This window comes from Dendrobium catenatum, unplaced genomic scaffold (assembly GCF_001605985.2).
Source record: "Dendrobium catenatum unplaced genomic scaffold, ASM160598v2 fragScaff_scaffold_133, whole genome shotgun sequence".
NCBI classification, from domain to species: domain Eukaryota; kingdom Viridiplantae; phylum Streptophyta; class Magnoliopsida; order Asparagales; family Orchidaceae; genus Dendrobium; species Dendrobium catenatum.
The window spans coordinates 10,921,036-10,993,124 of NW_021318595.1; the positions used below are offsets into that span (position 1 = coordinate 10,921,036).

Here is a 72,089-nt window from a genome sequence, read left to right on the forward strand (position 1 = left end):
ACAATTGATGTCTATTGTAGTCGATATATCAATTATGCAAGTTGGCAAAGCAATTTGAGATATTAGTTTCAAATATTTCATTTTCTCATATGATAAATCTTCTATACTTACGAAACCTAAATTGTGTGATTATTTCAATGAATTTTTTTATAAAAACTGGATGAAAACTAGAACTCTACTGTTCTATCTCTAAATCATTATCAGTAATATTTAAACCATTTGAATTAACTCTCTTTAAAGAGATTAATTTTCCATATGGAATATAGGCACATTATATTAGTTTTTTATCATATCAGCTAAATGTTATAAATCATATTAGCATATATTTTAGGACACATACTCACATAAACAAAGACTCCGTGCGTCCTTCGGCCTCCCCTACTCGCATAAATGAAGTATCCTGAAGCCTCACATGCTCGCGTAAACAACGAAGATGCAAAACCCTCACTATTGCTCGTGGAAATGAAGACAAAACTCGCCTACGCTCGGAAATGAAGCCCTCGCTTGCAGACTTCAAACATGAAAGAATATGAGATAAAACCTATCGCGCGGTCTGGCTAATTAAAAAACTTATTTTTTATTCAATGTTATTAAAAAAACGGACATGTGGGTCCATTTAAATTTTAATATTATTTTAATCAGACACGCTTCAGCCGTGTCGAACACGTCTTAGTTGTGTCGGGCACGCGTCCGTGTCTGACATGTGTCCAATACTACATACCTTCATGAATAGGAGTGTCGATGCATCATAGCCTGCCAAAGAGTTTGATGGACTATGGGAAAGGTTCGTTAGACTAGCATTTTTTTAATAATTTTTTTCTTCTTTTTCAAGTAGAAATCTTTACAGTTAAATTGTATACATAATTCTAATCAGCTTAATCTATGAGACTGGCCTCAAACAACGGTTGCTGCAATATACTGCAAGTGTTGTTTTGTTTACCGAAAAATGAGCAAATCATTGATTAAAACAAATGTTGTTTAAAATAAATGTTGAATAAACATGAATATTTTCATAAGAAAGTTTATTAAAATAAATGTTTGTTGAGATGCACACAAAAAATATGCACACACAAAATAACATAATTTTGTAGTTCCTCAACTTTTAATATAGGCATATGCTAGTCTAGTTTAATGCAAAATTAAAACAATATTGTTCATTTGAAATGATAATATAAAAATCCTCAAATTTTAAAATTTTACACAATCCAAGAACATGAAATTCAATTATAATTAAGTTTCATACCATAAAAATCAAAACTAGTATACAACAAGTTCATAAAGGATGTAGATTGACACACAAATCAATCACTGGATGTTTAGATGAAAAAATAGGATGGATGCATTAAAATAAGGAGCCAAAAGTAATTGCACTAGATAATCTTATGAGAGCTAAATCGAAATAACTTGTGGTAGTAAACTAAACTCAGTGAGATAATTTAAACATTAGAGAGCCCGACTTGCTATCTTATATTAATATTTTTCTAAGAAATATGAATATATTCTATAAGTTATCTAATCACACTGGGTAACATATAAAAAATAAATTGATCCAAAATAGGAGCATGTACAATACATATGAGACTTGAATATAAATTAATGGAGAAAAAACATAAAAATAAATTAAAAATATGTAGAATTATAATTAACAAAAAATTAATCCATTAAACTAAGGAAACTTAATTGGAAATTGAACAAAGGATGCTCTTACAAGTAAGTCTAAGCATATTCTTGAAGCAATTTAAAAATCTTTTCAAAAAATTAAATCCCTTATCCATTCCATTAAACAAGACAATGATTAATTCTTTCTCGGTAAACAAAAGAGCGCTTGCAGCATATCACAATAACTACTATTTGAGGTCAGTCTCATAGATTAAGCTGAACAATATAACTGTAAAGATTTCTACTTGAAAAAAGAAAAGAAGAAAAAACTTACTAAAAAAAAAAACCAGTTTGTCCAGCAAACTTTTCCCAAGATCCATCCAACTATTTGGCAGGTAAAAGCCACTCACTAAGAATGCAAAGCATGTCCTCACCACTTGAATCCTCTCCTGGGCCCTCTTCACTAAGCTGCAAAGTGCATACAATTTAAATAAAATCCAGATGCATAGTAAATGAAGTATACTAATCAAATATAGACAAATTTGACCCGACAACATTCATAAAAACTATCCCGTGCAGAGAGGCCAAGTTGCAAATTTTCGGATCTCACACATAATTAAAAATTTTGCATTAGAAAACAATGACCCAAAGTTATCCTGCATCAACTATGCCCTTATGTGCCCAACATCATAATCCCATAAGTTAATAATAAAAAAATACAAAAAATAAAAAATAATAATAAAAAAAGAAACAGAAAACAATCACAAATGCCCCATAATTTAATGAAAGCAAAACAAAACTAATTTTATTATTTGTTTACCTATTGCATATTTTCTATTACTAACCCATGTCATGTTCACGGCCCCTGTTTTGTAGGCCGAAATGTGGGTGCCCATCATGATCTTTATTATTTCTAATCAATTGTCAATTTAAGTTGCAATAATCTGCTTCACTTTTTAGAAAATACTATTACTGCTAGATCAGCACTAGGAAAAAAAGTGATAAACTATACTATTTCAATCAAGGAAATTGCCTGGCTTATTATTTTATTTAATTTAAACTTGAAAAACTTTGTTAATCTTAAAAAACACCGTATCACCTGGCTGGAATTTGGCATCGAGCTAAGTGAAGTAAGTCACTGATTCTTCTTCTTTTCTTCTTCTCAATCCTTTGGGTTGTATTGGGGTTAGATGTGTAGAGATGTGAAAATTTTCTCACCAATCCAGATTGCAAAATCAAAACCTACCTTAGATTTCTTTCATGTGATTTTCATGCATTTCTAAAAGCTCTACCAAGCATCCAAATGCATGTTACCTACCACAAACAAATACAAGTTGGCCACCACCACCTACAAGCATTACATAAAAAGATGACAAAGTAGCATTGAGGGGATCATTCATTCTTTTCCTTCATTTAGCCAATTGTATGGTGACCAAGCCGATGGAGTGATCGGGTATTGATAGTTATATATTGGCTTCGGGTATCGATAGTTATATATTGGCCAGTTTCAAATAGATGGATTTCTTGATTGGGTTGTTGAAAACAAGCACTGAAAGGTTTGAGGTGACATTTGAAAGCCATGGACCTCTAAACAAAGTAAATTGGTGGCTACCACAAGATCTGGTGTCTGACAAGGTGGTCCAACATAGTGAACAACATATTTTTTTCTGTCTTCGATGAGCATAGTGATGCGGACATCCGACGGTGGACGTTACTCAATGAAAGAGACGAAGATCAACGGTCGAGATCACTCCTTTTTTATCTTAGTTTATTAATTGTATTTTGATTTAATTTTGTATTTCTCATTTTTACCCTTATTTAAGAGTCTTATCTTATATAAGCCCAAGGGGCAAAGTTGTCTTTTAATTTTTTTTGTTTTGAGGCTTATATATAGAGGCACTTGCTCTTGTATTAGAATGATGGATTATTAATAAAATTTTCTTTGCACTTGTGTTCTTTGGAGAGAACTTGGGTGAGATTCCTATGGGAGGGAATCGGATTTTCCACCAACCGCAGGATGGGTCCGGCTCGTGGCTTGAAGTCTCTTGGAGAAGGGCAACGTATTACCCGTCAGCTGCAGGATGTGTCCAGGCTCATGGTTATATCTTTCTTTCCCTAAATCCTTTTCTCCTCCTCCCTTGACCGCCGACCAAAATCCCCCACTTGCCACCGGCCGATTCTTCCACAAACCCCTCCAAATCCACAAGCCTCCTCCAATTTATCCATATCAACCGCCGGCCATAAACCATTCCACACTACCTCCTAGTCGGCCACCCCATCTCCTCCCATCCTCCTAGCCGCCGACCACCCCCATCCCTTCTTTCCTCTTAATAATGATTTCAATCATCATTAATACCTACCAAAATTAGCCTACTTAATTTGGGGTAAGAATTAAATATATTTAAAATTCAAATTTAAATTTCAAATACTTTCCTGAAATTAACTAAGCTAAATTAGAAAAGTTCCTAAATTTAAGTCTAATTTGATTTTAAATTAGATTTGATTTAATTACCCTTTTCCTAATTTAGAATCATGACTTAGGAAGTTTTAAATTCCCTCCCAATTCCCCTCTCCCCATTAATTACACTCATTATATCCTTCCTTAGCCGTCGACCTCCCTTTCACTTCTCATTAGATCCCAAATTAAATCCCCATTAGTTATTTTCTTATTTAGCCTCTTGTTATTTGGAAAGAATTTGAATTCAAATTCAAATTAATTTGAATTCCAAAAGCTTTTTAATTAAATCAACTCTCATTAAGGAAACCCCTCAAATCTCTCAAATCTGAAATTAATTTCAGATTTAATTACCCTATCACATTTAATGCTATGGTCCACATACATTGTATGTGGACATTTCTCCTTCCTCCCCATATGGCTGGCCGCATCTCTCCCTTATTTTAATTATTTTCTTCCTTATTAAGAAATCCAATTAGGGAAATAATTAATCACCTATTTATCCTTCCCTCCATCTTATTTGAATTTCAAATTCAAATCCCTTAATTAAGAAAAATATGAAATTGAATTTCATATATTTAATTTTTTTATTACCCCGCCCCCTCCCCCCTCGTTCTATATCACATAGCCAATGGAGGAATCATATGCACGTTTGGAGATGGAATAAGAAAAAGAGGGGAAGAATACAAGTGAGATAAAAGTAAGAAAATTATGTCATAGAGCAAATATTTTTATCACTTGTTTGTCTTCCGACTAGTAGATATTTCTCTCTGTGCGGATGTGAATGTAAGCAGATCTCATTGAACAAAGTAGACTCTCTTTTGTTCCTTTCCTAGTGTTCTCTTGCAAATCATTTTTCAAGTTCTTATACTTGTCATTGCTCTCAGGCATATGCTTTTACCCAATAAGATGATCATAGACAGCCCTAGCAAGCTATTTATTAAAAAATGAATATAAGCAAGCACTAAATGATTTCTTCATACTTCTACCCCAATAGAAGATATAGGTGGCATCATAATACATCTCAAAGAATGAAATTCATACAAGGAGGAGATCTAATGAGGAAATCATAATGTAAGATCCACCTAGTATGTTCACTAAAAAGACTATATGGCTCTATGACAAAGGCTGAGGGAAAATCAAGATGCCTACATGAAATCAGCAATAGAACCTTTACTTTCTACTTCATCTAGTTGCTGATGAAGAAAGCAGCCTAAGTTTGTAGGATGGGGGATTTAAAATAAATAAAAAAATTTAAAAAAACAACATAAGTAAAACAACCAACCTTGATAGGTGAATAATAATTAGAGAGTAAAAACCTAAATAAAATTTAGCAAAATTTCAAATCCAAAATATTCCAATTCAGATTAGTCTCCCAGGTCATTTGGCATCCGAAACTTAGATAGTTTAGCTACTCATTCAGATCATCTATGCCATCCGCATAAAATCAACTATAGCTTTTACTTCAAAACACAACGTAATGTTGTCTAGAATCATTTTCAAGGGCAACAACCAGCCCTAACTTTCATAAATGTAAAGAAGCCACCGAACCACCTCGTTTCTTCACCATCTAATTACATCAGTTCCCTTAAATAAATATTAGTGGCGAAGGAAAAGAGCAAATTTCAGCTCAACACAGAACACCATTAGAAATCACAGTTAAAATAATCTGCAAATAAGGAAATCAAAAAGAACAAAACACTCAAAACAGTCAACACGAAAGTTTTTAAAATAGAAAAAGAGGAATAAGAAAAAAAAATGACCTAATTCGTCACCTTACAAGATTAGGAATCAGCAAGTTCTTTCTTATTTATGGTTAATGAATTAAAACAAAACACCAAATAATCTTAAACCGATAACCAACTATAGTGAAAAAAAAAACTTGGTTGTTAGTAACTTAATAGCCGCGGATCGAAATCAAAAAGTTCGGACTTCATTTTTCAGAAATCAAAACAAACTACTTTGTAGAACAAACGAATGAGAGGAAAGGAGCACCTGAAGAGCATGGAGTTGAGAAAATCTCAGCTTTCTATGCAGATTAAACTGGAGAGAGAGAGGGTGAGAGGATGAAGATGTAAGATAAAGGAATGAATGGGTGGTGCTATGTACAAATAGTGGGTTCCCAAATAGTGACAACTTAATCTCTGTATATTAAAAAAAATATTTTTTTATCATTTTCCTTTTTCTGTATTTCTTTCTGCCCGAGCTTATTTTACATAATCTACATCTCTCACTATTTGTACATAGCACCACCCCTTCATTCATTTATCTTTCATCTTCATCCTCTCTCTCAAGTCTCATCTCTCTCTCCAGTTTAATCTGCATAGAAAGCTGAGATCTTCTCAACTCCATGCTCTTCAGGTGCTCTTTTTCTCTCAGTCGTTTGTTCTACAAAATAGTTTGTTTTGATTTCTGAATATATATATATATAAAAGATTTTCTTCAAAATCTTCCTCTAAATTATCTCTCTATAGTTAAATTATTTTCTTTCCCTATCAATAAAGGGCTAAAAATTTTTATTTAAGGCTTATATATATAATGGACTTTTGAGTAAATTAAAAATAAATTTATACACACATTACATATAAAAAACTTTGAATTCATAATTTTTTAATTGATAACTAAAGCTTTCAACCAACATATCAAAATGAGCTATATAACATATATATAGCATTTGCTTTGATCATGGCGGGCCAATATTTTTTGAGGAAATTTACATGCATGCCACTTTATTTCATGCTATTTACATATCTAATATTTAAAACATTAATATTACATGTCTATCACCCATATACAACTTTAATATCAAATATATTACTCCTATAATTCATTTCTACCATTCAGACCATCATATAAACTTTACTATTTCATTCAATGCATCCAAAATTAATATCAAATATACCACTCCTATAATTCATTTCTATCATTCACATAATCCTATAAACTTTAACATTTCATTTCATGCACCAAAATTTGTTCTATAAGTGATAGGCATATAATATTAATATTTTGGGTGCTATATATGTAAATAACTGAAATAAAATGGTATGTGATACGTCATCAAAAAATTATCTTGATCGGACACAAATCTCGATGCAAAATCAAGTAGGAAACTTCCAAACTTTAAATTGGGACCATCTAAACTCTGATTTCAGCAAACTTATAGTTGAACTGAGCGTCTCGAGAATACGAACCCAACGACTCCAAATTCGACTCAATCCGAGCCCAAATGAGTCCAAATTAATGCCCTGAAGCGCGGTTAGAAGCTTCGTACCACATTTTGAGTTACCAAACGGTTTCTAAACATTAAAAGCTTATAGTCAAATCGAGCGGCTCAGCGAGACAAATCCAACGAGCCCAAGATTGCCGAATTCCAAAATCATTAAGACCTCTAAATGTCTGACGAACGTTATACAATCATGGGATTCAATATCGGCCGTCCATCCAACCACTCCACAATTATCCTTGATCTCTCACCTATTTACGGGTCATGCCACTCTAGAAATCTATAAATAGACCCTTCATTTCTCTTGAGAGGGGCTCCAAGAAAGAAGAGAAGAGAAGGAAGAAGAGAAAGAATAGAAGGAAGGAGCTCCTCCTCGATCACCGCCGGAGTTTCGCCGGACCACCGTCGGAGCTTCGCAGGACCACCACCTGAAGGCCCTCACCTTCGTCGGACCACCACCTGAGGCCCTCACCTTCGCCGGACCACCACCTGACGTCGTTGCTCCGCCGGACCACCACTTGAAGCCCTCACCTTCGCCGGACCACCGCCTGACGTCGTTACTCCGCCGGACCACCACTTAAGGCCCTCACCTCCGCCGGACCACCTCCTGATATCATTGCTCAGCCAGACCACCACGTGAGGCCCTCACCTCCGCCTAACCACCACTTGAAGCCCTCACCTCCACCGGACCACCTCCTCACGCCGTTGCTCCGTCTGACCACCACTTGAGGCCCTCACCTCCATCGAACCACAACTTGAGGCCCTCACCTCAACCGGACCACCGCCTGACGTCGTTGCTCCGCCGGACGACCACTTGAGGCCCTCATCTCCGCGGGACCACCGCCTGACGCCGTTGCTCCACCGGACCACCACTTGAGGCCCTCACCTCCGCCGGACCACCTCTTTACGTCGTTGCTCCGTCGGACCACCACGTGAGGCTCTCACATCTGCCGAACCACCACTTGAGGCCCTCACCTCCGTCGGACCACTGCCTGACGTCGTTGCTCTGCCGGACCACCACTTGAGGCCCTCACCTCCGCCAAACCACCGCTTGACGTCGTTGCTCCGCCGGACCACCACTGGAGGCTCTCACCTCCGTCGGACCACCACCTAAGACTCGGACTTCCACCGAACCGCCACTTGAGGCCCTGTGCTCCACTAGGACAGCACCTGAGGCCCGGACTTGTGCTGGGCCACCACCTGATGTCCAGAGTTCTACCAGAATACCGCCATACTACAACGGTCTTTCAAACCCTGGTTTACTGCCAACTAAGATATTTCGAACCCTTGTCTTTTGACGACTACGGTCCTTCCGACCTGCATCACCTATTATGGTCCTTCCGACCTCTATCACAAGACAACGATCTTTTTGACATTCATCCTATCGACTATGGTCATGCCGACCAAACAAACATGTCTACATTGTAACTCCCGCCATGTAATGTGCTCTATATGATGTATCATTAAGCCAAGGCCTTCTCCCAAGGAAGGGCCTCATTTGTAATCGATTACAAATACTAGTAGATTCATTCAAACTAGGTCAGGCCACGTGATTTTTTCCCCTTTTCTGTCTCTTATGAACGCTACACCCTCTCTCTTATCTGCTTGCGTGTTGGCTCTTCGTATAATGCTAAGACACTAAACTTTATATTTCTCTACCGCCGCGAATACTCTAGGACGCAACAACAACATAACTCTAAATTAAGAGTTACTACAAAATTATCTAAGTGTTAATATTCAAAATGAAAACTTTATTCATAATGAATTTCAAAATCTCTAAATTTTATTTTAAATAGAGCAGAATATACATATAACTAATATTATATTATCTTTTTGAAAGCTTTATTGATTATTTTTATTACAATTTTCTTTCATTAGAATAATCTGAGCCAAATTTTCTCGTAAAAATGATTTGTTATTTTAAAAAAAAAAGGCAAAATGAGGCCCCAAATGTCAATTAAAAATGATTTGTTATTTTTACCTGCTTTCACCATTTGATCGGTTGGTTGATAGCTTTCAATGTCAATTAATAAATGTTATAAATTTATGTTAATTGGTCTAAATTTATACTATTATAATTGTATGTATGTACACAACTCTCCTTGGCCTATTGGTTGAGAGCTTAGGCTTCCAACTAAGAGGTCCAAGGTTCGAGTCTTTGTGTATGCGTTGTGTGTGTGAGTTTGCCTTAAATGGCCTAAATGTCCAAAAAAAAATAATAATAATAATTGTATGTATGTAAATCTCTCTATTTTTTAATTGGTCAAGCTGAAGAGCTGGTAAGCAAAGAGGCGAAATTGGGCAAACTTGTGAAATATAAGAGACGGAAACAGCGAACGAATTAAAGGTGAAATATAATAGGTGAAAACGGTGAACGAAACATTAATCGGCGAACGAAGCATTAAATATAAACGTGTATTATTATAGACGGGTATTAATATTAATTGTGTTAATATAATTATAATAATTAAAAATTAAAGGTAAGGGTTGAAATTTGATTTTAATAATTAAAATTAATAAAAAAAGGATGGACATAATTTATTTGGAAGAAAACTTAAGATTCTTTTATAATAGTAGTATAAATTTAGATCGATTAACATAAATGTATAACATCTATTAATTGACATTGAAAGCTATCAAACAACCGATCAAATGGCGAAAGCAGGCACGCGCATCGGCGCTATATGACACGTTCCCAGCACTCATTGGTTTTCTGTCCTCTTTGGTGTCGCGTGTGCAGTGTGCGGCGTCGAACCGATGAGGCTTATTTGGAAGCCAAATGACAAAAACAGCCTTGAAAGTACTATCAGCCGTTTTTCCCACCATCCTCATTATTTAACGGAGGGTGACTCATTTTGCTTTTTTTGTTTTTTTATATATAATTTAAAAAAATAACAAATCATCTTTTGTTTTTAAGGGAAATTTTGGCTCAAATTATTCTAATGAAAGAAAATAATTAATAAAGCTTTCAAAAAGATAAAATAATATTAGTTGTATGTATATTATACTCTTTTTAAATAAAATTTAGAGATTTTGAAATTCATTATGAATACAGTTTTAATTTTTAATAGTAACACTTAGATAATTTTGTAATAGCTCTTAATTTAGAGTTATGTTGTAAGCAAAACTTTTTTATCTTAAAAATATATTCAAATGTTACTTAATTTCTTTATTTTATCTTTTAATCATTATATTCCTCTAATTTTGAATCATATTTTACCTGTATTTTTTACAATTATTTTGCAATCAAAGCAAATAAACTTTATCTAAGAAATATTAATAGATTTTCAAGTTGTTTAATAGTACTTGTTATTTGTTTGTCTCATATTTATTTAAATTAGTTGCAAATATAAGCCAAAATAAACATATATTAAAAATTAAGATTGAAGATTTTGTTAAAGTTAAATATTATCATATCTACATTATTGATCGATCAAAAGAAAATTCATATTATCAAACGCGAATCTAGATATAATAATTGAATAAAAATATTCTCAAACTTAAAGTCAACACTATACAAACTCTAATTTTAACAAACTTTATAATCAAACTAAATATTGCACCCACCGAGGCTTAGGATGGTTGGTGGACGAGCACGGTTGGGAACCCTCATCCCGGATTCGAATCCTCTCTACTACGGCCTCGCCTCTTCAATGGGACAAAAAAAAATGTGGGCCCGATGCCGGTGAGTGGTCTCACTAAGTTCAGTCAAGAAATTAATTATGCCGCCAAGCGCTCTCAAGAAAAAGAGATTTAAACATGGCAGAACCCAAGAAAAAGTCATATACTTTCTGCATTGCATGATAAATAGGAATTATATACAAAGATTCCATATTCCAATGGTTTTTTTTTTTTTTTTTTTCCATATTCCAATGGTTAATTACAAGGACAACATTCTACTTTCTTGTGAAACTAAGAAGTCTAATATATAATAATATGTATCACTTCCAACGTTTAGCATTCTTCAATCCTTTTGATTTTGACTTGGATTGCTGAAAAGCAATCATCTTCTGTTTCTTTCTCACTTCCTTCTCCTCCTGCTCACCAAAACAAAAAAGACATAAATAAAGCTATAGCTCTGCCTGCCCAAAACATTTTATTAAAAAAGTTTGGATCTTGAGGTAGCAATGAATAGTCACCTTTGACATCTTAGATTTGGCTTTAACCTTGGGAGCTTTCGCATCAAGCTCCGCTTCACGTTCTACTTCTCTTTCCCTGGCCTCCAGATTCTTTTCCAAATAGTACTGTGATATAACAATCGATACCATGTGAGCAACTACAGCAAAAGATAACTAAATTTAAATAGAATATACGGATAAGCTCAAGCTCATTTGAGGTTGCTTACATTGTAATCACCAGCATAGTCTTGCAGAGTGTTATTCTTCACTTCCACTACTCTGTTGACTATTTGCCTTATGAAATAACGGTCATGAGAAACTGTGATAACAGTGCCCTGATATTCTGATATGGCCTCCTGTTAAAAATAAAAAAAAATATAAATTTTTTTTTTCTTCCCTAGCTATTACAGAAACATGAGAGCATAGTATCAAGAAAAGAGGATGGGATGGATAGATACCTCAAGCATCTCTTTTGATGGTATATCCAGATGGTTGGTAGGTTCATCCAAGATTAATAAGGTAGAAGGTTTTACCATGAACTTGCAAAATGCAAGTCGTGCCTGTGTCCAGAATTCAATTTAAATGAATAAAAAGAGCGATCGTCTATTATATTGAAAGAGTAATTTACAGAGATTTACAAGCTTGGACAGTAGAAGAGTAGGATGGTATGCAGGGAGATAGATAGGTTACAAAGCATCTCTATAAGTTGTACAGATGTATAAATCTGGAGGAATGACATCCTACTAAGCAAAATTGAATAAATGAAGAAGAAGATACATCCTCCTAATCTCATTTGATTTGTTTTCGATTTAAAAAAAAAATAGAAGTAGAGCTTTCACATTATATATAAATAAATTGAACCTTCTTTAAAAAAAAAATCTGTGGGGCTTAGAACCACCCAGTTCTTTCAGATTCCACCACTGATTTTAATATAAAAGACCACTAGATGTTATTTGGAGTGCAAAATAAATCGCAATCCTTCATACAGTTATTTATAATGGAATATTGTAGGTGGTTGCCGAAATGTTGCCTTCCATGTGAAATAAACGTACAACAATTTAATTTTCAAGGCCATAGGTTGATTGAAACAAGAGGAAACAAACGTTTCTTTTATTTGTCAAGCAGAGAGGTTAAAAAAACTAGGATGGTTATGCTCTTTGGGGGACAAACTTCATAGTTCTAAGGTTAGGAGCATTTCAAACAGTTCATAATTCAAGTACAACTCCTTGTAGTTCCCACTTCACAAATAATTCCATTCTGCAACCATATCTTCCCACATAAAAAAGAAGCTTCTAAATTTGACTGCTAATAAAAAAATATCTAAGCATGCATCATTGTAATCAACAACTTACTAAATATCATATATTTTCACCATTAACAAACACTCTAATTCCGGGTCATAAGTTGATTGAAACTAGCGGAAATGAGAGTTTCTTTTGTTCATCGAATAGAGAGGTTATGAAACTAGGATGTACGTTCTTTGGCGGGCAAACCTCACAAGTCTAATGTGTAGAGCCTTTCAAAGGGTTCATAATTGAAGTACGGTTCATCGTAGTTTCCAATTCACAAATAATTCTGTTTCGCAATCATGTCTTCCCGCCTAAAAATAAGCTTCTAATTTTAATTCCTAATAAAAAAGATTTAAGCATGCATCATAGTAATCAACAAGTTTATGAATATTCTATCTTTCCACCAATAACAAACACTCTAATTGCGAGTCATATATTGATTGAAACCAGAGGAAACAAGTGTTTCTTTTGATTATCGAACAATGAGATTACAAAACTAGGATGTACGTTCTTTGGTGGGCAAACCCCACAATTCTAACATGTCAAGCCTTTCAAATGGTTCATAATTGAAGTACAATTCATTGTAGTTTCCACTTCACAAATAATTCCATTTCACAACCATGTCTTCCCACCTAAAAATAAGCTTCTAAATTTAACTCCTAATAAAAAAGATTTAAGCATGAATAATAGTAATCAACAACTTTATGAATATCCTATCTTTCCACAACTAACAAACACTTTAATTGCGGGTCATAGGTTGATTAAAACTAGAGGAAGCAAGCGTTTCTTTTGTTTATTGAACAGAAAGATTACAAAACTAGGATGTATGTTCTTTGGTGGGCAAACCTCATAATTCTAAGGCGTGGAGCCTTTCAAATGGTTCATAATTGAAGTTCAGCTCCTTGTAGTCCCACTTCACAAATAATTTCATTTCACAATTCTAAGGCGTGGAGTCTTTCAAATACTCCCTTCCCTAATCGTAAGCTCCTCCTCAACAATCTGCTACATGTTCCCACTCTTTCTCAAAATATATTATCTATAAATCAATTAAGCTCTGACAATAACTACTCCATTTTTTATGTTGTTGGTTTCACCATCAAAGACCTTTCAACTAATAAAACTTTTCTCTAATGTTGGTGCGGTAATGCCATCTACCCCCTACAATCCACAACATTCTCTATGTCTACTACAATTCTCTCCACTCAATTCAACTCCATTGTTTTCTGGCATGCTTGTACCGGACATCAGCATCAAGCTATTCTCTCCCTTGCAAAACCACTTAAAATACCTTCTACCTCTACTTTATTCCAATACACTTCTTATAATGTGACCGAGTCACAAACTTTCTTTCTCTACAAAAAGTTGTCATACATATAAACCTTTAGAACTTATACATACAGATGTATGGGGACAGTCTTCAGCCCCTTCTTTCAATAGATTCAAATATAATGTGTTTTTTGTTGATGACTTCACCAAAATTTTCTGGTTATTTCCAATGCATAGCAAAGCTAAAACTTCACATAAATTTATTCATTTTGTAACAATGACTGAAAATTTCTTTCACTCTAAAATTAAAGTGTTCCACTCTAACTATGGTGAGGAATAAACCTCCCATAACTTACAAACCTTTCTCTAAGTTGTTCATTAACAAAACGAAGTGGCTGAATGCAAGCATCATTATTTAATTCAAACAACTCTTACAATTTTTCATGTGGCATGCCTAACCCCTCTTTTTGGCTTGAAGCTTTACCCACAACAATTTATCATATAAATTGCCTTACCTCTAAATCTACCACCAATAAATATCCTTTTCAGCTCCTCCACCAAACCTCCCCTTCCTATGCTCACCTTAAAACTTTTGGATGTCCATGCTTTCCATGGATGCAACTAGTTGCAACCCAACAAACTTGCACTTGCTCTACCAAGTGTATCTTTCTTGGCTACTCCTCTTCCCACAAAGGTTATCGTTGCTACAATACATTAACCAACAAAAATTTCATCTCTCGTCATGTTAGGAAGATTTCCGCTTACACTTCTTCCAATTTCTACTTCAGATCCCATACAACATACGTTTCTAGCTTCCAATACACCCAATTGTGCATTCACCAATACAAGCTCAACTCCTCAACTCCTACAATCAGCTCGTGTTGTTTCCCATTGCTGTCGATCCAATACCCATCCCCTCTAACATCCATCCAATAACTACCCGCTCAAAAACCAGAAACCTTAAGCCCAAAAGCATCTTCAATCGAGCAACCCACACTCCACCTTTTGCCGCTCCAACTTCTTTCTATCAAGCTTCAAAATTTCCCGATGGAGCCAAGCAATGTATGCCATATTTCTAGCCCTTCAGCGACAAGGCACTTAATCTCTTGTTCAACCTCCCTCACACCATAATATCATTGGTTGTCATTGGACGTATGAAACTAAGCTTAAATCAAATGGTACTCTTGACCATCACAAAACTCACTCACTAGCTCAAGGATTCAATCAACAATATGGAGTTGATTATTTTGAAACATTCAACTCAGTTGCCAAAATGTCTATAATTAGATTTCTCTTTACTACTACCCTTCATAATCAATGGCTAGTTCTCCAACTTGATGTCTCTAACACTCTCCTTCATGGCACACTTCATAAAGATGTTTGCATGCCTCAACCACAAGGCTTTGTTGACAATCTTCATCCTAACTATATTTGCAAACTTCATAAAGCTATCTATGAGCTAAAACAAGCTCCTCGAAAATGGTTTGAACCCTTCTCTAGCTTTCTACAATCTTGTGGCTTCAAATTCAGCACCTCCAATACTTCTCTCTTCCACTACTCCCATAATGACATCTATGATTACCTCCTCATCTACGTAGATGATTCTCATCACCGGCAACAAACAAGCAATTCTCCACACCATAATTTTAATCTTCAGCTGCAATTCTCACTCAAAAACATAGGACCGGTCTCATTTTTTCTAGGCATTCAGGTGGTGCCAACTGCAGCTAGCTACCTCCTACACCAAAGACAATACATGCAAGAACTTTTAAGAAAATAAGGCCTAGCTGAATGCAAGCCAGATATTACTTCAATGTCCATCAAACTCTCGGCCAAATCCAATGTAGATCAGCCATTTGTCAACCCAACTCTTTTTAATAATATCACAAGTTCTCTACAGTACCTCATCATCACCTGACTAAACATTGCCTTTGCTACCAATCAGCTTTGTCAGTTCATCCATCACCCTCTCAAACAACACTATCAACAACTCAAACGTTTTCCTCGATATATCAAAAGCACTATCTACCTCAGACTTCTAATAATCAAAAGGTAATCTCACTGTTCATTCTTATGAATATTTACATTGGGCCACAAATCCTTTCAGTAGGAAATCCACAACTGACTATTGCACATACTTTGGTGACACTCCTCTCTTGGAGTGTCCAAAAGCAGCCCACCATCATTGAATCCTCTACCAAAGTTGAATATCATGCTCTCGCCTCCACCGCTTTCAACATTGTCTGGCTTCATCGACTGCTAAGTGACTTCAACATCCCGATTTCCTCAGCCACACCACTGCATTGTGACAACACATCAGCATTAATTTTGACTAACAATCTGGTCTTTCATGAATGTACAAAACACATAAATATTTGGAATTGCATCCACTCCAATGAAGTTACAATTAACCACTTTGGCTCCAAGGATCAACCTACTGATCTCCTTAGTAAAACTCTCTCACCATCCAGGTTTACCCTTCTTCGTAACAAATTAACACTATAACACATAGATCATTCATTTGGGAGGTGATAACTGATCACATGTAAGCAAGCAACCCTGTCAAATTCTCCACTTCATATACACTGCAGAACATTCAGTCACCTTTTTCAGAGCTAACCCTCTCCACCATTAATCTATAACAGTTTTCTGCTTTAGTTCAATTTCTGTCTACAACACTTTCGTATATATGCACTCTTCCTCTACTATGTAATGTGATTAATACATAATGAAATAATTCTACTTCAAACTTCTCTATATGCCCATCCTCTGTTTATTCATTTAAGTACCTGTCCTCTGTTTTCAGCATGTAGTCTGCTTCTAACACTTCACTCAACTGCTGGTGCCAGCCTTTCTTCACTGTCCACATCATTCTATATTCTCAAGTAAAACACAAAATTTGAAATGAAAAAAAATCAACGAACTTTTCCAGTTAATTGAAACTAATGATGGAAATAAACTAAAAAATCAATCCTAAGAAAAACGGGATAAGCTAAAGAAAACAGTTCATCAGTTCTTGAAATAAGCATTTGAAAGGACACATGCATAGCAGCTAGCTATTGATAAACCAGGAGAAAATGATTGTTGCCATACAATAAGCATTGAGTGTGCGTCCCTTTTGTATTGGTCATTGAGATGCTTACAAATATAATGCAAACTCAGGTAATTGACTTTCGTATTTGCCCGGTTTTAATAGGTCAAAACTCTTCCACAAAAGAAGAAAAAAAAAAGGAATAGCAATTTTTTTTTTTAAGTTGAAGGTAAAGTGTTTTAACAAAATTTTGTATATGATTTGCAAGTTCTATGAATGTATAATTGATGATAGTTGGTGAAAAATACAAGAATATCAAGTGATATCTAAATGTAATAAAGAATATCAGTTAATATCTAAATGAGATAGATTTAGGTACCAACCAAGTTCCTCCAACTCAAATGAATAAGGATACTAATTAAGTCACAATTTAAACAAGTTTTAACAAGCTGTTTAAAAAGAAAAAGTCTTTGAAATACTCTGAGAAGAGAACATAGCGAAGACACAATAAATTATATGAACTTCAATTATTAGGTAATAAAGATGACATTGATGATGAATAGTTCAAGAAATGATGATATGATAGGAACAATGAAAGTAATATTATAGAAGATAAAGAACTTGGCAATAACTTATGAAATTTGGGCATGTAAGATGGAGAGAAATATGCCAATTAGTGAGTAACAAGTCATAGACATGTACAATACAACAAAAATGAATTGAGGGGATCAGTAAATCGGTTTGGGCTAATGATAAGGAAGAAAATGATTGCAGTGTTTCGAAGAAACAAGCCATTTTCCATTACATGAAGATAATAAGAGAGGTAAAGAAGAGATTGTAATGCCCTGAAACATAAAGCAAATACCTTTTCTCCACCACTAAGAAGTGACACCTTTCTATCAAGCATGTCTGCTTTGAAGTTACAACGGCCAAGAAGTCCTTTTATGTCGTCAATTCTCCAGTCTTCTGCAGCTTCTTCCACAGTCTCGATGACAGTTTTGTTGAGATCAAGAGCCTCTGCCTGAAAATTAATTATACTCAGTACATAACGGATTTACATAGAAGTCAGACCACTACTGAAAATTAACATGAACATGAGGATGAATCACGCATGAATCGCCATGCAAACTATAGTAGAAAATATTTATCCAAAATAAAAAGTACGCCAACAGACCCAGATTTCGAATTCAAATAATAAACATGGAAAGACTATTAAACCTACCTAAAATATCACTGGAGTTCTCAGAAATGATGTTTCTAAGAACTATAAACAGTTACAAAATCACATAAGACGAAGAGCATAACATTGAACTTCAAATGTGTCAATAAAATCTAATCTAATCTAATTTGGAATCAGCTTTATGAATCCTCAATTTTTAATATTTCTTTGAGTCTTTTATGTGGTATTAAACTTAACTAGCACAAATATTTTTGAATAATTAATATCTATGAAATTTAGGTCTTCCTATTTTCCTTCCTAATCATTCAACACTAATTTAACCAACAAACTAATGAGACTAGCTGATTTGTTAATATTGCCCGTGGAAAAGTAGAAAAGAAAAAAAAAAACTATTTTAAAGTTTTATTGCTTAATTATGTATAAAGTGTGGAGGAACTTATAGAATTTTTCAAAATGATTATAATGGAAATAAATTAAAGCTATTTATAAAATAAGTAAAAAAAATTCCCAATAGAGGGTGGCGGCTAGAGTAGGAGTCAATCTAAGGGTCATAAGATGATCAATCCAACAGTTAAAACCCTTAACCCGTATGCTCAAGAATCCCTATCAAAATTGGTTGACTTGTGAGTCCCACGATCCTTCAACACTCCCCTCAAATTAAATGGTATAAATATACAATTATAAGCATTCTTATAATATTTTTAAATTTAGGATTGCAGAGTCATTTCATGAGAATATCTATAAGTTATTTTTTGTTGGCAAATAAGAAGGGCAGATCCACACACTTTTCCGTTTCTCTTTTATAAAATATTTACCTACCTCCACATATTTGGTGAAATCATGTTGTATTAGATTATGTCCTAAAAGCATATGTAGCTGGAATGAGATGTGTATTGTGGTTGGAGTTTCTATAGCTTCGAGCATATCAGAGTTCTTCTCTATTTTGAATTTCATGCTATGAAATTTCAGCTTCATTTAGAAAAATAGGGCATGTTGATGATGAATTTCACTAGTAATAGTAATGATTTTAGGAAATAAGTGTTACTGCAATTCAGCCACATTATTGGAAAATTTTAATATTGTTCATATGATACCATTCCTTCTCTATCGCATGTAAATTTACAGCCCAACTTTCAGTTTCCATTTTAAAGTTAACATGAAACTGACATGTTCATGTATGATATATTAGAATCTATGATTTGTTAATGCAAATTTACATTGAGATCCTCAAAAACACAAACATAAAATTTTCTAGATCATAAACTGTTAATTTAGACAACTACTAATTTCTTTGGATGAAAATAAAAAATAAGAAGGAATTATTGCAGGTAATAATTTAATAGCCATCAACTAAAATTCACATGAAGTAATTCATCCTTATAAAGATCATGTTGTGCTAGATTATAAGCAATGCAAATGGCAAATTTATTATCATATTATATCATCAACGGCCCTTGCCATTTGTTTTTTAAAAATTTCAAAAGAATTTTAATTTACAAAAACTCGTAAATTTCTTGGGCAATGGCTCTAAACTCAAATTCAACACTAAATCTTGAAATAGCAGGTTGTTTGTTACACCTCTATCTTATGAAAAATCCTCCCAAAAATGTACAATATCCAAGTGTGAATCTTCTATTCATTGGTGATCCTGCATAATCTACATTAGGATACCCTTCAAATTATAAAGTATAATTCTTTGTATGGAGGATTATTTTATCAGACTTTGATTTAGGGTATTAGAGTATTCTATAATCAACTTGAAAGTACGACATTTTGAATTTATGCATGAATTGTCTGATGAAACTCACTGCAAATGCGACAATATGAGATAGATTATTTTTCCAACTAATATTTAATACTATCCCAAGTCTACTTCTTTTTCTTCTTCTTCTACGTCCAATTTTTAACCTAATTCGGTTAGGGGTTTCATAAGGTTTACAATAATCAATTTGTTTCTTTCATAGAGCCATGATATTTTTAATAAGAAGAATATTTTTTATTTTGATTCATTAACTTTGTCTCAAGAAGTACTTAAATTTTGCGTCTTTTGGCTCTAAAGGAGGATCCAAAAGATGAAATATCTTTTCTTTTTCTTTCAAAAAGGTGATCACAATTTGAGATTATTTTAGAAAAAAAAAATTATTCATGTGATATGAGGCTTGTAGCTCATAGAGTTCACGTTTAATTTGATTTTCATCATTTATGAATCATGATTCTTTACTCCTTGAAAAAAATGTAAAAAAATAAAAAAGGAAGAATCTCAATAAGAAAACAACAACAACATCAAGCCTTTATCCCACTATGTGGGGTCAGCTATATGAATCATTTTTCTCCATTGTGTACTGTTAAGGGTCAAATTCTCATCTAAATCTAATAAAGAAATGTCATTTCTAATATTTTCTAACCAAGACTTTTTAGGTCTACCTCTACCTTTCTTTATATAAGTCAAATCTAATATATCTAGATTCCTAACCGGGTCATCAGAAGGCCGTCGTTTTATGTGACCAAACCATCTAAGGCGAATTTCTCTAATCTTATCTTCCACGAGAGCTACTCCAACCTTTTCACGTATATGCTCATTTCGTATCATGTCTTTAAGAATAAAGCCACTCATCCACTTGAGCATCCTCATCTCTGTAACACTTAATTTAATATTATGCTTCTCTTTTAATGGCAACATTCTATACCATAAATCATTCAGGTCTCACTATCATCTTATAGAATTTTCTCTTAAGTTTGAGAGGGACTTTTCTATCACATAACATGCCTGATGCATTCCTCCACTTGAACCATCCAACTTGAATGCTACTAATAATATCCCCATCCATTTCACCATCACTCTGAATAATAGACCCAAGATATCTAGGGGACCGATAGTTAAGTGGCTAGGAGGGAATTTTAATTGGTATTAAAGGGTTAATTGGAGAGAGATAGGGAGGGAAAGTGAGGGGGAAAAGAATTAATTAGATCCCTAATTTAAGGAATCTAATTAATTAAAGGGGGAAGCTTGGTTGGCCGGCCAAGGAGAGAGGGGAGAATATGTCTAGATGCGATGTATGTGGTCCCGAATGGAATTAATGTGATTTAATCAAATCAGATTTTAAATTCAGATTTGATTTAAATTAAGGTAACTTCCTAATGAGGGGTTATTTTCATAGGAAGACATTTGAAATTCAAAATAAATTGAGTCTCAATAATGAATCTTTCCTAAAAAGCATGGAGGTATTTTAGAAAAGTGATTATGGGTAATTTGATATTTGAAATTCAAATTTAGGGGAGTATGGAGGGGTGACCGGCGGGTTGGGTAGGTAGTGAGGAGGGGGCGGCAGGTTGGGCCCAAACTGGAGGCCGGCGGCTTGGGAGCCAAGGGGGTCGAAGGTAGGGGTTCAAGGAGAAGGCTAATCTTTTGAGAAAAACAAAAAAAGAAAACAGAGGTGGTGGAAGGGGAAGGCCGGCGGGTGTTATGGGGAATTGAGGGAGTGGGATGTAGGGGAAAAGAAGAAGACGATGAACAGCGAACCAAGGAATACACCACGGTTGACGGGTATTGCTTTCACCCACCTAAGGTCTCTCTTCTCATGAACTCACTTAGAGATCAAGCAAAAAAAAACTAAAATTTCATTTCAATAATCATCCTAAAATACAAGAGAGCTAGCCTATAAATAGGCCTCATGAAAAGAGAAAAAATAAAGACAAAAATGCCCTTTAGGCTACAACACCACATGACCACCCCTAGGGGTAAAATGGGAAAAACAGAAATATAAGATAAATTAGTACATAAGACACATCAAAAATAAAATAAATTCTAGATCGTAGCCGCTGATCTTCCGATGTCCTCATCAATGACGCATTAACTTAATTTCTCTATAATTCACATAATCTTGTGCATCACCTTTATTCTTAAAAATAGGAATCAACACACTCATTCTCCACTCATCTGAAATCTTTTAATCTTTGAAATAATATTAAAAAGTTTAGTAAGCCAATATCTTCCTTCATCTCCTAAGCATTTTCACACCTCTATTGGAATATCATCAGGTCCAATAGCTTTTACACATTTTCTTAAAGCCTCTTGAACTTCAATTTTACTAAGACGTCGATAAAAAACAAAAACCTTTATTTTCATTTAGGATGCTAAGATCACTAAAGTCAATTGCCTTCTCATAATATTCATTAAAAAGTTTAGAAAAATATCTCATCCACCTTTGTTGAATACCATTTCTAATAAAAGCACTTTTTAATATTCATCCTTAATGCACTTCACTTGAACTAAATCCTTACTACTCATATCTTTTTGTTTAGCTAACTTTTATATATATATATATATATATATATATATATATATATCTTTTGCCCTCTTCTAATCTATTATATAAATCATTAAAAGCTAAAATCTATATATTGCAAATTACTTTCTTAAACTCCTTACGAGTTTCTTTATATCTTTCTCAATTATCAGTTTTTACAGCTAAATTAATTTTATAAAATTCTTATTTTTTATCTTTTCTTGCATATTTTGATTTCACCACCAACTATTTTTACTAGTAGTAGTTTTTTTCTTCAATACTTCATGCACATCTTTTGCAATATTCTTAATATCAATAGCTACTTTTTTCATATAGTATTAGCTTCCTCATGAAGTCATGCACAAATAAAATCTTAAGATTTAGAATCTTACTCTCAAAAATATTTTTTTTTTAATATTCTTTAAATTCACCCATCTAACCCTAGAACAATGATTTACTTTATTGTTACTATTTTGCCCCTTCATCTTAAAGTCTAAAACTAATAAGCGATATTATGTACATAAACTTTCACCCGGAATAACTTTATAATCTTTGCAATCTAAACGATCTATTTTTTTTATAAGAAAATAATCAATCTGAGTTTTATTATATACATTCTTATAAGTGATCAGATGCTCATATATTTTCTTAAATAAGGTATTAAAATTACAAAATCATAAGCTATAAAAAATTTAATATTTCAAAGCCATAGCCATCATGAATGCTTTTAAAATCATCTACCTCTATCAATATGTCCATTTAAATCTCCTCCAATAAAAAAATTTTCTTCGAGAGGTATCATTTGTATTAATTCTTCTAGGTCATTCCAAAATTTTAATTTTGAATACATATTCAAACTCACTGGAGGAGCATAAGCACTTAATATATAAATAATCTTAGCATCAACAACAATATTTAAAGCTATAATTCCATCTTCAATTCTATTAATTTTTACAATATTATCCTTCAAACTCTTACATATAATCACACCTACTGACCTACATAATTTCTAGTACGATTCATACAAGAACATCATAGTTTAAATCTTAAATTATCAATCTCCTTAATCTTCTCTCCAACCCATTTAGTTTCCTGAATGCAATGAATATTTATCTTCCTATGGATCATAATAACTATTAATTCCAATAATTTGTATATAAGCGAACCTATATTCCAAGTTCTTATCCTAAATTTAGTTTCATGGACTAACTTCTTTGCTACATCCGTCCAGATGTGAGAACTCTTGCATATTTAACACTAAACATGGGCGCAGATGTAGCGAAAAAGAGAAAAAAGAAAGATAGAAAGATGAAAATCCTAAACATCACTCTAATCCAATGATACAATGAAGAAAAGTAAAAAAAGCAGAAAAAATTACTTAAAATTGTTATTGTTTGATTTTGTACAAAGTGTGAAAGTATTTATATACTTCTCCCAAGGGCTTACAAAATAAATAAATTGATGTTATTTATAAAAGAAGGAAAAAAACCCCCAAAAGGGGTCAGCAACTAGAATAAGAAGAGGCCCACAAATTACAATGTGGCCCATAAGAGGAATGGCCAAACAATTAGGACCCTTAATCTGTATTATACTCAATGAACCATATCAAGATTGGTTGACTTCTAAGTCCCACGATCCTTTGATATTATCCACTAAAATTACGTAGTATATAACTCAACTACTCCAAAGGCCTTTATCTTTTTAAGCATTCTCTCTATCGGTCCAACTTCCCACTTATTTCAAACGTTTTCTCAACAACTAGGATGTTCATCTATGAAAAACATCACAAATGCAGCTTATTTTAAATATCCTTTGTAAGTATTTTAATAACCAATAACAAAAATATGATTATAATGTTGAAACTTTGTATAGCCCTACCTACTATAACTACAAACCAATCAAATACAACCAGTTCTAATGCTAGTCAAAATTATATAATAACTTAAGAATTTGATACTCCTTTTCTTTGATGCACATAAAATCATCATGACACTTGAACATATATGCCTTCTCAAGATTAATAAAAATGATAAGATCATTTTTTTTTCATTCCTTACCATAACTCAAAAATTACTTTCATTAGGCGATCCTTTTAGCATGAATGATTCTTTGGCATATATGTAAATTTTCTTTGGTCTTTTTTCCTCACCTACAACTTTATGGTATGACTCAAATCTAATTCCTCTAAAATTATCATAATTTTGAAGATCATTTTTATTCTTAAATACTAATATTATTAAGCCTCTTCTTCAATCATTTGACGCCATCATCTACAATCATTTGTCAGCCTAATAAATCTTCAAAATCCCATTTAAAAGATTTTGTAATCAAGCCACTACAAAATCACTCACATCTCTCCAAATTTTAATAGTTATCTCACTTGGAATCAAGGTTTCACTTTTTAGCATCTTCCAAAGCTAACTAAAAGTTTTAAAATCAATCTACAATACATCTCATTATCTTGTTCACTAAATTTTCTTTAAAATCTAATTTAATGATTTCACAAAATAGTACTAATATATTTCCTTGACATCTACAACTTTAACTAAGATCTTATTATTTTTATCTTCTGTTCATAGAGAGAGAACTATAAGGGACTACAATTTTGTTTAATCGTCATTTTAATACAAGCATATATGTGTTTATAAAGTGAAAAAAAAAGAGAATAATTAAGGAAAATATAATAAATGAGCCTGTGATTAATATAAGGAAGTATTATAACAATAGATGGTGCAGATTTCTACTATAAATAAGTTAGCACATATGATAATTTAGATAAGATAATACTTCCCCGCAAGCATAAGGTAACATAAAAGATATCAACTTGAGTTTCAAAACAAGTGATCAAGGATAAGTAATCAAAGATTTTGCTGCCCAAATATTACAAGCACCAAAAGAGGAGCATGATTGATTTGTCAATTAGAGAATAGTGTGAATTGGATGTGAAGAGTCAAAAATGATATTTATGTCAACGGAGTCATGAATATCATCCATAAGCAGAGGTATTAATAGAGAGAATTAAAAGAAAGTGATGTAAATAGTCAAAGAGCGTTGATAAAGGGTATTATTATAGAGCATAGACGTAATGAGGAAAAAAAGTAACCAGCACAATCATCGTTTAAGAAGAGAGGACATCATAGGGGAATTGTTCAAGGGATGGACATTGAGGTAGAGGTTGACTGCAATAAACATAATCAACAATCAAAACAATGGGCACAGATGATGTCAAAGATGCATCAACAAAGAGAACTAAGATGTGCATTATCTGCAGTAGGACCTTGGGATGTCAATACAACAACAACAACAATAACAACAACAACATCAAGCTTTTATCCCACTATGTGGCATCAGTTACATGAATCCTTTTTCTCCATTGTCCTGTTAAGAGTCAAATTTTCCTTTAAATCTAATAAAAAAAGTCATTTCCAATTTTTTATAACAAAGTTTTTTTAATTCTACCTCTACCTTTCTTAACATAAGTCAAATCTAATACATCCACTCTCCTAGCCGGGTCATCGGAAGACTGACATTTTATGTGACCAAATCATCTAAGACGGCTCTCTTTAATCTTATCTGCCACTAGAGCTACTCCAACCGTTTCATTTATATGCTCATTTCACATTCAATCTCTAATAGTAAAGTCACTCATCCACCTAAGCAACCTCATCTATGCAACAATTAACTTGAATTCTACTAATAATATCCTCATATATTTCACTATCACTCTGGACAATAGACCCGAGATATCTAAAACGTGGACTCTTATTAATGACTTATACTCCATGTTACAATCCCCCCACTAAACCTATTACTTCTAAAATTACACTCCATGTATTCGGTTTTAGATCTACTCAAAAGAAAATCTTTAGACTCTAAGGTTGACCTCCATAATTCAAGTTTACCTTCAACTCCCTCTCTTGTCTTATCAACAAGAAGAATATCACCAGCAAAAAGCATACACCAAGGTACATTCTCTTGCAAATATCTAAAAGAACATCCATGTCTAGAGCAAAAAGATATGGGCTTAAAACTGATTCTTGATGCAATCCAACTAAAATAGGAAAATATTTGGTCAAACCACCTTGTGTTTGAACAAAAGTAACAGCTCCTGCATACATATCCTTGAAGACTTGAGTATAAGCATTATTAACCCCTTTCTTTTCTAAAACACTTCTCTTGGAACTTTATCATAAGCTTTCTCCAAAACAATAAATATCATATGTAGATCATTCTTATTCTCTCAATACTTCTCCATCAAACTTCTTAATAAATGTATAGCTTCCATAGTAGACCTACCCGGCATGAACCTAAATTGATTTTGAGAAATATTAGTACCACATCATAACATATGCTCAATAATTCTCTCCCATAATTTTAAATTATGATACATTAACTTAATTCCTTTATAATTCACAAACTCTTGGGCATCAACTTTATTCTTAAAGATAAGATCAATACACTCCACTTATCTGGCATTTTTTTAATTTTTAAAAAAATATTGAAAAGTTTTGTAAGCCAAGAAATTCCTTCATTTCCCACACCTCTATTGGAATATCATTGGGTCCAACAGCTTTTCCACACTTCATTTTCTTTAAAACCTCTCTAACTTCAATTTTACTAATATGCTAATAAAAACAAAAGAAATTATTTTCATTTTGGGTGCTAAGGTCATTGAAGTCGATCGTATTCTCATAATCTTTGTTGAATATCCACTTCTAATAAAAGTTTTTTTTTATTTTCATCCTTAACATTGTTGTTGTCAGATCTAAAGTGATGAATGAGAAAAGTGGAGGGTAGCGTTAGGTAGTCGACAGCCAGCATAAAACTTGTCGAATAATCATGACATGAATCCTTTGGGACTAATGGAATGTAGATCAATAGAAAAATGCAAATGATACTAGGTAGGAATTAATAAAAAATATCATGATAGAAGAAGATGATAACATATGCTAGGCTATATAGCCCTTGACTACCAGAAGCCAGGAGATGCACCTGCAAAGTTCTTGTTATCCCTCAACAGAGACGCCTCATTTAGGGATCCATTTGCTTGAGATTTAATGCATTGGGAGGATCATGGCATGTGAAAAGTAGCGTAAAAATAGAAGTGTGGCAAGGAAGCATTTGCGGTTTATCGTTAGGTAGGACATTAACAAGTCTTGTCGAGCAGGGAGATCAGAAAATTGATCAAAAGGCAAAACCAAGATATAGATAGATTAATAGGTTCTCATACAAAGTTATAAGGGCGAGAATTGCAAATGATTACACCTTTGCTGAATTGTTGTCATAGAGCATCCATATATTTGCCAATATAATGGCTAGAGAGGGGATTGATTAAGAAGAATATCCTCAATATTGAGGAAATAGTATAATACTAAATAACAAAAATTCATATTTTAAATAAGTTAGCAAATGCAAAATTTAGGTATGATAGAATTTCTAATGCATTATTTGGTCAAATTTCTAGACAATTTTAGATACTCTATATAAAATATAATTACTGAATAACCCAAATTCTTAAACTACATAAAATATATACCTGGTTCTGCTCAAAATAGTTTGGCAAAACATTGTGCTCTCCAAGCAAAACTTCACCTCCTTTGGGCTTCTCATGTCCCATCATTAGTTTGAGTAAGGTACTCTTTCCACATCCATTTGGACCAATAATTGCTATTTTTTCACCTCTCTCAACTATAAGATTTGCCTTTTTAAACAGCATCTGTTAGAAGAACAGGAGAAGGCACCAAGTCAAGTTAACAAAATTATGTGTAGGAATGTTTAGTAATCCATTAAGACAAATCATGAAAAACATGAGTATTCTTTGACAAATATTACAGGTGAACAAATAACCAAAAAAAATGCACCAGTAAATGAGTTAACCTCATCTCCAAAGCCAAAATCAAGATTTGTTATCGTCAAGACTGTCCTTCCACTCCTCCCCCTCTCAGGAAATCTAATTTTTAATTGTTTCCTCTGAAAAGGTTTCTCAATTAGCCCATCATCTTGAAGTTTCACCAACTTCTGTTAACATATGAAATCAAGGAAAACGTTAAGAACCACAGAGATATAATTTTGATGACAAGCAAAAGAACTAAAGTAACAAGATGCAAAGCATAACAAGGCATATCAATTAAAATATTTTCAGATGAGCTAGGAGCAAAGACAATGCAGTTTGCATTTTTAACCGAAGCAGTATTCAACCTCCATTATCTTCACTAACAACATCAAGGAATTATTGATTAATGCGCAAGAGAAAGGAAAAACTAGTGCATATAGCAATTTTTTGTTACATTCACTTGAATAACAATTTGAAGCGTCAAAGCAACTATGAAACTTCAACATGCAAACATGGGACTTTGAAAGTCATTAGAAGAGCAGGTTATAACATTATAGGATATGGAACACTTTACACAAGAAAAAACGAATAAACTTGCATAAACACATGGTATATAAACAAATAAAACCTATCTATGACTGCTCCAAGCAAAAGGTTTAAGACCTATGTCAGACAAAAAGTCATTCATCAAACGAATTGAAATTATAGTAAGCGGATGGAGTAAAAGAAAATCATAGATGTTCAAGTTAAAAGTAGTATTGGACTCTCCTACCTCCGTCCAAAAAGTCAAGTTTAACAGAAGCTTGATACGGCAGCTTATGGCATCAAGCGGACTTGAAGTCTAGACAATCCATGTACTGATTTTGTTTAAGTTTATTTCTTAATTTTCAGAAGTCATTTCGCCAATTACTTGGCTATCTAAACCATTTGACATATTTCGGGCCTCATAATATTTCAGTCAATGTCAATACATTTTTCAGCAAGTTTTCATTTCTTCCATATCTTTGATATCACCAATGTCCATCTATAAATGAGATTTTTAAGAAAAAAAATGTTTCTTTTAATTAAAAAAAAAATTCTTATCAACATGAAGATCCCACTTCTTTATCACGTCCGGAATTTTGATCCTACAACAAGACAATATTTTAGGACAACTAAGCTTTTTCTTCGAGTGAAAGTTTTCCGATCCACTCATATTTCCTTTTCCTAATCTTTCCTTTCAGTTATAAACATCTTTATTTTTCTTATAGTACATTCATAGTTGTTCTACATCTAATTTATATCAAAGTAAAATTTCAAGTTCTTCTACATGCAAAATTGCTACTTGAGATCAAGTTTCTTCAGGCAAATATTTGAAATTAGTCAATACACAATGTTTTCCCAAATTGGGCGAATTTTAAATACAATGACAATGATGTATGGAATTTCAAATACCTCAAAAAATTATTTTGCATTTATTTTTCTCCCAACCAAACATTAAAAATTTAAATGCCCTATATTTGGTTTACTCTACTAATACTTGCATACAAACAACCACTTATTAAGACCACTAAATAGCAACATTTTATAACTCATAAAAGCACAAAGCTTTGGAACCCGCAACCACTACTGACATTCAACCAAAGGAAGATTACAAAATATGGTTGCTTTAAATAACAAAAATACAATAATGCCACTTTTTAAAGCCTCGTGAACAAAAAAAAAATGAAAATAAGTTTTAGCTATTTGATAGATAAATTGAAACCTTTAGAAGATACAAGGAGCACCCCATTCCTTACATTGCATCAAAAATATGCTAATACATGAAAAAGAGGGACAACCCATCAAAAAGATGGGAAAATATTAAATCAATCAAGATACGTTTAAATACCAAAAATTAATTATAAAGCTAATATATGTGGCCATAAATGACTCAAAATCATCAATATTTATATATTAAAAAAGTGCTAATGCATCAAAAAGCATTCAAATGTACTCAAAAGTTCCTTACAATCCCAAACTAAAGCCAAGGCTTTCAACAAATCCTAGACAACCCAAAATTTAAAAAAAAAAAAAAAAATTTATGAGGTCCTAAGAATGGTGTTAAATTGCAAGATACCTCAATTTGAATGCTTATAGCATCAACCTAATTGATCAAACATATAGGCCAATGACCTATGTTTGATGTTACTGACACCTAATCAATTTTAGAGTCCTGCTAAACCATCTCAATATGTTTATTAAATAAAAAAACTACATGATAAGTTTGTGAGTCCCACCTTTATAGGTCACATAAAACGTCGGCTTTCCAATAATCCTATTAGGAGAGTAGATGCATTAGATTCAACCTTTGTTAAGAAAGGTAGAGATGAATCTAAAAATACTTAGTTAGAAAGTATTAAAAATGACATATATTTAAATGAGAATTTAACTCTTAATATGGCACAATGGAGAAAAATGACTAATATAGCCGACTCCACATAGTGGGATACATGCATTCAAAAAGTTAGGACAATAAATTCCAAAATTGTGAAAATCAGACCGAACAACGAATCGGAAGAAGGAGATATTCACGAATCGATGGTCGAACCGGATGATGTAATAAATACTAAAATTATTTAAATATAATATAAATTATGTAATAATTAAAATTTTAATAAAGAATACATAATTTATCATTATAAGCATAATAAATAGGTCTTAAACTTGAAATTTTTTAATAATATAATTGTATAAATATAAATATAAATTTTAATAAAAATAGTAATATAATATATAAATTTTATAATATATAAAAAAATATATATGTTTGTAACCTTGATAAATTATATGCATTTTCAACCCAAATTTGTATCCCAAGCAATTTGATAGTTTAAGCTCATGCAAAATTCTCATAGATTTTTAGTCCCACATCACAAGGGAATTTCAAGTTGTTCTCTTTATATAGTGTAAGGCACAAACCACAAACAAAAAATAAAGTTTCATGATGTGGCAAGCTAGTAGCTTTATATTCGGATTAAATTTATTTACATAAGCATATGATTTTAAAAATATATTTAAAATTAATTAAATAAAATTTAATCTTAAAATATATTTAAATAAAAATATTATTTATTGGATCGGCCGGTTCGACGGTTTACCGGTTGAACAAGCGATTCAAACCGATTCAATACAAATCTGTTTTTTCAATTTCTCCGAACCGGCAACTGAACCGGTTCACAGTCGAACCGGACGGTCCGATTCAATTTTAAAAATACTTATAAGTTCTAACCTTCTTGGCATCTCATAAATATAGTGTGTGAGCCTAAGACTTCAACTTTAATTGATCCCAAACATCATACACAAGTCAAAAATTAGGAGATAAACAACAGGCCATCTTTTTTTACAAAAAAAAAAAGTCTTCTAATAGATGTAAGCCTCAATCCAGCTAATTTGACTTGACAAAAAGACAATAAATTTGTTAAGTCAAAACTTGACCTTTTAATAATTATAAGTCACATTGCAACTAATCTAAGCCATCCAATGATGTAAAATCCAACCCTATTAAATTGGGTCAAAGCAAAACCAACAAACCTAGCAAATCAAAATTAATTTAAGCCTGCCAATAGAGGTATGCCCAAACCCACTCTAAATTAAATTTAGCACTTATGCTAACAAGTTCACCAACCAAAAAGAAAATCCATTAATTAAAACAACACGAATGAAAAATCTCAAGTGTATTAAACAGACTCCTTCAAGTCAAATTGAAACTGGTGAATAATTGATGGCATTGTCATATCTCTACTTTTGATCATGTCTAGCATCGCTAAACTCCAAGAGATCATGCTATGTGTCTTTAAACTAATCAGTGAAATTGGTACATCAAGCTCTATGACAATAAATGAGTTGACATCAATCTTGAAAGCACATCTTTGATAAAAAACATATTTTCACCCTAAGATGACGCATCCAACTGTTGTTAATCAATATCCTTGGATGTTACAACTCAAAGCCCTCTAAAGTTGGTAGCTAAGATCCACTAGTATACCAAGATGACAGAACCATAATATATTGATTGGGTCTTCCTTCATCACCCTAATCATTCTCCACTCAATTAAATTCACATATAAATTTCAAATCTAAGAAATTAAAAAAAGCCTAAACAACCTCCTTAATCAATATGGCTCTCCCATGAGTAAGAAGCGTAATTAGCTATGGGGCTAGAGTCCATAGAAAGTTTTAACCTGAGATCAAAATAAACCATAATCTAAATCATGAAAAACTACTCTCGAGTCCCCACCCATTTATGTGTCGGTGAGGCTCAAAAGGGGTTACTTTTATTAAGTAACCTGTTATAAGATCTTATGTAAACTAAATATAACCTACTTTCAATGACATTAAATACATAATTTCAATGCAATAAATGGGCTATGCTTTGTTTGTAAATGTAAGAACCCGAGTAGAATCTTTCTGGACATTTATGCCGTATTTTTTAAAGGGAAACAAGGTGATTAACTACCAAATTGTTCAAAATAAACACATTTCTAAGATGCTTGGCACCGTATAATGTCCCACTTAGTCCAAACAATCATCGCGTTTAATATGCTACAATGAATAATGAGAGTTTTTTTAATCATACCTTCTCTTCACTGGAAGCACGTCCAGAATTAGCTCCACTTCCCAATCTACCAATTAAATCCTTCGTGTGTTCAATCTCCTTCTGTTGTTTTTCCCAAGATGCATATTGTGTTTCTATCCATGTTGCTTTTGATATCAAGTACTCAGAATAGTTCCCTACAAAAGTCCTGGATATTCCCATATCCGTTTCCACAATCTTTGTGCATAGTAGATCAAGGAAAGCTCTGTCATGAGATATGATAACCATAGGAATCTCTTGCTTATTTAGATAACCTTCCAACCATTCGATGGTGTCAAGATCAAGGTGATTAGTTGGCTCATCAAGAAGTAGAAGATCAGGTTCCTACAATATTGTAGTATAAATGACTATAAATAACACGAAATAAAAGAAACAGAAAGTAAAGAAGTGGACGCTTGTAAGAAATAAAATGCTATTAAGGTTTGAGCCCAAAAAAAAAAACTTACCCTACTGTAAAAACAAGTTATGATTCACAATGCTTAAATCATTACCAAGAACAATTTTTTATCATTGGATCATTTTCAATAACAAAACAGAAGCAGTGACATCTAGATATCTCATGTAGTAGCTCCAATAGAAATCAGCAAAAGTGTAAACAGCATATCAGCACATCACAGCAACAAGAATGCTAGAGAACTAAGTTGAGCTCAATACTAATAGATGGATAAACAACATCACAAAATCTTAAGCAAAAAGCTAAGATCCACCTCCTTTATATTAGTTTTGTTGCAAGAGTATTCTTCACTCTCATGCGAATCTTAACAATTTACCTCTCGTCCCTCTTGTATGAGATTTTTTCATATCAATAATCCCTTCCTCTTCAATGTAGGCTTTTTAATACCATCAAATGTCATGTGACTCGAGCACCAAGAGCCCATAAGACTCATCCACTCTTCACTTTTGCTCAAACATGATAGAATATGCCCAAATCTACGAGGGTCATAACAAACATACTTAATAATAGTCAAATCATCAACTTGGGATACTCCACCAACTAAGAGGGTGGAATATGGAGGACCAAAGTAGATGCAAATACACAAGTTGAGGACATCCATCAACACAAAACCTTAAGCTAGGGGCCACAAATTATGCATTAGGAACTCAATTTATCAGCCGAAATCACTGAAACAAAATCAACCAGATCATGTCGTGGTACATGTGAATCAGGTTAAAATTTCTTATTATACTTAATAGGTATACTCTAAAGATTAACAAAATCAAGATTTACTAAATGCATTTAGTATCTTTCACAATTTCATAGAACTCTTTATTTAATTATATTTTCTCCCAGCCTAAAATTTTAGTTTCTGCATTGTTTCAGATCACCAGTTATGAACAGTATTTGTGCAATAGACAACGTATATCCTCAAAGAAAAAGGCTGAGGATTGATGTTAGATTTATAACCAATCATAATACTGTCCTAAATTCCACAAAATGAATACAAAATCCATGTAGTTAATGCTACGGAGTTCATCACAAAACGGCAAACCATTACCATACATGGTTGTGAAAAAACAGTAGGCAATTAACTAGAAAACCAACTATAAGTAGCATTATAACTTGACTCAATTCTAGCGTTCTGCTACTATCACCAGCTATGGGGTCTGCTTTGTTGTTTATTTAGGCTTTGTTTGGGACATCATCCCTAATGACATACCAAAATTTATTCCATTTGTAATATGTGATAAAAGGTTGGCTGATCGAAAAGTAAGATAAAATCTGTTAAATGAATTTTAGGAAATCTGAATTAGATGGTCAAGAAAATAATTATTAGAAAAAAATTGATGTACATGTTTGCAAGAACCTAAAAGGAAAGGGTAAAAAATCTAAGGCTTAGAATCCTTTAGATAAGTCTAAGTACATGTAAGAAAGCTAAATTATTGAAGTGACGGTACTAATGATAAGGAGATTGCTATTAAGTTAATCTTTGTTGAGGATATAATAAATAAGGTTAGCAATTAGCTCTAGTTGAATCAAGAATTTTTCAAAATTTAGTTTTGAAAAGAGATGCATTAATTACTACCACATGAATTGGCATTGACTTAAATGGACATAAGGGTTATGGTAGGATGAGTTGTACGGGAATATAAAATAACCATGGAATAAGAGCAGAAATTTGATGAAAGAAAATATATTTTATTTTACAATAGTAAATAATCTTATAAAATTAATTAAATAATTTATGAGTGAGAAGAGACCTTGATCACTTCAAAGTGGAACAACAAAATTGCAAATAAACTTTTAATAATTTAGAATTAAAAAACACTTTTTACTCACATTAAAGAGATTCAACGAAAAGTTTGACCACAAAATATAAACAATGGTCATGATTATATATTATAGAATAGAAATATATAAAAAGAAATAAGTTTCATGTGATTTGTTTGTAAGTCTTATAACATGGAAAGTTAATTTCAAAAGTGATAAGAGGAAAAAATAGGCGGGTAATTTTTAAAAAGGAGTATCTTAATTATCACAATTAATAAAAGGAGCAGGTTTATTTAAAAATTTAAGAATGAGCTAATTCGCCAATTATTTTGACGTATTGTAAACAGAGAGAGAAATGGAAGTTTAGGTGGAGAGGGAGAGAGAAATATGGAGTTGTGGAGAGAGATAATAGAGAGAAAAATGTCAGAAAAAGAAAGAAAAAAGTTGAGAGAGAATAATGCTTTATGCTGCTTCCTATCTCCTCTACAAATTTTATATATTATTTTTAATTAATAAATAATAATTTATATGTTAATCATTTTTTACTAAAATTTTTCTAATTAAACATATAAAAATCTTAATTTAATTTAATTATATTATAATTTTAAGTTATAAATTTTAATTAAATTAAGTTATAAGTCATTAATTTATAAATTTATTTAAATTTAATAACTTTATTTATAACTTAGTTTAATTTAATTACATCATAACTTTAATAATTTTATTTAAATGTATAACTTAATTTAATGTAATTACATTATATTTTAAATTTAATTTAATTATGTTAAAATTTATAACTTAATTAAATTTAATAACTTTATTTAAATTTAAAACTTAATTAAATTTAATCACGTTCTAATTTTAGTAAAATTTTAGTAAAAAAATGATTTTTACATGTTTAATCAGAAAAATTTTAGTAAAAAAATGATTAACATATAAATCATTATTTATTAATTAAAAATAATATATAAAATTTGTAGAGAAAAGAGGCAGCAGCATAAAACATTATTCTCTCTCAACTTTTTTTCTTTTTTCCCTTTCTCTTTCTGACTTTTTCTCTCTCTATTGTCTCTTTCCACAACTCCATATTCCTCTCTCTCTCTCAACCTGAACTTTCATTTCTCTCTCTGTCTACAATACGCCAAAATAGTTGACGAATTAGCTTATTCTTAAATTTTTAAATAAACCTGCTCTTTTTGCTAATTGTGATAATTAAGATACTCCTTTTTAAAATTACCCCAAAATAGGCATTTCTAAATTAAACAGATTGGTTGTGCCATAAAATGCCTAGTTAACTTAAGAAGAATGTCACAAAAGTTCTTTGAGACGTAAAAAAAAGATTAAATATAAGAGAATTTGAAGTGGCGCAAGAATGTACAAAAAAATTAAGATAATGAAACATGATTTAGATAATAAAATAAGAAAAAATTTACTGTGACATATAATAAGTGTTGAAGGATCATGGGGCCTTGTATATATATATATGTGCAGATATATATACATGAATTTCAACATGTAAAATAATTGTCAAGGCATGTACATATCCGACACATACCATACGGCTTTTTAAGAGTCCTTGCTTCATATATATATTAATAAAAAAATTTAAATGCCAGATAAGAAGCATAAGTAAAGTTGTGAAATCTTAAACAACAATGCATGAAAGTAAAGCATTAGCTTTAACCACAATTTCTATCAAAATTGGTAGATCTAATTGTTATATTTGAGCAAATTGATTAACAAATCTTTTCAATAAAATATAAAAAACAAAAAAGAAATCAAATGATTCGATGTAAAATATTTTATTCAAGAACAAAGAAAATTTATATGATTGGTGTTTATAGTTGAATCAAATTTAGGAGTCATATCATGTTTTATAACTTATAAGAGATGGTAGCAAAACATAGGATTCAATAAATCATATAATCATTGGAGAATCACCTAGTTATACATGTATATAAAAATTAAGAAAGATGGATTAAGAAATGATTGTAGTAGAGGCTGCGTCGAGTCAACCCAGCAACGTATACGGGCCGAGTTCGGGTTAGGAATTATGACCAATTTAGAAAAATATAGAAAGAGTAAAACAAGGATATTACTATAAATTCTAACCATAGCGACAAGCAAAAAAAAAATCACAATAAATGAGTATGTAGGCATTAAAGAGAAAATACATGTCTCAAAAATATAGTAAATCTATTGGCAATATATTTGATAGAGCAATGATTAGCACTACAATTAGTTGTTGAGTTACCAAAGAAATTTTACCACATTCACCCCACATCAAAGATAAATACTTAGTCTCTACTCAACATTCAAAATTTGGTACCTTAGGGTAAGTTATTTGCAAATGATGTTGTATTAATACCTTAGGCTTTAGTATATGATGTGTGATTGAGCAAGTAAGTGCATAACATTGCTTTTAAGTGAGAAAACACTCGGCGCTTAGGAATTGTGAACAAATGTGTAATTTCACATGATGTAAAATTGGCAATTATCTAACAATATTTCATATCAATAAATAACTTGAATTTATTATAGAAAAATGATTGGAATAAATCAAGGTATAAGTTTTAGAGTTGAATTCAAGGGCCCATACAACAACAACAACATCAAGCATTTATCCCACTATGTGGGGTCGGCTACATGAATCATTTTTCTCCATTGTGTCCTATTAAAAGTCAAATTCTCGTTTAAATCTAATAAAGAAAGGTCATTCCTAATATTTTGTAACCAAGTCTTTTTAGGTCTACCCCTACCTTTCTTAACATAAGTCAAATATAATACCTCTACTCTCCTAACCGGGTCATCAAAGGCCCATGTGAGGTAAATTTTAGAAAACTATAATTAAAACAATTGTGTATATGGATATGAGTATTGGCCCATTAGGCATCAAAATATCATTAATAATTAAATTGAGTGTGATAGAAGTGAGAATATTAAGATGAATGTGTGTAAAACAATAGAGAATAATAAGAGTTGAGAAATAACTATATTAATATAAAATAGAAGCATCACTATTACCGATAAAATTAGTACATATATATTAAATTATTTGAGCACATACAATAGGGGCAAAATATGCATAAATAGGATGGGTTTGAATAATTAATACGAAAGAAATAATAATAAAATGACTAGCCAAATATAACATGATTAGAAGATATGGAGAAATACTTGCACAGATAGAGGTAACACCATATCTAGCATTCAATAGACATTAATAAATAATTACAATTCATAATGACAAACCAACTACTTTGGATAAGGATGACGGTGATGAAATGAAAAAAAAAAAAAAACATGATTAAAAAAAATACCAATAAACTTAGCAATGCCATAATCCATTCTGATATTATCATATTACATGTGATGAAAGCCAGAAAATTTTCATTTTTTAACTACAAATAATCCATAAAAGTCAAATAAAATAGCCTGTCTAGGAAAACTATTTTGCTTGCATGTATGTGGGTTCAAGAGGTTTACATACTCATATTTTGGTGTAACTGGGAGATAGAGGAGGATCACATTGCTTAGGTTCAAAAGATAAAACTAAATTCAACTTCCAACAAAAACTACAGTAAATATGAAGAAGAAAAGCCAACCCTGAATAGAAGGGATAAGGCTGATGATGATGATTGTTAATATATAAATTAAGTTGATCGCTGATATATATTACTAGACACTGCTAAGAACAGTGGCAAAGGCAGGAATTTTTCTTCAATGTAGTACAAAATATATAAATTATGTTGAGTCGAATGTTCATAAACACACTATTAAGAATCAACTAATTAGTTCATGGCATAATCCACACTCTATACTCTCGCCATAACACACTGGGCGGATAACAAGCACGCTAAACGAAATTTGCATACATATGAGAATGTTAGTGATGTGAAACAAACATGAGTTACTTAAGAAATTAAAGAGAGCGAATTAACAAAGTGTTCCCACAATAAAGTTATTACTTATAACAAGGATTGATCATTGGAGTTCTTAGTTTTTAACTTGCTTAGGCAAAGAAGAGTGAAGTCGATTAACCAAACAATTCAAGAAAACGCAAATAGCAATTGAAAAACTACGACGATACACAAGAATCCATGATTTAATAATGAAAAATTTCACCTTTGGAGCCCATACGCTCAAATAGTCTAGGCTTTAGCGGAAGAAGAGTCTCCACATTAGAATCGATGTCACTCCGAGGAAGAAGGAACCTAGGATCGTCGTTCTTGGATAGGTGGCCGGAGTGGTGGTGGATGATTGTCGTCCAATGATGATCCAACGTCCCTTTAACCTTTGTTCGTCGATCACGTCAACTAAGGTGTAATGGATACGATCGATGTGTTCTTCAATGGTGTCGTCGAAATCAAAGCTCACGTCAAAGAACGGTGATTGGAGGATGTCGACTTGATCTCGATCGTCATGCACAAATCCAAAGTTCCATTCGGGTTCCGCCATGCATTCTTGTCGGGAGTTGATGGAGCATCCGAGAAGAAGAGGGGAGGTGGAGAAGGAGCTCGGTGGGGTGAGAAGGAGGGAATCAGCTACGAAGGAGGATTCTTTGGTAAGCAAGAAATCTGAAATTCTTTCCGATTTTAGCTAGATGGAGAAGGGATTTAATTTGAAAATCAAACTAAACCAAGGAGGGAATAGGGCGGTAATGAGAGAGGGAGTTGGGGCTGAATTTGTGGGAAATTGGGAGTAATTATGGAGAGAGAAAGGAGCCCATGAAGGGGCCGGCCAAAATAGAGGAGGGAAAAAGAATTTAATAAGGTGGAGTCCACGTGTTTAAATGACAGATTTTGTTTAAAATCTGTAATAATTCAGATTTTAAACATAAGGAAAGTTTCCTTACTTGAATGTGAATAATAGGCAATGTTTTGAATTTCAAATTGGCTTTGAAATTCAATTATGACACTTGCCTAAATTCTAGGATTCAATTTAGGAAAGTAATCAAAGTCTCGTGAGAGCTTTGAATTTCAAATTAAAAACTCCAAGAGGGGCCGGCGGGTGGAGAGGTGGGGAAGGAAAATTGGGGAAGAGGGGGCGGCGGCTTGGACAAACTTTCAGGTGGTGGTGGCCGGCGGCCTGGACAGCCCAAGGTGGGCGGCGGCAAGGGGCTTGGGGAAGAGGAAGGCGGCGGCCAAAGAATTGGGGAGAAAACTTGGATGAATTCAAAGGGGATTCAAACCTCATGCATCTCCTCCCATGGAACTCACAAAGAGATCCACAATGTGTCGTCTCCGCAACGATGAATTGATCAAGAGAATTAAAGAAAAGAGAATGATAAGGAAAACCCAGAACTCGCAAAGGGATCTAGTTTCTCCTACGAACTCACTAAGAGATCGATGAGGTTTGCACTCACAAAGAGAACATAAAATGTAATTTTTCATTCATCAAAAACTTACTCTTACATAAGAAAATGGCCATATATATAGGCCTCAAAACGACCAAGAAAACAAAAGACTAAAATGCCCCTGGGCTACAATAGCGACCAAATACCCATAAGGGCAAAAGTGGAAAAACATAAAATAAAATAAACTACTACATAAAATGACTAAAAATACAACTCATGATCGTGGCCGTCGATCTCCGGCATCTCCTGATGGTACATGTGTCGAAATCGCTGACGATGTCCTCATCATTCTCCCCAGGTGGGAGAAAACTCGACCCCGTCTAGTAGATATCTATGGAGCCCTCGTACAACTCTAGGAGATCTGGGTCTAGGCTCTGTAGCTAGTCCCTGTCAATCCAAGCATCCTCTATCTCTGGTGTCCCTTTCCAATGAACTAGGTATCTTTGGCGCCCACCTTCCTTTGTGGAAATGAACTCATCATCTACTATTGCTTCGATCTTCTCCGCTATGGGTGAGTAAGGTAAATTGGGGAGTGGAGCTAGGTTGGGGATCTCACTAGGTGGGGTCACACAAGGCTGATTTAAGGAGTGGAATTTGGGGTTAAAACTCAGGTCCTTCAAAGACTACTAGGTCTTCTATATTAAATGTAGGATTCATGTTAAAGCCTCAAGGGAGGTCCAATACGTAGACATTACTATTAACCTTTGAGGTTATCTTAAATGGTTCGGTGCTTCAAGCATGCAGCTTCTTTACGGCGCATGGAGAAAAATGCTCCAAGCAGACCCGTACCATCACAAAGTCTCCAACTTTGAATTCTTTGAACCTTCTTTTGTTATCAGCAATAATTTTATAATTGATGTTACTTTGTTCAAGTTTCTTTTTAATTTCGGTGAGTAACTCTTGAATGTGAAATGCAGATGCATATGCAAGAGATCGGGGTGTGCATGATGAATGACAAGACTCATGAGCTCACACAAAAGTTTAAGCATCGATAAATTAGGAAGACAACAGACTACAACACACAACATCCTAACTCCTACGAACACGGCTGGAATAAAGGTGGACGAATCACGAAAAGAGGGGGTCTAAAGTGTTCAGTATAAGGGAACTGGTGTAGGGGAGAAATGAAAACATTCTTAGCTACCAGGGCACTTCTGTAGGTAGTTTCGATTAGGGTTGTCAGCGTCTTCCTAGTGGTAGTAGTGTAATCGAACAAATTTATCCAACTAGGATAGAGATGGTCCTTATCATGGTAGGACGAGGCTAAAACGGGCAAAATGAATGAATTAGGAATAAAATAAGATTAAGGATTCTGGCTCACATCCATAAGGGGATAGCCCAAAGATTCGTTAGAAGGTATGGGACTCACGCTCTGTCGAATATTAAAGTTGGTACAAGGAACGGTTACGTAAGTCAAATTAGGAATGACACACTCTGCCAAATATAAATCTAACTGAGCAGGTCTAAAATTAGACTCTAATGAAACAAGAGGAGGCACATTGTTTAAATCAGGCTCAAAAACATTCAGACTCAAAGTATTGTCTTCCGAAATAGACTCAGGTTTGGTTGTAACCCTAAGATCAATGGGTTCTGTTTCACTTGAATCAGGTGATACATTCGAATGACTTACTTCCAACTCGAGATTATCTAAGTCGCAATCAAAATTATCCAAACATGAATCAGAATTACTCATAATTATTTCTGTGGGAGGTATGATTAAGTCAGGAACTTTCGAATTTAATTTTATGGTGTTCACAATCATATTAACTCCTTTAGAGATATCGTTAACATCATCCAGGCATACCTTATCCAAAGAGTTATCATTGATGAGATTAGACTCCCGATGAGCTAAGGTATCAAGGTTATAAGGTTCTAGACCTCCTAAATCAGGGTTTAAGTCAGGCAGGGAGTCTAATTCAATCACTTCAGTTTCATTCTCAAAGAAGTCCTCATTACCCTTAATATCATTAGCATCCACGAAATGGATGCACTCAGTTTTAGGTTCAAAGGGCTATTTCTTGTTAATGCATTTCTCTATCAAAATTACACTTGCAGGGTATGGACTGGGGAGGCTAAAGGTTGACTGAGATGGCTGGAAGTTAGTCCAAGTTGGGAGTCATATGGGCTCGATCCAAGACCCACTAAAGGGTCGGCCATCAAGACTAAGTGAAGACCTACAATGTGGGACAGCAACCCTGTCGTTACTAAAGGATGGGTGGTCTCGACCACAATAATGTCCACGGTTTGTCCCAGCAGAAGAGGTAGGGTGGGGCTCTAGATGGCAGTCACTGGTAGAGGGTCGGTATTTTAAATTAAGATCTCTCCTCATGTCTTTCCAAGTATGATACTCACCGTGAGACTCTTTATGATCTTTCAATCTTACCCAAAATTGAAGAGCCCGACCTTTTAGGTGAGACTTAGCGATGCTAACCTGGTGGGATTCAGGAATATGACATGATTCAAAATAGTCCTCTAGTTGTCTAGCCCATTCCCTAAAGTAGTAAGGGTACGAAGAACCATCAAAGGTAGGCAGGCGGTAAGGTGACTCAAAGGGAGGTCGTTGTGGCTTAAACTCAGGTATAGATTGATAAGCAGAGTAGAGCACATAATTCGAGTGGGGATAGTCAACAGGTTTCTCCGTCATAATTCTAGTCATAGTGCCCACTAGGTTAACGATGTCATCTAACCTCTTTTGGAGGATTATCGGGTCTATTGAAAAGTGTTAAGTGATGCTTAATGAAGAATGGGTGTAAGGGACAGCACTCTACAAGGAGAAAACACCATTACGATTTGTTGTATGGTGCAGGAAGAATACAGGACAGCCAGCTACAAAAATGATTTAAGTGATCTAGGCATTTGGAATGGTTGCTAAGGCTTGGACAGAACCTAAATCAGAGGTTAGACCCACTGAAAGGCCACCAAACAGTGCAGAATTTTGTGTGGACAGCAAACTACAGTTAGTTGGGGAAGCTGCCTAAGTGTTTAGGATGATTTCTAGAGCGTGGACAGCACTTAAACACTAAGTTAAACTCTTCTAAATGTCACTACACGGTGCAGATTTTTGTTGGACAGCAAACCAAAAACCAGGGAAATAAAATGTAGGTGATGTTTATGCATGCAAACAAACATTTGGTTGGTTAGGTAAACTTTTAAGATGTTCTCTAGGTGCAAGGACAGCACAAAGACAAAAGAAAATACACTCCAAACGTTGATTATGAGTGCAGAATTGATCAGGACAGCAAACACTCAATAGTGGAAAATAAATATGACGATAGAGTTGTGCAAGCAATCAAGTCTAGAAGTGGCTAGGTTGAGGACAACACTTTGATTTGCAAATTGACACCTTTAACTTCCTAAAGTGTGCAGAAATTTACTGGTCAGCAAAGTAATCAATGATTTAAAATGTTATAAACGGTGATATGCATGCAATGACGACTAATAATGATTACGTAGCTCCCTAGGATGATTTCTAACATGTGTAGTCTATGCTAGCCTAGCTCTGATACCAAAATGATGTGAAACAAACAGAAGTTACTTAAGAAATTAAAGAGAGCGAATTAACAAAGTGTTCCCACAATAAAGTTATTACTTAAAACAAGGATTGATCCTTGGAGTTCTTAGTTTTTAACTTGCTTAGGCAAAGAAGAGCGAAGTCGATTAACCAAACAATTCAAGAAAACGCAAAGAGCAATTGTAAAACTACGACGATACACAATAATCCATGATTTAATAATGAAAACTTTCACCTTTGGAGCCCATACGCTCAAATAGTCTAGGCTTTAGCGGAAGAGGAGTCTCCACATTAGAATCGATGTCACTCAGAGGAAGAAGGAACCTAGGATCGTCGTTCTTGGATAGGTGGCCGGAGTGGTGGAGGATGATTGTCGTCCAATGATGATCCAACGTCCCTTTAACCTTTATTCGTCGATCACGTCAACTAAGGTGTAATGGATACGATCGATGTATTCTTCAATGGTGTCATCGAAATCAAAGCCCACGTCAAAGAACGGTGATTGGAGGATGACGACTTAATCTCGATCGTCATGCACAAATCCAAAGTTCCATTTGGGTTCCGCCATGCATTCTTGTCGGGAGTTGATGGAGCATCCAAGAAGAAGAGGGGAGGTGGAGAAGGAGCTCGGTGGGGTGAGGAGGGAATCGGCTATGAAGGAGGATTCTTTGGTAAGTAAGAAATCTGAAATTCTTTCCGATTTTAGCTAGATGGAGAAGGGATTTAATTTGAAAATCAAACTAAACCAAGGAGGGAATAGGGGCAGTAATGAGAGAGGGAGTTGGGACTGAATTTGTGGGAAATTGGGAGTAATTATGGAGAGAGAAAGGAGCCCATGAAGGGGCCGGCCAAAATAGAGGAGGGGAAAAGAATTTAATAAGGTGGGGTCCACGTGTTTAAATGACAGGTTTTGTTTAAAATCTGTAATAATTCAGATTTTAAACATAAGGAAAGTTTCCTTACTTGAATGTGAATAATATGCAACGTTTTGAATTTCAAATTTGCTTTGAAATTCAATTATGACACTTGCCTAAATTCTAGGATTCAATTTAGGAAAGTAATCAAAGTCTCATGAGAGCTTTGAATTTCAAATTAAAAACTCCAAGAGGGGCCGGCGGGTAGAGAGGTGGGGAAGGAAAATTGGGGAAGAGGGGGTGGCGGTTAGGACGAACTTTCATGTGGTGGTGGCCGACGGCCTGGGCGGCCCAAGGTGGGCGGCGGCAAGGGGCTTGGGGAAGAGGAAGGCGACGGCCAGAGAATTGGGGAGAAAACTTGGATGAATTCAAAGGGGATTCAAACCTCATGCATCTCCTCCCATGGAACTCACAAAGAGATCCACAATGCGTCGTCTCCGCAACGATGAATTGATCAAGAGAATTAAGGAAAAGAGAAGGATAAGGAAAACCTAGAACTCACAAAGAGATCTAGTTTCTCCTACGAACTCACTAAGAGATCGAGGAGGTTTGCACTCACAAAGAGAACATGAAATGTAATTTTTCATTCATCAAAAACTAACTCTTACATAAGAAAATGGTCATATATATAGGCCTCAAAATGACCAAGAAAACAAAAGACTAAAATGCCCTTGGGGCTACAATAGCGACCAAATACTCATAAAGGCAAAAGCGGAAAAATATAAAATAAAATAAACTACTGCATAAAATGACTAAAAATACAACTCATGATCGTGGCTGTCGATCTCTGGCATCTCCTGATGATACATATGTCGAAATCGCCGACGATGTCCTCATCAGTTAGATCTAAGCAGTAAGCTAATTTGATTCCTATCATGTGAGACTAGTTCAATTATCAAGCTTCTACATATGTATTACTTAGTTTAATCAGGGTTCTGATGCAGAGCATCTTAACTAAATTGCTCCTTAGGCATATTTTAATTAGTTTGTTATGTGCTTTTTACAAGTGCCTTCTAGAGTACTCTATTTAGCTTATATAAGCAAGTTTTGTAGTAGGGAAAACCCATTGAATGATATTATCCCCTTTTAAAAGCTTTGAAAGCTTCTCCTTCTTCTTCCCTGGATTGGGAAAACCCAAATCCTTCTTGCAGGTCGCATCTTTCGACGATCCACTACATCAGGTTCTAGAATACAAGTCTGGTGCAAAGACAATAAAAATAATGGTAACTATCTAGAGTTCTAGACCACAACTCAAAAGCAGTAATTTCATTCGTAACATGCCTGAAGTAGAATCTTTCCGAGGGACATCCTCATCTGCCACCCACCGCTGAACGAAGCAACCAACCGATCAGAATCATCTGGAGCAAATCCAAGCGCAGGCATTATCTTACTAATCTTCACATTCACCATGTCAAGGTTAATATCCTGTGCTCTTCTCTGAAGCAAGTCCAACTCATCCAGTAGTCTCCCCATCAAGTCCAGATCCTCCACCGATCTCTCCAGCGCCTTTTGAACCTTCTCCAGCCTCTCAGATATCTCCATCTCCTCCTTAAACGCGCTCAAGAACTCCTCTTTCACTGTCCTGTTTAGGCAGACCTCAAATTCCTGGCTCAAAAAAGAAATCTTCATGTTTTCCTTGGCCTTCACCAAATTCCCTGCATCCGGCTCGTCCAAACCCGCGATTATCCTTAGTTGAGTCGTCTTGCCGGCGCCATTAACGCCAACCAACCCAACTTTTTCCCCTTTCTTCACCTCCCAGCTCACGTCCTTGAGCACGGTGACGCCTTTGAAGCTCTTACTGATGTTTTCTAATTTAATCCCTGATGATACGCTCGACGCCCCGCTGCTCGACTTCTTCGCCAATTTCTTCGACCCTTTGTTGGTTGAACTCTCCGATAAGAGGAACTCAATGTCCTCCGCTACAGCGTCAGTCTCCGTCTCCGCGGTTTCGACGGCCACTGCCGGAGTCCTAGGACAAAAGCTAACATCTATTCCACTAAAGCCAGCCATTTTCAGTGAGGCGAGATGCAAGTGCCTGGGCTTTACCGGAAGCGCAGAGCATGAGCGGAATCGAGTTTGAACCTTTGCCATCCCTTCGCGTGCATGAGAAGAGCTGGAGACGAAGCTCGATCGGAGATGGATGCTCCGAAGTCCGGCGGCGATGTCCATCTCCGACGAGGCAGAAAGGAATCAGCTCTCAAAGATTTCGCAACTTAGCAATGAAACCTCGCGACTGTTGGGTGATTACAGCCAAAGAATTAGGAGTTTCTTTCGTGGGGGAAGGAGGACAGTGGTGAGGCGGAGAAAATTCTTTAGAAAATCTGTAGATTATTTTTTTTCTGGATTAAATGTTTATATTTATCTTAAAATAAATAGTAATTATTTTGAAATTCATCTTATAAATTTTTAATCAGAATAATTATAGGAGATTTTTTTCCGAGAAATAAATTCGAATCGCGTGTTTATAACTTATCATTAATATTCGATATATATATTTATATATATGACTATGACAATGTAAACATATACCATGTGATTATAGAATTAATAGTTACTTTGTTATTGATAAAAAATTAAAAATTTATTGTTAAACTTATCACATTTAGATTAAATAGATAATTTTAATTTTATATATCTCATAATATATTATATTAAAAAAATGTCCATTATTTTATTTATTAAAGAAATATGCCCAAAATTTTGTTTTATATAAAATTAACCCTTTTTGATACATGTGAAGTGCTTAACTGCTTATTGAAGTATGTTGCAAGCAAATTAGTTCAAATTACTTCCAATTTGAGTTTTAAATCTTGCCTTAATTCAAATGTAATTCAAATAAATTCGAATCAAATTCAAACTAGGTTTACAAACCTCACTAGGTAGGAATTGTAGCGGTGATAGAATTTTGCGATGAAATTCTTTGGGGCTCACAATGGGAGCAAATGAGATCGATGGTGTTAGGGCTCAAGGATGGGAACAATGAAATTGTATATATAGTTTAGGCACGATGTTCTATAGTTCTATGAACGCATGTCCATTCCCCCTATTGAATCCATGATTATTTATGAATCACACAAACTATACTAAGAACATTAAAGGGTTGTTTAGTTGGCTGAAAAGAAGTGCAGTGTAAAAGAAATATGTGTTATATTGCATTATATTTGAAATACTTTGGAGCTGTTTGGATGAGTGTAAAATAAATACGGGGAATCACTTTTTTTATCTTGAAGTAAAATGAATGCAGTGTAAAATATGATCGGAAGCAGTCAGTGGTAGTGGTGGCGGTCAGCGATGGTGGCGACTGGCAATGATGGCAGTCGCAAATGGTGACGTCAGCGGTTGGTGTTAGCAGTGGTTGTTGTCAGCAACGGGCTGTGGTAGCAATGACAAGCAATGAAGTTCCAGTGTATTTAAAAATCACCCAAATTTGAAAATTGTCAAATACACTATATAAACTAAAATGATGAATTCCAAATACATCAAAATTTTATACTCCATTTTGTTAACTTCAAACCAAATACCAATATTCTCCTAACCCTTGCATTTGGAATACTTTACACCATTTTTACTTAAAACCAAATAACCCCTAAGTGATGAGAGAGAGAGTAAAAAGCTTTGAGATTTCTATAAAATAAACATGAGTATAGAAAATTGCATAAAATAAGCTCACCTCTCAATGTATGATTACTACTATTAAAAATGCCTGTGCATTAACGTGACTAAAAATTTAAAAATAAAGATTCATATTATAAATATTTTAATTATATTATCATTGTTATGATGAAAAAAAATTATTAAATTTATTATTATAAATAATTATAATCACTAATATTTATTTGCATTTGCATAAAGTCTAGAAGAATAAAAATTAAAAATTTTAAAATTTAATGAAAAAGTGCCATTAATTTTGCTAGTTTTATTGCGCATGCATTAAATGCAAGTAACTAAAAAAATAAAAAAAAAATTCATATAATGAATTATTTTATTATATTTTATTTAATAAAAAAATTGCTATCTTTATTTCCATAATTAATTATAATTATTAATAATATTAGCAAAAAATTATATATTTTTCTTAAAGTAATATTAACAAAAACTCCATGCACAACAGACATTTTATTCACCAACTATGCAACAAAAAACAAAGAAAACATCAACCTAAATAATAAGAAAAAGATATTTGAGATATGCTAAAATCCCGAGAGCTCATCTACTTCAAATAAAATAATGAGTAAACATTAATAGCAGTAACACTTAATGACAGAATCGTCGATAGATTAGTGATCCTTGGAGTGAGATTAACATATATAGATCCTTACGTTTTCTCTAGATTTTGTTATGTATTTTCTTTTATTCTCTTATATCCATGAGCTTGTGATAAAATAGTGATTGTACTGATCTCTTAACTATTGTATATTGATTTTGGGAGAATAAATATAATACAATATTTTGAGATATGTAATTGTTAGTTACTTTCACTGGTTATTATTTATATTGATGATTTATAAAAACTATGATATATTTTTAAAAATATAAAATAAAAAATTCTTTCAAATATGATTCCGATGTGTCATAATAATCATCTTTGTTTAAACTAGGTCAATTTAGCTTGAACTTAATTTATTGGATATTTTGATGTACACCACTACTTATAGCACTATCGCCTAATGGAATCACAATGGTTTAGCCTTATTGCGTCATGGATTATTTGCGGAAGTAGAGAGATAAAAAGCTTAGTGTCCTATCTTTGAACGAATATCCAACACACATACAAATAAATAGAGAGAGAGAGAGAGGTACAAGTAATAAGAGACACTAAGTTTTTTTTTTTACGTGAAAACCCCTGAAAAGGAAAAAAAATCACGGGGCCTGGCCTAGTTGAAATGAATCAACTAGTGTTTGTTGTTGATTACAAATGATGCCCTTTCTCGAGGAAAGGTGTTGGCTTTATGTAGCTAATATACATCACATATAGCACTTTATATGGTTGGGGTTGAAAGAACACAATGTCATAAGAGTTGTTCTCAAGAGTGTTGGCCTATTCATTTGACCGATAGGATCATAATCAGTCGACAAAAGTTTGACTACAGTGGTGCTTAATTATAACTCTAGGATCTTTGAAGCATTAGAACTCTCTTCAATCTCCAGCAAAATGTCTCCCCTCATGTAGAGAGTGGGAGTCTATTTATATATTTTTGTGAGTGGCATACCCCGTAAATATGGAGAAAATCCATGGTAGATTCGACGTGCTCCATTGGATGGTCTGTACTGATTCCCTGATCATAGAGTATTTTCAAGCATTTATATGCTTTAATGATGTTGGAATTAAGCGTTCTTGAGCTAGTTGGATTCGTCGAGTCGAGCTGCTCGATTCGAGTATTAACGTGTCATATTTAGATATCATTTGGTCATCCAATTAATGATTTGAACATTCCAAGTACACTTTGGGCCCTTGATTTGTGGATTTGATTGATTTTCGATGTCGATGGATTTTTTTTTTTTTTTTTTTACAGTCATTTTGATTGCAAGTTTGCTTAAATTGGAGTTTGTATAGTCACAAATTTAATGTTGGAAGCTTTCAACTTGAATATCCCTCAAGATTTGTGCTCGATTAAAGCAACTTTTGGTGGCGTATCAAGCCTATGATTTTTTATGTTTGAAATGCTCCACTATGGATTGATTTGATGGAAAAAGGATGCAACTTTTATGATTATAAGATAGCCTTGTGGTCGCCGTGGGTGATGAGTTTTATGTCGTTGGTAATGGTGAGAAGCCAAAATTGTCGAGAAACAAGAGAGTCGTGTGGAGGATTTACATATGGAAGCTCTCCGAGTATTGAGCCAATATGGACAACAAGGAGAGGTTCGTTGTGGACATAATCATGTGAAGTTCGAATTAGGTTTGATAAAATCTTATTTGAACTTTGTTCAAATAAAAAAAAAAGTTTCAATTCGAACAAGTTCAAACAAATTTTAAACACTTTGTGTGTAGGGGTGTCAATTTCGGGTCACGGGTCGGGTTCGGGTCGAACCCGAACTGACCCGGGTGGAAAACGGGTCAACCCTAACCCGACCCGGGTAGAGAAACGGGTCGAAAATTCGAACCCGGACCCGACCCGGCGGGTCCCTATTTGTGTGTATAAAAAAGGAACAATTATTACGTCCTCCGACCGGACGTAGAGGAACGTCCAGTCAGAGGCCAAATCGCGCCAAAAAATGAGAAATACCGAGCAATATCAAACAATAACGAGGAATACCATCACGAGAAGACCCAATACCGAGTTATACCGAGCAATACCGAGTTATACAAAAGTTGTAACGAGTTTTTCCACAACTCGGTATTGCTCGGTATAGCTCGGTATAACTCGGTATTGGTCTTCACATAGCAGTATTCCTCGTTATTATCAAATAATACCTAGCAATACCGAGCAAATACCAAGTTTTTTGACAGGATTTTACCTCCGACCGGACGTTCCTCTACGTCCTTACACCGGACCTAATAAAAGTTCATAAAAAAGGGGTAGCTTGATTTAAAACCATTTTTCAAACATATTTCCCAAAAGAAATAAAACGGAGAATATATTTCTTTTGTATCAAACAAGGTATATAAAATCAAAATTATCTTTTAATACATATCATTCATAAAAAAAATAAAAATGAATTATAAAAAAGTTTAACCATATGCCGAAATATAAAGTTATGCAATGTTGAATTTAATCTCAAAATATTAATTATAATGTTTGTACTTAAAAAACTAGTTCATATATATTAGATGAATAATAACATTCTATCAAAATATTTAAATATGATTTATATCTTGATGATAAAATAACATATTTAAAATTATAAAAAAAATTCTATTATAAGATAAATATTTAAAAAATAAAAAATTATATTGTAAAAATAATTTTTTAATAAAAATTTTTAAATGCCCTTTAATGTTAAGCATTTATTTTATAATTATAAAGTATTTCATTTTATTATTTTTAAATATAAATTATATGAGAATATTATAAACAAATTTTATTCAAATAATTGTTTTTATAAGTTTGAGCAATAAAAAAATATTTATGGCGTATTTTCTATCCTGTCTTATTATTTTTAGATAAATAATGCAATTTTAAGTGGACGGAAAATTGCCACGTTTAGTGATATATCTGTGTGTGGTTACTATTTGTTGTGACTACGTCCTTGTGGTCAAATAAGCCGCAGCCGTATGGGAAAAATTATATAATCACAAAAGCAACAAAAGACAAAAACAAAAAAAAACGAAAAATGGCCTATTGCTTTTTTATTATTGAAAACATTTTATATATTTTAATTCTAATTTATATGAGATATAAATTATATAAGTAACAAGAAAAATAATTAAATTAGGATCATTTCATATTTGTATATATATTATAATAAATAAAAGGCATTTCTAAGGACAAAGCATCCTTTACAATATTCATGTTATAGTTAAAAATAGTACTGCACAAAGCATCTTCTACAAAGTGCAAATATTTGTAATTCACCTACTTAAAAAATATTCATAATTTCTTAAAACATGACTTCAACATTACATTTAAGTTCTATATAAAGCAATTTAATAAACTCATGTTCTATATGAAGCAATTTAAAATACCTTATAGCTTCAGGTTCCAGCACGAGATGATTGGCCATCCCGCGACTCCCGGTCCGCACAAGATGGCCAAATCAGTTAAGATGCTACTTACAGTAGTTGTGGATGCTACTTACAATAGTTTAAATGGGTAATCAAAGCACAAAAATCATTTTTCAGGCGTATTTTTTATGCTATTGATGTGGAGAATTAGAAAGCAAGAACATCAAGTTACTAATTTTATGTATGAGTATCTTGGCCATAATACTATTAAAACAAGTAATGCACTTTTGAGCCCAAATGTACACTATCACATATTAGATAACAGAGTAAAGTTTATATCATATCATATGTGTTGCGTCCTGGAGTATTCGCGGCAGTAGAGAAATATATAGTTTAACGTCTTAGCATTGTACGAAGATCCAGCACACAATCAGATAAGTAAGAGGGTGTAGCATTCATAAGAGACACAGAGTTTTTATGTGAAAAACCCCTGAAAATGGAGAAAACCCACGGGGCGTGACCCATTTTGAATGAATCCACTAGTATTTGCAGTCAATTACAAATGAGGCCCTTCTTAGGGAGAAGGCTTTAGCTTGATGTTATAAATGTACACCATATAAAGCGCATTACATGGTGGGAGTCCGACAGAGCAACGCCGTCAGGCGGTGGTCCGGCGGAGGTAAGGACCTCAAGTGGTGGTCCTGCAGAGCAACAACGTCAAGCGGTAATCCGGCGGAGGTGAGGGTCTCAAGTGGTGGTCTGGCGCTCTGTTTAAAATTGCGCAATAAGAGGCGCGCCTTAAGACGCGCCTCTGCACAATTTTGCCCAAAACCGCCTCAAAGCTTACGCAATTCCTCCTCTTGCTGAGGCGTACGACTCACTTGGCCTGAGGCGCGCCTCAGAGGCGCAATTGCGCAACTCTTGGTGAGGTGTACGCCTCATGGATTAGGGCCCACCCACTTAAAATGAAGGTTTTTTAGCCTCCTTGAACCGCACGGTCCCGATTTTCTGCTTCCCGCAAGGCCTCCTATTCGCGAAACAGAGAAATCCCGCACGCATCTTCTCCCGCCGGCTTCCCTTCCCGCAGCTTCTCCCGCCGTCGCCGCCTCTCTCCGGCGAAGTTGAAAGTTCCGGCCGCCCTCTAGTTGTACTCCACATTGGATTTTAGGTATTTTTTTTAGTTTAGGGTTAGATTTTTCTAATGTAAGAAAATCTAGGGTTTATGTTTTTTTTATTATTTTTTTGTGTTTTTGGATTTTTTCATTAGGAGACATGGTTAGAGGTAAAGAAAAGGCGAATACGTCATTGCGGCGTGACCCCTCTTGGAAATATAGCGTGCAAGTTGACGTAGGAGGGGGCGAGAAAACGTATGTCTATTTAAAATGCAATTTTTGTGAGAAAGTGGTGAAGGGCGGAGTAACCCGCATGAAGGAGCACTTATCATACTCTCACAAGAACGTAACACCGTGTGCAAAAGTGCCGGACAATGTGAAGGAATAAATAAATGCTTACATGAAGAAAATTACCACTGCAAAACACGTACAACAGAAGCAATTTGATGAAAGGGTCGAACATGGTGCTTATTTTGGGAGCGAGAGTGGAAAGAACTCTTCCTTCACTATACATAATAGAGGTGCACGGGGTCCTATGGATCAGTATATGACTAATCCAGGAGCAGATAGAGGAGAAGCAGAAATGATGCCTGCAGCTGGTACTAGAGAGGGTCGGCGACAGGTTTGCATGGACATTGGGAGATTTTTTTTTTAGAATGCAATACCATTTAATGTTGCTACATCGCCTGCCTACTTCAGTATGCTGCGGTCTGTAGGATTGTATGGAAGAGGGTTGATTTGAGCAGGGGAAATTTCCCAGGAGGGGCGCTGATTTGAGCAGGGGAAATTTCCCGCTCGCAAATAGCGGAAGCCTCAACCGCCAGAAAGTCGTGGGGGAAGAAAGAGAAATCCCGTAACTCCTGTGCGCGAGGAGGGGCGCTAAATCGAGCAGGGGAAATTTCCCGCTCCCAAATAGCGGAAGCCTCAACCGCTAGAAAGCCGTGGGGGAAGGAAGAGAAATCCCGTAACTCCTGCACGAGAGGAGGGGCACTAATTCGAGCAGGAGAAATTTCCCGCTCGCAAATAGCGGAAGCCTCAACCGCCAGAAAGCCGTGGGGGAAGGAAGAGAAATCTCGTAACTCCTGCACGAGAGGAGGGGCGCTAATTCGAGCAGGAGAAAATTTTCGCTCGCAAATAGCGGAAGCCTCAACCGCCAGAAAGCCGTGGGGGAAGGAAGAGAAATCCCGTAACTCCTGCGCACGAGGGGCGCTAATTCGAGCAGGAGAAATTTCCCGCTCGCAAATAGCGGAAGCCTCAACCGCCAGAAAGCCGTGGGGGAAGGAAGAGAAATCCCGTAACTCCTGCACGCGAGGAGGGGCGCTAATTCGAGCAGGGGAAATTTCCCGCTCGCAAATAGCGGAAGCCTCAACCGCCAGAAAGCCGTGGGGGAAGAAAGAAAAATCCCGTTACTCCTGCGCGCGAAGAGGGGCGCTAATTCAAGCAGGGGAAGTTTCTCACTCAAAAATAGCGGAAGCCTCAGCCGCCAGAGAGCCATAGGGAGAAAGAAAGAGAATAGACAATTTTTCTAAAGGCCTAGGGGGACTATTAATACTTTTTTGGAGAGAAGGGGGGAAGTTTCTAGAGTTTTCTATAATTTTCAAAAAATTTGAATTTTTCTAATTTTTTTCGGAATTTTTTAGAATTTTCTGGGATTTTTCCTGAATTTTTCGGATTTTTTAATACTTGTGGGCCCCACTCCATTAAAAAAAAACTGCCTAAAGTCGATTTAATAAGGCGGTTAAAAAAAAAAACTACCTTGATAAGGCGGTTCAAAAAAGAAAAAATAATAATAAAATTTTTCAAACCATAACCGCGCGCGGCTAACCACGCGGTCACTGCGCGGACGCGCCTGTTGGCGCGGGGCGCGGGTGCCGCCGCCGGCTGGCTGGCGGCAGACTAAGGCGGTGGGGCCGGCCGGCCGGCCGGATTCGGCAGTGTCTACACGTTGTCCGGATGCTCCGATTTTCGGCCCGGACGGTCCGATTGGACATTTTTGGGGTCCCCGGACACGTTTTTCGACGTGCCAGACTCGATTTCATCACTCGGAATCTCAACGGGCTCTACAATAAGTTTGTGCCAAATGTTCAACTTTTGGTAATGCAATTTTTTGCGATTCGGCCAATTGTTAAAATTTCGGAACCAAGTGATTTTCGGACTTCTGGAACTTCGACGGCCGAAAATAGAGGGGCTACTGATACGTCATGGCAAAATTATCTTGATCAGGCACGAAATCTCGAGGCAAAAATCAAGTGGAAACTTCAAAATTAAATCCGGGAGCACATGACTCTGATTTCAGAAAACTTACAGTCAAACTTGAGCGCTTCTCGGAAAATACGAACCCAACGACACCAAGATCAACCCAAATCCGAGCCCAAATGAGTCCCTATCAAGGGCTCAAAGCTGCTGTTGGAAGGTTCAATCAGCAATTTGATGTTACCAAACGGTCTCTGATTTTGACGAGCTTATCACCAGATCAGAGCGCCTCGACTGAAAAAGAATCCAACGAGCCCAAGATCGCCGAATGTCCGACATCATTAAGGACCTTCAAATGACCCAACGAACGGTGTATGATCAAAGGATTTCGGATATCGGGCCGTCCATTTCAAAACTACTCCCCAATCGTCCATAGATCTCCACGCCTATTTACGGCTATGCCACTCCAGAAAAAAAACTATAAATAAGAGCCCTCATTCTTACACAAAGGGACTCGAGGAAGAGAGAGAAGAAGAAGAGGAGAAAGGGGAAAATGAGATTCCTCACCTCCTCGACCACCGCCGGAGCTCTTCCTGCCGCCTGAAGACGCCGGAACTCTGCCGGATATTCGGGAGAACGCCAGAATTCTGCCCAACTTCCATGGGATGCTGAAATTCTTTCAAATTTACAAGAGAGTACCCTCCTAACGCCGAAACTCTGCCCAAGTGAAGCCGGAGTTCTCCTCTGCCGCCAAAGACGTCGGACTTCTACCTGATGTCGGACCTTCACTCTTCGCCAATTTTCTACCCGACACCGGACTTCTACCGGTTATCGGACTTCGCTGGACATCTATGCGAAGATGAATTTCTTTCCATTGTTGGACTTCTACCTGACGCTGTTCTTCTGATCTTCGTCGTCAGACTACAGCCCTTCTGACCTCCGTCGCCAGCCGACTACGGTCCTCCTGACTTATGTCGCCCGCCGACTACAGTCTTCCCGACATCCGTCGCCGGCCGACTACGGTCCTCCTGACTTACGTCGCCCGCCGACTACAATCCTCCGTCGCCAGCTGACTACGGTCCTCCTGACCTACGTCGCCCGCCGACTGCAGTCCTTCTAACAAAGCGAATACGTCGATAGTAGCTCTTTGTATTTACATCATGTAATGTACTCCATAAGATGTACATCAAGCTAAGGCCTTCTCCCAAGGAAGGGCCTCATTTGTAATCGACTGCAAATACTAGTGGATTCGTTCAAACTGGGCTAGGCCCCGTGGTTTTTCCCCCTTTTACAGAGGTTTTCCACGTAAAAATCTTGGTGTCTCATAAATGCTAGACCCCCTCTCCTTATCTGATTGCGTGCCGGATTTTCGTACAATGCTAAGACGTTAAATATGATATTTCTATACCGCCGCGAATACTCCTGGACGCAACAATTTTAATTCAATGAATTAAAAAGTATAAAAAAAGTCCTATTTGTAAGGCTTTTCAGAAGCTTAGGTGATTCTGAAAAAGCCTTAAAAACAAATAAAACACTATTAAATAGATTATGGACTCGTTTTAATATAAATATAAATAAAATGAGATGAATAAATAATATTTAAAGATACTAAATACATTAAAATTTGAATTGAGCAAATAGAAAAAGTGAAGTAGTCAGGAAATCAAATAATTTATCAAAATTTTTACCTCGTCGATTGATATGACCCACCTAATTAACAATGAAAAGGAAGATCCATGTTCAAATGGCGCATACTGTCGGGTTCGACCATGATATTGACTCACCCATTGGTAAAACCATCACAACTCTTGCTTTTCTTGCTGATTTCCCGTCAACAACTCAGCATTAACCATGGATAAGAAAGCTGCTCCAACATCATAGAGAAAAACTCTTCTGGTGGTGGACTTCAATGAATGCTATTTCTATCAACACCCGTTGGGCTGCCAACAAGATGTAGATTTGGACCATGTCACCACTCACTGAAAGGGCTGAAAGATATATTTGAAGTTTTAAGTAAATGAGTCTTCTACCTACCCTCATTCTCCACATTTAAAGAGATATGCCTAGCCTTCTTACAGTTGCAGTAATCTAATATCCCTTGGGGGAGGATCTATTGCGTTGCAGTTCATCAAAATTGGTGGAACCCTAATGCTAAGAAGCACAACCATCCGATAGCAACTCCGGCAGTTATGGCAGTTTTGGAAGATCTCACCAAGGCTTAGGTGCAATTACATGGGATGATAAGGCTAACGCTCTTATTGCGGCTGGCACACAATGGATAGACAACAGTAGTGTCCTCAAAGAGGACAACAGTTGAAATGCAAGAAATTCTATTTCTACAAACCATCTTCCAGCCTTGAATGTTCGAGTCTAAGGATATTGTGATATATGGAGGCAACAGTAGTGTTCCCAACTACCTCAATCAAAGCTCTCACAAAAAATTTTTGGAAGGATAGACCTCTTGAAGTTCCATATCTTGGTTTTTTTCTTAGCTTTCACCAATTTACATTCCAATATACGCCCTGTCAGTACAATAAGGTTGTAGATTTTTGTGCATGATTTATTTTAAACTGTAATTTTGTATGGCTGAAACTGTAGTTTTGTGTGGTGACATATAGTGATAGTAGTAATCTTCCTTCCTCTTTTTTGATGTTGGTTAAGGAAGATGATGTTAGTCTCTTGTATGGATAAATGTACTCTTTTTTTTTTTTTGTCTTTTTGAGTTATAGTATTGCAAATGCATCTTTCAAAAAAAAATCTACTTAAGGACATAAGAGGGCATAGGTGAAAGGATAAGAACGAAAACTAATATACCAACATAATATGGATAGAAGATATAAAAAGAGCCCTGAATAGAAAAGATTCAACACCCCAAGCAAACTCAACAATAACGAACAAAAAATGAGGATTCAAAAAAATGACACCAAATAAAACTAATGAAACTAATTTCAATTTTCAAAATCCAGTCAAATAGATTCTTAACATATAGCATGCAATCATGATGCTAAAATAACTTGAACAATTATGTTATTTAAGCTCCTAACATCCATAACTTATCAATTATATATTCCATCTTAGACTCCATTTGGGACAACTTTTTTTCTTCTTAAAGTAGCTTTCTAGTACAAAAATTAAAAAATTTATACTAAAAAACTGCTTTAAGAAGTAATAAGAAAATCGTCCCAAACAAAACCTTAATCTAATTCATGCTTTCTTTTCACTTGTCGGTTTCATAACATTTGTCTGTTTTCCTCCAACAAATTTTCTTCATCTTTCTCATTTACTATTCAATATTAAACAAATTTTTTTATTTATTATTATATGATCCAACTTAATTCTAATGCATAATCTGATTTCTTCAACTTACCTTTGTTGAATTATTAGTATGCTTTCCACATCACCTTTATTGAATTATCATCATATAAAATTATTTAAAATATTAGCATTTATTTCTTCAATGATGACGAGTTGCTTACTTTGACTCACTTTTTGACATCCTTAGACATGGCTCAAGATTAGCTAATACTTTAATAATGAGAACCCCATTCTCCTTTAACTTTTAACAACTCAAACAACGGCCTACTTGTTATCCACAGTTGGCGAAAGGAAAAATTGAAACAGTCTAAATAGCAACCCAAAAGATTACAGCTATTTGGTTGACAAATGTATTATAGTTTAATAAATACCACAAAACATAAAATGTACATGACATAACATCAAACAAAGAAAACATTAATAAACATACAATAGTCAGAGCCGAATAGAAATAAATTAAAATCCATTAAGCTGCTAGGAGAAAAACACCTAATTTCTATGAGTAGAGAGCTAAAAGAAGCGAATATGTAACAACATAAAAGTAATAATAAAAAAACATCATATTAAAACAACAAAATTAATATGATTAAGGTAGAACAAGTCTAAGTTCACATAGATATACAAAATAAAAAGATGCAAAAAAATACTCTTTCCAAATCTATATGAACCCTATTTCACACACATATTTTTTTTAATTTTATAAGTATATCTATATGTCATTTTTACATTTCAGCCATTGGACTTTAATCCCATGGTTGGGATCCAAAGCAAAAAACATATAAAAGTATAAATGTTGAAAACTAATATAATTTGAATGAAGTTAGCGATTAATGAGCCTAAAATGAACCGAACACAAACATAAGGTTTTTCAATATAATCAAACACGACCCAAGCTCAAACAAAAACCAAGGTCGCTCAAGATTGGATTGTTTATAGCCCAACGAGGGAAGAACTGAAACTTCTATGAAAAGAGAAAAAACAAACTTAAGATCAACAATGTACCATCAACCTATAACCAAACTTTGGAAGAGCTTTGGAAGTAAATGAATAAACTATCAAAATTGAACTCTTAATATCATGCCTTACCCCGTGGGAAAACTGAGATCAAGATGCACCTTCAAATTTGTTTGGTAATTGCTATATCTGGTAAAAATAGCGATGTGAGTTATTCTAATTTTCTTTTAAGTTTATCAAGAACATATGCACAGACAATATTCTTCATCGACGCTTGTAACAACTGAGCTTTTATCCTTGAACAATATTCCCAAGGCAACCTATTCCAGACTAGTTAACAATCCTACAAATATAAAATAAAATTTGCAATATATTATCAGATCTCATCAAAAGTAGATATATGATTTATTGGTTTTCAATATTTCATAATAAGGGGAATGGTAAAGTGATGCGGATATCCAACCGTCCATGCAAATCCGAGGAGGAGCTGAAGATCGACGACCGAGATCACTATGTTTTATTTTCGTTTATTAAGTGTATTTTAATTTAGTTTTGCAATTTCTCTTTTTTACCCTCTTGTCTTATGTAAGCACAAGGGGCAAATGTGTCTTTTAATTTCTTTTGAGGCCTATATATAGAGGCCCCTTCTCTTGTATTAGCATAATGGATTATTAATAAAAAAAAATTGCGTTTTGCACTTGGGTTCTTTGGGAAGAACGTTAGTGAAATCCCTATGGGAGGGAGTCGGAGTTTCCACCAGCCACAGGATGGGTCCGGGCTCGTGGCGTGAAGTCCCTTGGAGAAGGGCAACGTAGTACCCGTCAGCCGCAGGATGTGTCCGGGCTCGCGATTGTATCTTTGATATTTTATTTATTTGCTTTTGTTCCTTCTTATTGCTCTTCGTCGTTATCTTCATCTTCTTCCTCCTCCCCATCTTCGTTTGGCCGCCGGATTCTAGCCTCACCCGAAAACCCCTCTTTTCCCCGTCCAACACCCACGGCCAACATCCCACCCAAGCTCCCATACCGCCGGCCAACCCTCTAACCGCCGGTTCCCCATCCACCTCCTCATCCCCATTAATTCCTTGCTTAATTTGGGTAATTTATTTTTGGGCGGTTTTCAAAATTCAAATCCAACTAATTTGAAATTTTTCCTAATTTGTCGTTCTATTTTTGGAAAGTTGTAAATGAGTTCTATTTGAATTTTAAATTCAAATGGATCTAAATAATTCTTTCCTAAATCCCAAAACCCAAATTAGGTAACCCAATTGATTGCTCTAGACCCATCTTTCCCTTTGGATGCTGCCGGCCTCTTCCTCCACCTTGGTTTTAATTAAGATTTATTTCCATAGCTAATTATCACTGTTGGAAACAATTTCAATTCCCGTAACAAGATTTGTTCATCACATCCAAATCCTGGAATACCCTTTTAATTGCTGCCATTTGTATTATTCTCAACATTGCACAGTTTGTTTTATTTCCAAACACATAATTCTTATTTGGAAATAATTTCAATTGCCGTAACCTCTCTAGCCGAATTTCCCTGAGCTTTATTTCCAATTTTTATTTCCCAAATCAAGCCTCTGATTTGAAAAATAAAAATTCCTTGACCCACCCTGTCATCCCGCCGTCCCCTCTCCATATTAACTTGCATTTTGAAATCTATCTGATGAGGACATCGACAGACGCTACCGACATGTTTATCGCCGGCGAAACCGCAGATCGACGGCCACGATTCAGCGCCTCTACTTTTGATTGAGATGTCATGATGTTATTTTATTATTATCTTTTTTATTTTCTGTCTTTCCATTTTTACCCCTGTGGGGAGTTATTGTGTCTTTGTAGCCCAGAGGACAATTTGGTATTTTCTCTTTGTATGAGCTGAGACCTATATATAGTGGTCTCATGTACTATTTTGAGGATAATGAATATTATGAATGAAAAGTTATGTTTGTTTCTACTTTTCTAGCATGAGTGCTTGAGAGGGAAGAGAGCTCAAGTGGAGCAATTCGCAAGGCCCACCAATCATTGGAAGAGTCCTCGATTCGTGGTTGGATTTTTCTTTATCTTCTCGCTCGTATTCATATCCATCTCCTTCCCATCCTCTACAAAAGCAGCCCTCCCATCTCCACTTGCCGCCACCCCTTGGAAGTTCACCGCTGGCCACATCCCCGACTCCGGCCGACCACCCCGCCGGCGCCTCCCCCTCAACCGTCCACCCCATCTCTACCACATATCCAAATTTGAAATTTGAATTTTAAATTTCAAATTCTTTCCTAATGTGGAATTCCAAATTTGAAAAGTTTTCATGACGGTTCCTAATTTTAATTCCATTTGATATTGGGAGTTTTAATCGCCTTGTGCCACATCACTAATTCAAATGGGAAGCCACCTCATGAAATTACCTCTCCCCTTCCAAGCATGCCGCCGGCCACACTAGGGAGATTCCCCCATTAAATGCTATTTAGTGCCGTGACCGTTTTGGAATCAAATTGGATTTCAAAATTTCCCTCCCAATTCACTTAAAACTGAAATTCAATTTCAGTTTTAACTTTAGCAATTCCTCCCTCTCCCCATTAAGCCGCCGGCCACATTGATGGGCCCCTCTTGATTACCCATTAATTCCCCCTTAATCACTATTAGGAATTTGAAATCTCTTTTCAAATTATTCCCTCCATTATACTAAAATCTGAGAATTAACTTCAGATTTTTAGTAAATCGCTTGCCACCTCATCTAACCTAGAAGCCCTCTCTCAAAACACCCGCCCCCTCTCTTCCTCCTGGGCCGAACCCCTCCTTTCTCCTTGAAAATCCCGCCGGCCTCTCCACCTTCATCATCATCTCCACTCTTCCAACGCAAGGATTTCCCCTCACCTTCACTTAATCCTCCTCCCCTTGAAGAATTCTCTACGTCAATCATGTATGGCGGATCCCGAGTTTGAATGGGGTCTTGTATTCAACGCTGACGGAAGCATCAACATCCTACGTTCCCCGTGCTTTGACGTGGGATTTGAAGGCGAGACCACCGTGGAAGAATATTTGGACCGAGTCGTCCCGATCCTTGCTAGCATCTTCGACCGACGATTCTCAAGCCACAAGTGGAGCCTCGTAAGCCACCCACTACCTCCTTCCCCGCCGGCCACCTTCCCGTCAACAAGGTTCTTCGGTGTCGCTTCTCTAGTGGTAATATCCTTCATCGTTTGGATCTTCTCTCTCCGCTAAAAGCCTACTAAAATTTGAGTGAGACGGCCCCGAGGTGAAATTCTCGTTGTTAAACGTTGGGTTTTTGTAATTGTACTTTGCATTTAAATCTCCTTGAATTTTGAATGAATTGTTTTGGTTAATCTTTATTGCATATCTTTGGGCCTAAGCAAGTTAATACTTTCGAATTCCTAACTCAAATTGTATGTGCTAGCTTTAAATTTGTAACGAGCCACACTTTAATCTCTTCTCTTTTTAATTTCTAAAATAACTCCTAGTAGTTTCACATCACTATCCTTAAATGCAGTTTATTCCTTTGGAAAGATTTCCAAAATCTGATTGCTGCTGGCCGAAATCTCTCTGGCTCCTTCCTTGGGATTCTTACCAAACTCCTCCTCTCTTCACCAAATTCTGAAACTTATTTCAGGTTTTGTTTTGGGCCCTCTCTTCCAAAACCTATAAAGGGATTTTGCTCTCAACTTTCTATTCCCAACGACTAAAATCTGAGAATTTCTCTCAGATTTTTGGTGAAAATCTGAGTCTGATTTCAGAAATTAAGAGAAGAGGTGTGGAGCTTGCAACCTCTCTCCTACCAAGAGAAAATCTGAGATTCTTTTCAGGTTTTGGGCAAAGAAGTCCGAATTTCCTTCAGATTTTGGAACCCGTTCTACATCATAAAGTATATGAAACATCACTCTGATATAAATCTTCAAGAATCCATATTGCCTCTCTCAAAATAGAACGTATATGGTTGTGCACTGCTATGAGAAAGGATGACTTTAATTACTTATCTGTCTCTGTAATGATAAACCGCCCGATCGGTATACACATTAGACGATGAAATCAGGATTAATTAGTTATGTTTTTGCTTTATTAGTGGATTTATGATTTAGTAGATGGAGATAAACTTTTTGTTTTTGATTAGTTCTTTGTAATTACCCTTAAGAGTTCTTTTCTAATATATATTTTTTTCAATCATAACCGGTCTTATTCACAAAAGAGAAAAAATCCCGTAGTATAATCACAAAGAAATGATAAATAAATAAATAAACCTTAAATCTAAATTGACAAGTCCAAGCAAATTTAGAATTCAGATGTTTCTAAAACATAAATCCCTTATAAAGCAGAAAATAACTAATTACTCTCATCATCGTTGTCATCCATATGTCTGGATAAAAAAATCATCATCATTCAAGATATACTTTAATATATTATAAATCATTAAATCTCATCCAATGCAAAAGTTTGACTTAGTGACATTCAACATTATGGCAATAGGAAACTATTTGCCTACATTATTAGAATATAAACCTTTAAGAATCCATATAGATTTGCCTTTCAAAATAAACTAATATCTACAAAGTTTTTTGTTAGTTGTGAAGGGATGTAGATGTAAAGAACCCATACTGAATGCTTCCTCCTTAATTAAAAAATTAAAATGGTTTTTCTTATAAACACAAAATGGTTTCAATAGAAGCAGAACACTCCTCAATTCGCTTACTCAAACCAACCCTTTACTAATAGTGGTATATCTAGCGTTCCTTCATAATGATATCCTATCAAACCAGAATATATATAAGCTATAGGGATTCTTATTCTTCTTGGATAATAAAAAAAGTTCATTACCACTCAAGTTTACTTATGCTTCATGTAGTATATATATATATATATATATATATCTTCAATATAAAATACTCAAAATACAAAGATGAACCATTAATGCATCCATCACGCTAATCAACAAAATTTAGTATACCAGTGACCATACATATAACCCCCTCCTGCACCGAAAAACATATATATTTCGTATAATAAATGCAACTTATCTAATTAAGTGGCATAAAACCAAGATGACAGACTCGCTATAAAACCTGAAAAAATTGCACCATTGTTTCTTTAGAATCAGAGCTAGAGATGGAAAAATATTCACAAAAAATTAGAGGAAAAATTTAGTGACCTGATTTATTGCTGATGGTTTCTACGAGAAAGAAGAACCTTGGCTGGCTCCATCAGAAACTTGTGAATGTGACATCAGTATATACAAAACCCACAGGTGTAAGCATAAAAGGTAGAAAAAAGAAAAAAACTGGGCCATTGTGTTCCTCCTCACAAATATTGCACCTGCAGAGAAAATAGCATCCAACTGGCGAATAACCAGTCCAAGTTGTTGTCGCCCAGATCTTATTCTCTCACGAAGTGCGGCTTTTGTAGCATAACCAGAATGTTGCCATCTCCCAGTTTCAATATCCAGGCTTTCAAATTCGCCATCCTCCAGTGGTATCCCATTCTCATCAAGCATCCTTGACAGCTTTTCCATTCTAAAGACTAATGTTGATTTCTCAGAAGATAGTGATTCAACTTGGGTTTGTTTTTGAATCAAGTGATCAGTTAATTGACTCAGTCTTTTCTTCAGTTCAAGTTCCACTTCAGTTGGTTGCAAAATCTCCCTTTTTGTTTTCCCTATGCTCTCTTCGAGCCACTGCGCTTTGTCCTTCAACCTTGCAATCTTATCACAAGTAAAAGAATACTCTGCATCCAGAATCTCTCTATCAACCCTATCCTTTCTCAGAGGTTCCATGATGCACGGAGAAGATGCTTGTTTCTTGACAGTTGACATTCTCCTCTTCAATTCTTCTTGAGTTAGTTCCTTAAATCCAATCTGCTGTTTAAGTTCTGCTACACGATTCAGCGCTACTTCGAGATTCCACTGCTCTGTCGCAAGTGACTTCGCAAGCACCGCATTTTGGGCCTCGAGCTCAGCCAACCGAGCCAGGGCTTCCATTCTGGTACTGTTGTGCTTCTGCTTCTCCAGGTCCACTGCCTCCATGGTCTCAATCATACTCATCTGCAATTCTGAAGCCTCCTTCGCCTGCTGCCTCTCCCTTTCTTCAAGAATCTTTTCCAGACTCTCTTTCTCTCCCTCCAATCTCGCAACAATATCTTCTTTCTCCTTAATAGCATCGGTTGCCGCTCTGGCGGCCTTCTCAGCAAGTATATGCTCCCGCCGCTTCCTCCTTTCTTCCGCTCGCCGGGTCTCTTCCTCTGAATCAGATCCGGAAGAGGATTCTGTATCCGAGTCCCTTCCGCTTTCTGAAGAACGCCTTGTGGAGACATTAATAAATTGAGAAACAGCCTTCACCTTTGCACCCTCTTCTTTACTCCGATTCCAATCGGTGACTATTTCCAGCCTCCCGGCCTCACTAATCAACAAAGGTTCGCCTCCTGACAAAAGCGATTTCTGTAATTCCACTTGACGAAGTTGGTTCTCACCATCTCGATGTTCTTTAGAAGAAGGAAAAACGAGAGAAGAGGAGGAGGAGGAGGAGGAAGAAGAAGGGGTTGCTGCTCTCCGGGAGGAACTCTTTCCATTCTTCGATACTGCTGGTTTCTTAACGACGCTCAACAACGATGGGCGCTGCACGGCACTGCCGTCTGCGACCCGAGGAACTGTTGCCGGTACGTTCGGACTGGGTGAGCTAAGTAGCTCCGTCCAATCGATGACTGTTGGATCTGGGGTAGGTTTTGCCGAGGCAGAAAATGAAGAAGGGGATTGTAGAACAGATACCTTTGCGAGATCGGGCGTCGATTTCTTGAGGAGCGGAAATTTCGTGGCAGATGTAGAATAATCTGCACCCGGCTGTGGCTGATTATGCTTGGCTGTGACGGAGGCGAGATCAGAGGCGGAAGGGGAGCGCCGCGGCTTGTCGGCCTTGCCGAGGGAATCTGCAGCCTGCTGATCAATTTGCTGCAGGAGGTTCTCGGCGACTTTAAGCTTGGAAGAGATCCAGCCCGCCATTGCTCCGGACGGGAGGGAGATCTCAGTTACCAAAACGAAGAGCTTTCTCTTTCGTCCCAACTACTAATCTAGTATGCTTCGGGTATCTATCTTTACCCTGGTTCGGAAATTTTAACGTCTTGCTTCCCATATAAGCAAGTACTAATAAACGAAAAAAGGATGAAAATTTTTACTAGATTTTGGCGTTTTAAAATTTTTGGATTTACATTAATTTAAATTAGGAAATTTACATACATACCACTATATTTATAATCATTTACATATCTAACACATCAAAGTTTAATATTACTCTTATACCACCAAAAACTCATTTTATACATCACTTATACCACTCCATTAGGTCACGCAGTATTTCTTCCCGCCGAATTAGAACTATAAGTGATACGCCATGAAAATTATCTTGATCGGACACGAATCTCGAGGCAAAAATCAAATTGGAAACTTCAAAAATTAAATCTGAGAGCATCTGAACTCTGATTTCAGCAAACTTATAGTCAAACTGAGCGTCTCGGAAATACGAACCCAACTACACCAAATTCAACTAAATACGAGCCCAAATAAGTCCAAATCAAGGACCAGAAGCGCTGTTGGAAGGTTCGAACCACAATTTGGATTACCAAACGGTTTCCAAACTTGACAAGCTTATAGTCGAATCAAGTGGCTCGACGAGACGAATCCAACGAGCTCAATATCACCAAATTCTGACATCATTAAGGCCTTCAAATGCCTGATAAACGATACATGATCAAGGGATTCAATATCGGCCGTCCATTCGACCACTCCACATTTACCCCTGATCTCTTGCCTATTTACGGGCCATGCCACTCCAAAAAATATATAAATAGATACATCATTTCTCTTGAGAGGGGGAGGGAAGCAAGAAGAAGAAGGAGGAGAAGCATAGAAGAAGATTAGGAGGGAAGAACTCCTCCTCGACCACCACCGCCGGAATTCTGTCCGAACGACGTCGGAATTCCGCCCGACCTCCCCAAGTGATGCCGGGGTTTCACCTGAACTCCAAGTAATATAGGAGTTCTGCCTGAATACCATCTAATGCCAGAGTTCTCCTCGGCCGCCAACTGACGGTAGAATGCTACCTGACGCTAGACCTCCGCTCTTCGCTAAGTTTCTACCTGACGCCGGACTTCTATTGGATATCGGACTATTGTTGGACATCTATCCGATGTTGGATTTATGTCCATTGTTAGACTTCTACCTGATGTTGTCCTTCTGACATTCATCGTCAGACAACAGTCCTTCCGACCTCCGTCGTCAGCCGACTATGGTCCGCCTGACTTACATTGCCCACCGACTACAGTCCTTCCGACCTCCGTCGCTTGTCGACTATGATCCTCCTGACTTATGTCGCCAGCCGACTACAGTCTTTCCTACTTGTCGCCCACCAACTACGGTCTTTCTGACTTACGTCGCCCACCGACTACAATCTTTCCGACCTCCTTCTCCCGTCAACTACGATCCTCCTAACTTACGTCGTCTGTAGACCACAGTCTTTTTGACCTCCGTCACCAGACTATGATCCTCCCGACCAAACGAACACGTCAATAGTGATTCTTTGTATTCACATCATGTAATGTACTCTATAAAATGTACATCAAGCTAAAGTCTTCTCCCAATGAAGGACCTCATTTGTGATCAACTGCAATACTAGTGGATTCATTCAAACTAGGCTAGGCCCTGTGGTTTTTCCCCCTTTTCAGGGGTTTTTCACGTAAAAATATTGGTGTTTTCTACAAATGCTACACACTCTCTTATCTGATTGCATGTCAGATTTTCGTACAATGCTAAGACATTAAACTTTATATTTCTCTACCACTGCGAATACTCCTGGACGCAATAATAAGAATAACCACGTTTAAAGGATGCTCTTGTATACATTGCTTCAGGTTTTGAACTACAAGGGAAAAATACTATGCATTGCTTGCTATTGTATAAATTTGATTCACAACTGATGAGAACTAAACTAACTTCAGAGCAGGTTTTAACCTTTACAAAACCTAATTAAGATTTATACATTGAAACATTTACAGAACCTGAAGCAAACATGTCCGACAGGTTTAAAGAATCAGGCTCCCGATGTCACAACCCAACCCGACCGGAACGAGTCCCTTCGCGTCGGGCCGCGGCAAATGTTGAAAATCTAGGATCTAGTTTTGGAATTTGTTTCAGAACTTTCTTCCAAATATTCGAACAAACAGAAACACATAGCTGCTATAAACTTCAAATACATATAAAGAAATGCATCCACTATTTTCTTATTTCTTTCATCAAAATAATCATATACATTACAGTGCATGGCTACAGACAGAAAGAACATAACAGAAAAGTCATGACTGTACAAAAATCAAAAGTACAAAAATACATAATCACTGATCAGACACTGAACGGCTAATCCAAGACTTCCTTCCCTTTCCCAGAACCTGAAAATCACGCAGAAAACAAGGATGAGCTAACAGCTCAGCAAGACTACACTCACCAATCAAAATCTTCAAAAATACGCATCAGAAAATACATCAAAAATCATACAGATACTTGATCAAACATAAATTAAACCACTGATACATAAAAATTGAATTCATTTCGTATCATAAAACATTCATGTCAGATTTCACAGAACAGACAGAATCGTACAGAACAGATAGAATCATACGGAACAAACAGAATCGTACAAATTAAACAGAATAGTACAGAACAGATGTCAAATCAAATAAAGCCACATTTCATATATCACATTTCACATATCACATATCCCTGACCCTGACAGAATCTCGACGGATTCTGGCCCCTTATGCCTCCCTTCCCTAACACTGATAGAATATCAGATTCTGACCCGTTATGTCTCCCTTTGTGCTTATAGCACCAGAACAGAATAGATATACATAATTTTCAGAACATAACTTATTTTCAGATTTTCCTAACACAGACAGAATCTCAAAGGATTCTGGCATCTTATTACTCCCTTATGATATCACAGCACATCAAAACATTCAATTTAGAAAATCGGATTACGTCAGAAAAATCATCAGTGGCATAACGGCAATATACATAATTTACACAAAATTCACAGATTCAGAAATTCACCAAATTATCATAGATAATACACAACATCATTATAAGACTTTCATTATACTGAAGTAACATTTTTCAACATCCTGATAATTCGTTATTCGGTTAAAACACCGCAGAATTCAAAATACCGGGAGAAAATCTTCCATAAAATACTCAAAACGTGAAAAAACATCATCTCAGAGCCATACCAAAAGTTACGCGGTAAAAAGTTTATCAGTGCAAAATGAAACCAATTATTCGCTAACGGAAACAAAATCCGAAACAGAAAAGTCGTCAAAATCATCGTTTCTGAAAATTGAGAAAGGCGGAATGTGCATTACCTCAAGTCGGTCAACTTTCTCAACTGCAGCTACGGACGGAAACGGACAGAAGTCGCCCAAAAATCACTTTTTTTTCTTCGATTTTCTCTTTCCTGGGTTTTCTCTCTCTTCATAAAAATCTTTATTCCATATAAACCCATGAAGATCGTCCCAAGACGATTTGCCCTCTAGACGAATTTCGTTCAGACGAAATTATTATCATATCAGGACGAGTTGGTCTCAAGAGAAATTTCGTACGGACGAACCTCATTTCGTCCTGGGACGAACCTTCCTGCCAGAATTTTCTTCACAACCTGTACCGATCGTCCCAGGACTATCCAACTTCGTCCTGAACGATCCTGGAAGGAAAACATGAAAAATGAGCTTTCACACCTGATCTCAAAAGCAAAAAAAATCAAAGCAAGCTCCTGATCTAAACTGTTTTCCTGCAAGGTTACAGAACCTGAAGCAAACATCTCCTAAACGCAGGGAAGCAAACAACCAAAAAAACTTCTTCCCTGCTTTAAAAATTGCTTTCCTTCTTTGAAAAAAAATCTAAGGGCACAGATAATACCTTCTCCCGATCTCAAAAGAAAGCTACAGACTTCACCTTCCTCCCCTCTCGCGGTCTCCGAAATCCTCGACCACTTGCACCGTGCCCTAACTTCATCTTACATTCGCCCTCTTACATTCGCAGCAAAAAGATGGGAGAAATACGGCGTGAGGTCCGACCTAAACAGAGTGGTAGAAGTGATGTAAAAAATGATTTCTAGGTGGTATAAGAGTAAAATTAAACTTTGATGTGTTAGATATGTAAATAGTTATAAATATAGTGGTATGTATGTAAATTTCTCTTTAATTTAATATAAATATTAATTAATTTCTTATATATTTTATTTATCCTAAATAAATTTAAAAAAAAATTAACTCATATTTGATGAGAATATATATCAAAATTGCTCTATACTATATATCCAGCGTACCTAAAGTTCTAAAAAAAAATCATACCTAAAGTTCTCGTAATTTAATGTAGGCAAAAATAAATGGCAAAAAATTTATTAAACGAAGAATTTTTTGCAGGATGGAAGCATCATCCAATTTATGAATTTAGAAACCCTAATTTTCATTGATAACTCAATTCTTTTTTTACAGCCCAATAGCAATAATTTAAAAAAAAAAAAAGTGATGATGAAGAAGATAATGAAGAAAATTGAACTATAGATGTTGATCATTCCCCTTAGTCAAGTTGAAGCTTCATTCCAGCTTCACTATGTCGTTAAAGAAGCCCTATATCAAGCACAAAGTTTTTGTACCGTCTTATTAGGGTTGCAAACGAACTGAACCGAGCTGAGCTTCAGCCTGATCAAGTTCAAGCTCGTTTGTCAAAATCGTGCTCAACCTCTGCTCGAAGCTCGTCGAGCTTCTTGGACAGCTATTCGAGCCCGAGCTCGAGCTCGTTTAAAACTCCCAAGTTCGAGCTCAGCTTGTGTTTAGATTTGTACCGTCCTGATTTCATCTTGAAGTGATTCTCATAATTACAAAGAAGTTTGGCTGTTTAAAGTACAAGTGTATTTTAAATACAATGTAAAGAAAAACTAATGTATTTGAATTGTGTTGCATCTCGTTAATTGTTAATTGAT

At 35.4% G+C, this 72,089-nt stretch overlaps 3 protein-coding genes across 4 annotated transcripts in view; all 3 read right to left on the reverse strand.

The window, feature by feature from the left end:
* The window catches only part of LOC110111324 (hornerin-like), a 9,898-nt gene extending 3,731 nt beyond the window's left edge, over window positions 1-6,167 (reverse strand). The window contains exon 1 of one of the 2 annotated variants that reach the window (XM_028700047.1): window positions 6,050-6,167. The gene's annotated coding sequence lies outside the window, so the exon portion shown is untranslated. Of the gene's footprint in view, window positions 1-721; window positions 2,068-6,049 lie in introns of those variants that run through there. The other variant, XM_020843137.2, reaches the window with a different exon arrangement.
* A 4,974-nt stretch (window positions 6,168-11,141) lies between these two features.
* Window positions 11,142-47,209, reverse strand: LOC110111327 (ABC transporter F family member 5). Its single transcript, XM_020843141.2, has 9 exons — window positions 46,170-47,209; window positions 32,881-33,222; window positions 28,328-28,468; window positions 27,987-28,166; window positions 17,850-18,005; window positions 11,857-11,958; window positions 11,626-11,754; window positions 11,420-11,524; window positions 11,142-11,317 (listed from the first exon to the last, which is right to left on the reverse strand). Exons 1-9 carry the CDS (start codon window positions 47,055-47,057, stop codon window positions 11,222-11,224), a joined length of 2,139 nt encoding a protein of 712 aa, XP_020698800.1. The 5' UTR covers window positions 47,058-47,209; the 3' UTR covers window positions 11,142-11,221.
* Window positions 47,210-65,001: 17,792 nt separating this feature from the next.
* LOC110111348 (golgin candidate 2) lies at window positions 65,002-67,163 on the reverse strand. The gene is made up of 2 exons (XM_028700048.1): window positions 65,225-67,163; window positions 65,002-65,138 (listed from the first exon to the last, which is right to left on the reverse strand). The coding sequence occupies exon 1, from the start codon at window positions 67,061-67,063 to the stop codon at window positions 65,246-65,248; it is 1,818 nt and encodes a 605-aa protein (XP_028555881.1). The 5' UTR covers window positions 67,064-67,163; the 3' UTR covers window positions 65,002-65,138; window positions 65,225-65,245.
* Between the last annotated feature and the right edge of the window lie 4,926 nt (window positions 67,164-72,089).

Coding starts and splice junctions, on each gene's coding strand:
- LOC110111327 (XM_020843141.2), bottom strand. CDS start 47,057: ATGGACATCGCCGCCGGACTTCGGAGCATCCATCTCCGATCGAGCTTC. Junction 28,469..32,880: donor GTGCTTCCAGTGAAGAGAAG/GTATGATTAAAA, acceptor ATATGTTAACAG/AAGTTGGTGAAACTTCAAGA. Junction 11,959..17,849: donor TTCTTAGTGGTGGAGAAAAG/GTATTTGCTTTA, acceptor TTCTGGACACAG/GCACGACTTGCATTTTGCAA.
- LOC110111348 (XM_028700048.1), bottom strand. CDS start 67,063: ATGGCGGGCTGGATCTCTTCCAAGCTTAAAGTCGCCGAGAACCTCCTG.